Genomic DNA, 72089 nt, shown 5'->3' on the forward strand with positions numbered 1-72089 from the left:
AGCAGAAAAAAACTGAGCGTGAAAAAAATCTGCAATAGGAAGAGAAGGGGAAACGAGCAGAAAAGAAGAGGAAACCAGCAGGAAAAGAAAAGAAAGCCAACATAAAAGAAGAGGAAACCAGCAAAAACCAGGAAAGGGGAGCTTTGTGGCACAAGCAAAGAAAAAAAAAAAAAAATAGCAGCAGAAAAACGAGACCAGTAGCGTGGAAAAAAACTGTAGCAAAAATGGGAAAAGAAACGAGACCAGAAAAGAAAAGGAAACCAAGAAAAGAGAAGGGAGCTCGTGAAGAAAAATAGAATAAAACCAAAGAATGAGGAGTCTTGTAGAAGGAAGCCAAAAAACAAAAGGCAGAGAAGACCAGGAACGAAAGTGAAAGAGGTTGATTTTTTCGTTGAAACTTCTTTGTTTTTCCTTTCTGCATGCTTTTGTTTTTCTTCTTCTAGTTGTACATGAAGGTATTCAAGGTTTCATTTCTCACTTCTGTCATGTTTGCTCCTTATTAACATTTTCATGAAGTAGAAAAGAAGAAAAGAAACCAGAAAATAAGGAATTAAAGAGAGCACTTTTCTAGAACAATAAAACTAGTAAAGAAGGATGCCTGTTTTTGTTTTTTAGATATCTTTCGGGTTTTCTTTATTTCTGGGCTGTTGCTTTTGGTTCAAGATTGTGTTTCCATACTTTAACATACTGTATTTTCGTATCATAAAAAAAGAAGGAAACTCGAAATAATTGAGGCTCATTTGTTTCTATTCATTGTTCCCATTTTCTGGCTCGACATATTTTGCTTCACTGTTTTTATATACTCGCCTTTCATTCCTCCTCGGCCTGGAAAGTTCAAAGTTCGAAGTTTTCATCTTTCATGTTTATGATCAGTTCCTTTGTGTAGGAGGTTGACTGCAAGAGAAAGATCTCAGCTATATATTTTTGCGTGGTTTGGTGGAAATGGAAAAGCTTTGTACCATTCTGTTTACATTTGTTGTTTTAGATTAGGCACATGCATTTTGTAGGTCCAATCGTATTTTTTTTTTTTGTATGTTTTCAATTTTAGGTAGAATAGGAGTATGATAGATATTAACATTAAAAGACTTTAGTATAATAGGCTTCTTATAATAGGTTTGATTAGTAAGCTTAATAATTAAAAATATATAATAATAAACAATAATAAATAATAATAATCATAAGTAATAAATATGTAAAAAAATAAAAATATAACAAAAAATAAAAATTTGAAAACCCTCTCTAGATGTTGCGGAGAATTCAAAATTGGATTTTAAGAAAATTTAATTCCACCTAATTGTTGGGGAATTAAATCTTGTAAAAGAAATTTGATTTTAAAAAGATTCTAGAATGTTAGGAATATAAAATTAAAAATAAGGAACTAATAAATAATAATAAAGGTATAAATAAGAAAAATAAATTTTAATAAAAATAAAATATTTAAAACTATAAAAATTTCTTTTTTTTTTATAGAAATCATAACAATATAAAAAGTTAGCTTGCTCTAAAAATTTGTTTAGATGTTGGAGATATTTAGAGAGGTTAGTAATTTTTTTAAAAAACCTTAAAGTGAAACCTTAAAATGAAACCCTAAAACAAAACTCTAAATGAAACTCTAAACCCTAGGTGAAATCTTAAACCCAAGGTAAAACTCGAAATCCTAGGTGAAACCTGAAACCTTAAAATGAAATCTTACGAGACATTCTTAATCCACTCAAAGCCCAAAACCATCCAAAAATTTAATGATTTATGTACAAACTTTTTATAAAGTAATATGTTCCCGAACATTACCTAGATGATGGGGTATTTAGGAAATTTTTATTTCATTAAAAATTTTTTCATATAATTCCTTCATCTAAAAATAATAAAATTAAATAAATAAAAAAATGAGATTTTAAATATAAGTAGTCACACCTAAACTTTGCCTAGAGTTTGGAAAGTCCTAGTGGTCTTTTTTATATTTAAAGACCTGATTTCGAAAATGCATTTCATTCTCTTACATGCCATCCATTCACACATGTTTGTTTTCTAGATTATTATTTGTATTCATTTCACATGTTCCCATTTTTAAATTGTTATTATTGTCCCTCGTTTAGTTGTAGCATCATCTTTTTCCTTCATAAATATCTAATTATGGATAATGTTATTTAAAAATAGATTTAAAAATAAAATTAAAATAACATTCCAAAGGAAGTAATTATTGATACTCTACCAAGATGTTAGAAAGTCACCAATAATTATCATCTACAAAAAGTGTTATTTTATTTTTAGAGGAATGTTGTAGTAAATGTTAAGCAAAAATGATTATCTTTGAATTTTACCTATATGTTGGAGAATTATAAGGTATTTTTTTAATCTAAAGATTTCACCATATTCCTATATATAGATTTTTAGCTAATTTTCTGTCTAAAAAAAATATGAAGGGAGTTATTATCAAATTTCAAAATGAAACCATTTTTTTATTCAAAACTATACAGAGTGCATGGTTAATTGGTACCAATTTTATGGGTGCTATGAGGGTGCTAACCCTTCCCTATGTATAACCGACTCTTGAATCCCATCATGTTTTTTGGTGGCCAATTACACCCTAACAAAGATTGGTGGCAACTCCTTGTTTTTTCTTGGTTTTAAATGTTTACGACTAACGATCGAGTCTCTAAACCAATATGTTATGACAGATTAATGACTTTGCTGGGGATCTCGAGAGTTAGGCCAAAAATTTTATTTATGCGCTATTGAAAATTTTGGATTTAATTGATTTTATTTGTTATTTAATATAATTCCCTTTATTATAATTTTTCAAAAAAATAATATATAAATAATAAATAAATAAATTGCATGTTAGTTATTATCTTGTTTTGATTTTGTTATTTGTAATTTATTTATTTTGTTTTGATTGATATATTGTTTTGCACACTTTTGCATATTCAACTGTATATATGGGCTCTAAACTCGGGTGCAATGAAGTAGCTACGCTTTTATGAGGTGATAACCTTCACATTTGCTAGTAAAACACTTTCATTCAGATCGAACCTTTTCCATTTGTAACCTGTAATGGGTAAGGATTAGTATGCCTTATTAGTTTATAATGGACAATGATGTAAGGTTTAATCTGGGAACCTTTAGATGAACCAGCTTATCACGAGCCATAGGAAGCCTATCTAGGGTAGAGCCATGCCACCTTGTCAGAAAATCACCAAAAGTTAGAACACTGTATATATTCTATTGTATTATATGATTGCTATGTTATTTTTATTATTTATTTGTTTTGGATTATTGATTCATTTTGTTTGTATATTTTTTAATTTTTTTACATACATCATATGGGAATTGCATTGTTAGAGAGAGTATTTGTTTTGGGTCAATCATCAGCTAAAGAAACTTTCATGAAGCCATTAGTAGTGTCAGCCTCGTATAGGACTTATTTGAAAGTTAAAAGCCAATCATAAAGCACCCAAAAAGAAGAGAGTACATAGGTGTGGTCATATATCTACATTTCCACAATTAGTACATGTAGGTTTGAGTTAGAGTGACTTAGTCGAGTTAGAAGCCATATGGCAACGATGGGGAGTAGAGAAGAAAAAGTCTTTCTTGAAAAAGTATAGGGATGTCGCACTGCTTATGTCAATGGAGATTGATGAGTCATTAATTAGGGCTGTAACAGAGTTTTGAGATCCATCTTATTAGTGCTTCGTGTTCAATCAAGATGACTTAACCCCTACAATTGAATAATACTTGACCCTATTCCAAATAGAATCTACCAATCAAGATAAGATATTGGAAGGAGCAAAAGTCCACTAGATATAGAAAGAAATTAGCAAATATTATGCAAATAAGGCTCGAGGAGATAGATAATCACAAAAAAGAAAAGAATGGGCTCAAGACAATTCCATTAGCATTTCTATTAGAGCATATAAGGAAACATCTTGATGATGATTATAGATTGGATTTGTTTGCTTTGGATAAGTAGGGGTTGATAATATTCCCGAAGGTATTAGGACACATAAAGGCATCAGTGGTACACTTTTTTGAGCAATTGGATAAGGGCATAAATCTTTTGTCAACCATCTTAGCTGACTGAAACCATTAGATCGCTAAGCTTTTGTTGAAGGAAGAGTGAAGGATGGTTTATAGAATATGCTCAGTTGCTTTATGTTTGGATCAGAAGTCACTTTTGGAGAAAAGAAAAGATATCGTTTTGACCTTTCTCTATTTATTTTGTTCTTATAAAAGAGTTTGTCACCAAGGAATGGTGGAGGGATTGGATAAAAAAATAATGGATGGTATTTTTTCTAAAGCTAACTAGTGATGTCGTAACTTGGAGAGCATTATGGATGCTTCCTATAGCCATACTATACAATTGTGAAGATAAGCTATGAGTACCATTGCTAGGAATATGAAGAGTAGTGGACCGTGTACCTCTTATAGTCCAGAGGGAATATGATTCTTGTCAGTTTATCTCTACGACTCATGGACTCAATTTGCTCAAGTTTGATTATGGGGCACCTAATTATATGAAAAAGGTTCAAGATGTCATTAAGACATGGAAACAGATGAATCGAATGAACTGAGCTAGATACATGGATAATGTCACAAAATGGTACCTTGCATGGAGAACAATGAGAGTCAATGAAGTAAAGCCCTTACCAGCAGATGTTTCAGATTAGTTGTCCATCCATATATCATAGTCTATGTTGTCAGCTCTTAAGATCATCTAGCAAGAGTTTGAGATTGAAAGAAAGAAGATAAAGAAAGAAAAGATTACGATGATAGGTAGGTCAAGCAGTTAAGGTATGATTTTGTGATGAAAAATGATATATTACATAAGTTGACCAAAGATTGACAGGTATTGAAAGGGGATTCGTAAGAGCTTCACCAAGAGAATAAAAGATTAAGGATGGACATTGGGTTTTCTAGGAGATCCAAGAAGAAAACGAAAGGGCTAAGAAAAATGGTGGAGTACTGAAAGAATAGAGTCTGAGAAAACAAAGAAGCAGTCTCTACACTCACCAAATGGCAGTAAACATGGAAAGATAAGTTTTTTAAGTCTCTGTAAAGATACCAAATGCCATAAGGAAAATGAAAAGTTAAGAGCCAGATTAAAAGAAGAGTAAAAAAGGAATTATGATTTACAAAAAGAGAAAAAAGCTTTGGAGTAGGAGTTAATGAGCTTGAAAATCCAACTGGTCAAGAATCAAAACCACATAAATAAAATTTTGATTGAATGGTAAGAAAGGGAGGATGAATGGGCCCATATCTATAATATGAAAGTGAAGGCTTAAAAAATGAGGAGAGCAAAAAGCCTAGAAAGGCAACAGTATATAGAGCACCTAATTTTTCAAATCTACAAGGCTGTGTAGAAAGTCAGCAAAATGGTGGAAAGAGCTAAAGAACTAAAACAAAGAGATTGTAATAATAATAATAATAATAATAATAATAATAATAATAATAATAATAATAATTATACCATGTGTTCTAATTCATGACAAAAGAAATAGATGTTCAAGGATAGCGAAGCTAAAGAAATAAAGTTCGTACTAGCATAGATGTTTAATTTAAGATAATTGCTAGTTATCTCGCTAAAAGGCAAAAAAGTTACTACCATGCTAGGACTAGGAGATGGAATTAATGGAGGAAGCATTGTATCCTCTAGGGTTCATGCCACCTCAAGTTTCTACTTCTCAGGGAATCTATTTGTAGTCACCGACTGCATACCCTTACACTTGTGTCGATCTGTTAACTAGTCAACCCTAGATGCAAGTAAATATCAACTAAGGATTGGGCCCTATCGATCCTATTATAGTGCCAAATTTGCATGACCCCATTGAACAAGAAAAGCTACACAGCATGTTTGAATCAATAGTGAATGATAGATTGCAAAACAAGTATGACCTACTTAAAGAAAGACTCGAAGACGTGGAAAGGAATGACATTTTTGGGAGCATAGACACTAATGAACTTAGTTTCATGCTTGACTTGGTCATTCTGGCAAAATTCAAGGCTCTGACGTTTAAAAAATATGATGGAACTAGATGTCCTAACACACATTTGGCTCAATACTGTCATAAAATGGTTAGGTATGCCTATGATAATAAATTGTTTATTCATGCCTTTCAAGAAAGTTTGATGGGGTAGCAACCAATTGGTATTGTAGTTTAGAAAATAACCAAATTCGTATCTGGAAAGATTTATCGCGAGCTTTCTTGAAGCAATACCAGCACATGTTAGAAATGATTGCAGATCGATTAGCCTTTCAAAATATAAGAAGAACCCTAAAGAGAGCTACAAAGAATATGTTGCTAGATAGAAAAAGGTTGCATCACAAGTCTGATCACCTTTAACTAATAAGGAGCTAAATTTCCTATTTGTGGAAATCATTCCTTCTCCTTATTATGATAAGTTGATTGGTAATACATCATCAAAATTTGTTGATTTGCTATTTGCTGTAGGCATAATCGAGGATGGGATAAAAAAGGGAAGAATTATGGATGCCAATGTGAAAATTTATAATGAAAGGCAAAGGAATATTTTCGATTAATACGTTTAGAAGACAATTGTTGAAAGGCAAAATAAGAGAAGTCTCACCATGATACAGAAAGATTTGGTGGATGACTATTCCCAATGGTCATCATTTTGTTCCCAACTGATACCTTAAGCTAACAATTTTCCTCAACCATTTCATCTATGTGTTCTAGTTCTTTTGCCACAAAAATTCATATAACAAAAGATCAACCCAAGCCATTCATAAAACTGTAAAAGAAAAAGAGTCAAGATGTATCATTCACTTCAAAAGTCTTATGCTGAGCTCTTTATTGTACTTGCAAAAATCATATGATTGCCATTACCCTTACAAGACTTAGAAAGCCTCAATACCCAAAGTGGTATGATCCAATGCTAAATGTGAATTCCATGATGGGATCAAAGGGCATTCCATAAAATTTTGTACTACCTTCAAGCATACAATTCGGGCTTTGATCAATGTAGATCCAGCAAAGTTTAAGGAACTGGTTAGTAATTATGATGATTGATAGCATTGGAATTGAAGGGAAATGATGCTAAAGTCACTACAAAATTTTTTTCATATACTGACACTTAGTTATACTAACGGACAAATTGCACCAATAAAAGAAACTTTTACTTATGGTTTCTTAGTACTGTCAAAATATACCATACATTTACCAACACTTTATATAACCGTTAGTATAGATAAACTTTTTTTGATGATATATAACTATTCGTTAGTATAAGTATGCTATATACTAACATTTATTTATACTGATAGTCAAATTATGTAAGTAAAAAGTATCTATACTAACAGATTTTTGTTACTGTCAGCAGAGACAATGCCTATACAAACACTTTGTCAATCTATCAGTATAGGTAAACTTTTTCTAATGATATATATATTCGTCATTATAAATATGTTATATCCTAACGGTTATAATAACCGTCAATATAAGATCCAAAAAATATTTATTCATAATTTACTTTTTAAAAAATATTAATTCATAATATTTCCCTCTAATAAAAATTTACAAAAACTGTAATTTGAAAAAAACTATAATTATTAATCAATAAAATTTGTAACTTAATTAATTTTAAATGATAATAAGTTTTAAATAAAATTTGTAAGTATTATATTAATTAATAAATTTATAATTAAATATTTGATTAAAAAATTTTTAAATTTAAATATTATATTAATTTGGTTTCAATTAATATTTTAGTTTTATTATGGTTTCATAAAATTTTAAAATCATTCTAGATCAAAAGTCAAATTATAAATAATCTACATGTAGTATTTATATTCATATAAATATTTTTCTATGTTATTTGTTAAAGTTTTTTTTATAAAATAATATTTATCATTCACTGTATGAGCAGTTTGGAATTCCAAAGTTTAAGAAAAGGGAATGAATTTTAAAAATGATCACAAGGCGTTTTACTAAAAAAAACACCTTTAATTTTTTGTAAGGGAATATTAAATACATTTTCTTAGCAAAAACATCTTGAATATTCAAAAAAACATTGGGATTATTTAAGGTATTTTTGACAAAAAAATGCCAAAAATGCCTTCAATAATTTCCTCTAAATGAATAATTTGTGGATTACTCATGGCTTTTTTGGCCAAAAACGCCTTGAATGATCTAGGAATTATTCAATGCATTTTTTGCCAGAAACACCTCCAATAACCCCATTCAATATTTTGTTAGGGATTATTTAAGGTATTTTCTGGCAAAAAATACCTTTAATAATCCCCTCATAAAAATTAAAGGGGATTATTCAAGGTATTTTTCACTAGAAACACCTTCAATTACCCTATTCAATATTTTGTAAGGGATTGTTTAACGTGTTTTCTAGCAAAAAATCCCTTCAATAATCTCCTCATAAAAATTGAAGGGGATTATTCAAGGCATTTTTGGCTATAAACACCTTGGCTAACCCCATTCAATTTTTTCTAAGAAATTATTCAAGGAGTTTTCTCACAAAAATGCTTTGAACAATCCAAAAAAAAATGGGAGGGGATTATTGAAGGTGTTTTTGGCCAAAAACACCTTCAATAATCCCAGCTAAAAAATTGAAGGGTATTATTCAATTCATTTTTGGCTAAAAACGCCTTCAATAATCCACTCATAAAAATTTAAGGGGATTATTCAAGACATTTTGGCTAGAAATGCCTTCAAGAATCCCATTCAACATTTTGTAGAGGATTATTCAAGGCATTTTCTGACTAAAAACACCTTTAATAATCCCCGTCATAAAAATTGAAGGGGATTATTTAAGGCATTTTTGGCCATAAAGACCTTGACTAACCACATTTAATTTTTTCTAAAGGATTATTCAAGGTGTTTTCTCACAAAAACATGGGTTTATTTATTTTGGATTCATACTTGTGTGAATCAATTACATATATGTGATACTACAAATTACATACATGTATTTTAAATTACAAACATTATAGTATTTTAATAAATTCACCGCACATCTGAATTTATAACTGATAACATTGCCATATAAATATACTTTTCTCAAATAATCATACTCAATATATTTGTATTCTTATAAGCTATCAATTGATATAAAACAAATATATACCAATAATATGAAACCAATACCCCAATATAGAAACTTAAATTATCCATTCAACATGGCATGTTAAAAACATTATAAAAAATGAAATGCATATATTTACACTAAACCAACAATCTCTAACCTCAAGGTTTAGCGAACAATAATACATACTCAAACCACTCTTTACGGACTTCATCAAGTTCATCTTTTGTGACACTTCCTTTACTCTCCGACTATAAAAAAATCATAAGTAAATGTTAATAAACGAGAACATAATTTAGCTTTTTTTTTTTGGAAGATATTATGATTGTATGAAATTAATATTAACCTTGAATGGTGTGGTCATAAAATCATATAAAACTATCTCCCTCATAAAATGAAGGACATAATATCTGCATTTAGTATATCTTGGTTGATGAACCTGAAAAATAAATTTAGTGGGTTTAGGAAACATTTATCTAAACAAACTTAGTATAAAAAAATAAATTTCATATTTACCGGTAATGACACCCAATTTATCTTTACTTTCTTATCAATTGCAGACATTCCCCTAAATTGAATAGAAAAAAGTATTTAATATAAAAATAAAAGTAATTATGAAGAATCACATGATAATATAGTAATATGTAATGCCTCTTTATAAAATTTTGAATATTGGGGTCAAGCTTCACCATTGGTTGAGTAGACTTAAATATGTATGGTATTAAGGAATTGGAATCAATCACAATAAGCTGCCAATGACGATTGCAAAATAATATAAATGATATACTCGGATTAGGCATCATCTCAGATTTGGGTAAGGTTGAAATAATTATTTGTATGAATATAACTTATGCAACATTATGTAGGACCAAAAAATAATTGGCTCATTTTTGCAAGTATTGACCCACATGACAACCATAAAAAATGATAGTGCCACTTTACTTGCTAATGAAATTTAGGTCAATGAATTTGAATCTGTGGGTCATTTGTCTCGCCTTGATTTCTCTATATAGGAAGCTGCATAATAACAATCAAACATACTAGTTAGTAATACACCATAATATAGATTAATACATATTGACTTTGCATATTTAAATTTATAAGCTAACCTCATATAGGCAACAATATCAGAAGTTGATATTTCATCCATGGCACAAAATGCCTTAATCTTAGGCCCTTTAATGTAAGAAAGTGATGGATGATCAAATAACCCATATTTGGACTCAACGGTAATGACGTTTCCTTCAAATAAATGATTAAATGCATAATTAGATAACACATCAATAGCAACTTAAGCAAGGGTCATCTTATGAGTCCCAACATCTTGCTACAAAATATAATGAAATATAAGTATTAAAACCAAATCAATAAATATAATAAACAAATAAATATTAAGTGAATAAACAAAATAATACTTCATGGCTGATACTAGAGGTTGGGTTTGTTGCTTGACTTGCAATGGAAGCTTATCCTAGCTGGATAATACTATCCGACTGGCTTACAGGCATGCTAGGCTGCATTGATGCCAATATCGCCTCCGAAGTTGTGAGTCATTGCTGTTAATCATTCAAGCATTGCTCTTGATCATCAAGTCTTTGCTGTTGTTGCTTAATGATTGTTTCATATTCTGCATTCATCATTTGAAGGGGTTTTAGGTTGATTACTGAAGAACTTTGATGGCAATACAAATCTACCAACTCTACAAACTTGACCATGTATTTCTTTCGCTCCTAATGTTAAAGACAAGGGATCTTCACTAAAGCTAATCATACGTGATATGATGAGCAGTTATACATACAATCTTTTTAGCATTTTCTTTGGTTGCTTCATCTGCAAATGATCTACCCTTTCGCATATGTCTTTGTTTCCACACATCCCATCTAGAAACTTTAATGCTAGAGCTAGATGATTCCTAATAAATTAACACTATATAAGAATCAAAATCTATTAAACGAATATTCATAAATATTCATTTATGAGTATAAAACAAGTGCATGAATACTTACAAGCTCATACTTGACATTTGCATAACCCTTGTTCGATGTCCGATTGTGATATACTTGTTTGGCTCGAATGTTCTTTTGTTGTTCTTTGATTTTTTAGAAAAGAAAAAAATTATGTAAATCACATATTAAGATATCAAATATATTACATAAAATCTTATAAACAATTTTTTGTAATGGGTATGCGTACCAAGAATTTTTTTGATAGCCGACCTCGAACAATATTCATCCAATCTTGATAACTTATAACATCTGCATATGACAAAGGTGGATCAGCCAACATATCACTATTATTAGCAAATGGTAAAATATATTGGATTGTTAATCTGCTTTTAAAATCTTTAAATGCTTTCCCAACCGATTGCAACACAAGCTTTTTGCACTTAATTAGGGCGTCGAGCCATTCCTAATAAATTTAACACCATTAGTATGAACACATTGAATTTCAATTAAATGATCATTTAACAAATTTTATGAAATAGTTGAATAAACATACCATAACCGACTCCTATATACGATCTTTTAGATTATCAAGAACTCATCGCCAATTATGGTATGTAATAGAAATGCTACTACGGACAATCGTTCCAATATTACTAGCCAACTTCGTAGCTCCATCAGACACAAGTTGCCCACTTTAATTGAAATCGACATGAATTTTTGAGTCAGTCACTGGAATTTGTTTATTCCGTCCCCTTGCTTTTTTTTTTCACTACAGGTGTGTCTTTTTCATATTCAATAGCAAGAGAAGTATGTTCTTTAGATTCCATAATACCTGCAATTTTGATCATAATTATATGAAATACACCAAACTGTCTCTCTAAATTTCACCAATATACATTAAACATTCTCAAACCAATAATATTTTACGAGTACAAGCCATACTGTGATTCTCACCTTAAATAAGAGTTCCATGCAAAACAAATGATAAGTAAAATAATAAACACAATTTTCATAATACCATTCAGCAAACCACAATATTTAAACCAAACTACAAAGAAACACCATACATGCAATAAAAGGAGATTGGATGACTAAGGTGATGGTGGAATGAATAAAAAATATATATATAGTAAGGAACAAAATAATACCTATATCGAAAAATATAAATAATACAAAAAACAAATAAAATAAAGACATACTGATAAAAAGAGTGCTTCAATGACATTGAGTTGTTGAAGGTTAGCGGTGATAAAAGGGATGAAGAACCAAAAGGCAAACTAAATGGGTTTAGGGGTTTTGGGTTGGTTGCAATGTAGCTTTTAATCGTTCATAGTATTAGTAGTTTGGAATTCCAAAATTCAAGATAGGGGAATGAATTTTAAAAATGATCACTAAAGGTGTTTTACCAAGAAAAATGCCTTTAATTTTTTGTAAAGGAATATTCAAAGCATTTTCTGGGCAAAAATGCCTTGAATAATTCTAATAAAAAAATCACAAATTATTGAAGGTGTTTTTGACAAAAAAACACCTTGAATAATCCATTCTAAAAAATTAGAAGAGATTATTGAAGGGTTTATTGGCCAAAAATGCCTTCAATAATCCACGAATATTCAAGGCATTTTTTGCCAGAAACATCTTCAATAACCCCATTCAATATTTTGTTAAGGATTATTCAAGGCATTTTCTTGGTAAAAAAGCCTTCAATAATCTCCTCATAAAAATTAAAGGGGATTATTCAAGGCATTTTTTGCCATAAACTCCTTGACTAACCCTAAGGGATTATTCAAGGTATTTTCTCATAAAAATGCCTTGAATGATCCTAAAAAATAAAAGAGGATTATTGGATTATTGAAGGCTTTTTTAGCAAAAAATACCTTAAGTAATCCCTTTTAAAAAATTGGAGGGGATTATTCAAGGTGTTTTTAGCCAAAAAATACCTTGAATAATCCACTCATAAAATAATTAAGGGGATTATTCGAGGTATTTCTAGCCAAAAACACCTTCAATAACCTTATTCAATTTTTTGTAAGGGATGATTCAAGGCATTTTTAGGGCAAAAACACCTTGAATAATGACCTTATAAAAATGATTATTCAAGGCATTTTTCAAGCTAAAACTCTTTGATTAATCCCCTTATAAAAAATGGAGGGGATTGTTGAAGGCGTTTTTAGCAGCAAATGCCTTTAATAATCTTTGATAAAAAAATTTTAGGGATTATTCAAGGTGTTTTAGAAAAGCCTTAAATAATCTCCTTTTAAAAACCGATCCTCTTATAAAAATTGAAATGGATTATTCAAGGCATTTTCGGCTATAAATGCCTTGAATAACTAGATGCCAAGATTTTCTAAAGATTATTCAAGGTGTTTTCTAGCTAAAAATGCCTTCAATAATCCATCGTCCTTACCTTATGCTCCCATGTCTTGGGAATGAAAACCTTTTAAAAAAATCTAAGCGTATTACAACAAAAGTAGTGAAAATTTTATTCCTACTGTCCTTACCTTGCCTTTTAGTTTTTACCTCGTTTGAAACTTATCTCATCTCACTTTCCCTCGCCTTTGATCTTTTTAACTTTGTAGCTAAAATCCTTGTTTAAATTTTTAAGCTTTAAAACTTTGTTTTCCTAGCAAAAATTCCTCATTTCTACACAGTTTTTACAAGCTACCAAGATTTTGTCCTTTTGTAATTGTGAGTTATTTCAAATATTCTCTATTTCCCTAAAACCCAAACCCAAATAACCCTATATTGGTAACCCTATTTCACATCTGTAGCTTATTTTTGTTTGAGCTACTTTCTTTCTATCATCTACCTCTTTCTTACTTATTCAACTGAAAGTGATATTGGTTATGCTTCCTAAAAAAACATAAGTTTAATTATAAAGGTACATCAAAATATTATTCTTAATGAAAATGTGACATTATGCTTACATAGTCAAATTTTATTTAGTGCTTAAATTAAATGTAATTTTTTTAATTTAAGTTCTTAAATTAAATATAGTTTTGTTACTAGGGAAAATTATCTTACATTCTATAGATAAGGCGTGGATAAATCTCACGTCAAGAGCTAGTGAAGAATACATAAAATGAGTCACTAGTTTTTTAGATTTTGCCTTTGTAATATCATCTGAAGATAGAAAAATTTAGTGTCCTTGTGTTAAATATGTTAATACATTTAGAGTTTGTAGGAGAGATGCATTTGATCATATAATATGTGATGGTTTTCTCAAATGATATGTTTGATGGGTATTTCACAGGGAAGACTTAGAAGCATGTATACCTACTAGAATAATTAATGATGAAGTAAGAGGGCTAGGTCCTGGCATTCATGATTTATTACATGATATGATGGTTGAAAGAGCTATGATTATTGATGTGGGTAACATGCAAGTTGGAGATACTAGTGGAGAGCAACAGCACGATCATAAAATTGATAGTGACAAGTTTTATGGTTTACTTAAAGAAGTAGAGGAGAAACTATATCCAAATTGCAAAAACTTCTCAAAGTTTTCTTTTGTAACCTATTTATTCCACATTAAGTGTTTTAATGGTTGGACAAATAAATCTTTCAATACATTGTTAAAGGTTTTAAAACTTATTCTACCAGAGGGTAATACATTGCCAGGGTCTTATCAAGAATTGAAAAAGATGATTTTTGCCTTAAGTTTGGGATATGAAAAAAATCCATTCATGTCCAAATGATTGCATGTTTTTTTTAAGAATAAGATAAATGAAGAAATATGTTCAAAATATGGCACTTCTATGTGGAAAGAGAGCTTGAATGATGTAGCAAGTGATCCCCAAGATATATTGTCAGCAAAAAAGAAAAAATTTATTAAGATTTTATGTTGGTTTCCTTTAATTCCAAGATACAAAAGTTATTCATGTCCTTAAAAACTGCTCCCTTGATGACTTGGCATGAATATAAGCATACTAAGGATGGACATGTAAGACATCTTGTAGATTCTCTTGCTTGGAAAGAATTAGGTTCTCAATATCTTGAGTTTTCCTTTAACCCTTGTAATATTCACTTGAGATTGGCTTTTGATGGCTTTAACCATTTCCAAACTATAAGTGTGACACATAGCACTTGGCCTGTTATATTGATACCTTATAACTTGCCTCTATGGATGTGCATGAAATAGCCAAACTTTATTCTTTCCCTACTTATTCCTAGTCCAAAAGGTCATGGAAATATTATAGATATATACTTACAACCTTTGGTACAAGAGTTGTAAAAACTTTGGAAAGTTGGTGTTCAAACTTTTGATGCCTCAAAAAATCAAAACTTTTATATGCATGCAGCATTAATTTGGATCATTAGCAACTTTCTTGCATATGCCAATTTGTCTGGATAAAGTACTAGGGGAGAGTATACATGTCCTTACATGGATTTGATACTGCATCTAAATGGTTACAACATGGTAGAAAATATTGTTATATGTGCCATCATAGGTGGTTCTAGCCTAATTATAGGTTTCGGGATGATAAAAACTCATTTGATGGGACTCAAGAATTTAGAAGTACTCTTTCACCACCATCTGAGAGTGAAGTGTTGAGACAGTTGAAACAATGGAATGGTAATGAAGATGGACCATGGAAGAAGAAGAGTATTTTGTTCACATTACCTTATTATGAACATCTTTTATTGTGTCATAATCTTGATGTGATACATATAGAAAAGAATGTTTGTAATAACATTCTTGTTACATTGATTCAGCAAGAAGGGAAGTTAAAAGATAACTACAAAGTGCGACTTTACCTTGTAGAGATGGGTATAAGGAGTGTTCTTCATCCAAAAACTCATCCTGGCACTAACAACCAATACTTACCTCAAGCTTCATATCAAATGAGCTTAATTGAAAAAAATTCTTTTTTAAAGATTATCAAGGAAATGAAAACTCCAGATAAATACTCTTCAAATATCTCACATTGTGTGTAACTTAAACAACAGAAGCTAATAGGGCTTAAAAGTTATGATTGTCATCTCTTAATACAAGAGTTTCTTCCTACAGTAACACAATCATCTTTACCTAATAAGTTGTGTTTGGTTCTTATTGATTTGTATACTTTTTTTAAAGAACTTTGTTCTAAAGTTCTCGAAAAAAAAAAGCTTGAATTATTTGAGTCTCGTGCTACATCAATTTTATGTGAAATGGAGAAGATTTTTTTTTACATCTTTTTTTCACAATAATGTTACATTACGTTATCCATTTGGCAAATGAAGCAAAAATTGCTAGTCCAATCATTTATCAATGGATGTATCCTATTGAGAGGTATATCTTAAAGTGTTACTGATTTTTTTACTTAAATTTTAACTAGGATGTTTGCTAATAATCTTTTCTATTGAACTTTTATTTATATAGGTTTCTTCTTACTCTTAAATCATATGTGCACAATAGAGCTTGTCCTAAAGGTTCAATTACATAAAGGTACTTAGCAAATGAATACATAACTTTTTATTTAAGATACTTTGATGGGATGGAAACTATTTTTAATGACCCATCTAAAATGAAAATAAGAATCCCTTTGTACATGAAGAAATATAATTTCTTTCATTGTAAAAAGACTATTGAGAACATTAAAACATAAAGGTTTTAATGTTAACAAGTGTAAAAGGGTCTCATGAATTATACTTGATGTTATAACTCTGGTTCAAGCATATCGATAAGTGCTATTTAATTATGATGAGGTTGCTCATTTTATAAAGTAAGAACATTATCTACATGCATATTATACTTGATAATTTTCTTTTGTAGTATATTGTATAGTCTTCTAAGAAGTTTTTTCATATAAAAAACATGAGCAATTTATTAAGAGGCATAATCGATCTCATCGGCTTACGCCATATGAGATACAAAAGGTGCAAAGTGAAACTTTTCATGATTGGTTTCATAACCATGTAAGTCACACATCATGGTTTGGAATATGTTATTAGAGTTTTTATAGTCAGATTATTATTTTAACCAAATATGAAATTGTATAGGTTGCCAAATTGGATCAACAAGGAGATGCAAACATCACACATCAACTTAGATGGCTTTCTCGTGGTCCAATTGATATTGTTAGGAAATACACTGGTTATATCATTAATGGTTTTAGATTTCATACCAAGGCACGTGAGAGATACTGAAAAACTTAAAATAGTGGGGTATTATAACAACTAAGATGATGAGTTATGGAAGTATAAGAGATGTATAACCTATTAAAGTGAAAGTTAACTATTATAGGGTTTTAAAAGACATCATTCAGTTGAATTATACTAATAGATTGAAAGTTGTATTATTTAAATGTGATTGGATTGATAAGTAGAGGTTGCAAAAAGGATAAATTTAGTCTCACTCTTGTAAATTTTTCACATCTAGCTCATAGTGGAACTAATTTGGTTCATGATCCTTTTATCTTGGCATCACAAGCTAAGAAAGTTATTTATGTGATGGATGAAAGACATAATGTTTGGGTTCTTATCAAGCATGCAAAACATAGAAATGTATTTGATATGGGTGATGAATCATCTTTATATAAAGAGCAAGAGAATGGAGAAATCCATGTTGAATTTGATGAGAGACATAGAACTTCAAATTGGGTTAGAAGTGAAGTTGATGATGAAGGAATAGAGGTCACACCAGAGATGGAAAATGAGCATGTAAAGAAAGATCCCATAGATGAACATAATGGGGAATACATTTTTTAATTCTATGTAATAGTTTAAATTGTTGTTAAGATTTTACAATGTAAGACATAGTTCACTATTATTTTGTTTTTGTGTTACTAGCTTGAATTACTTAATTTTTTATGATCATATAATATATTAAATTGTACTTGGTGCTTTATATGGTTTGCCACTATCAAGTTCTCTATTATATTGTACTTAGTATATTTTGTGTGTTATAAGACTTGAGATGGCAAAGTGTAGATGATTGAATATTACAAGGGAAAATCATGCCTCTAGTTCTCAATTGCAAGCATAATCCAAAGAATAACATGTGCTTATAGGTCCAGAAGCTTCATAACATGTATAGATCCAGAAGCTTCATAACATGAGCCTCTGCAAGAATCTCAAGAACCAATTTCCCAATCTACAAATTATGAAGATTAAGATGAACAAGTTGAACATAATTCAAGTATAAAAATACTATATTCTATTAGTACAATCATTTATGTGTTATAATGTTGTACAATTACAATTTTTAATGAATTTAATTACTTTATTTACATGTAATTTTTCTATATAGAAAATGTTCAACATAAAAAAGCTCAAGGTCTTACATGTATGGCTGATATTTGGGATTTGAAAGAAGGGGAGCATGTTGTTGTTAAGGTCAATGATGATGTTATACCTATTGGTGATGAATCTTGCTCTTTAACTCAATTCATTGGTAGCATGGTGAGAATGCCTAACTTTACACCAATTAATTATACAAATTGGCATGAAATGTCGGATGATAAGAAGGAAGAAATGTGGAAAACATTAAAGGTATCAATACAATAATGTTTTAGTTGCTAGCTAATGCCATGACAATAATCTTTTAGTTTCTAGTTAATAGTAGCAATTCATATAATATATATTGACATTTTCTTTCTAATTACCTCTTTCAAATTGTAGTCGAAGTTTGAATTTCATAAATCTAATTCTAATGAGCTCGTTGATGAAGAAATATTTTAAAAAATTATGTCTTGGGCATTAAGAAACATGGGTGCTAAATGGAGGCAAAGGAAGAACGAATTGAAGTCTAAATTTTATGATGAACACAAGACATCAGAGGAAATGGCTATAAAGATTGATGATTCTCAAGTAAACAAAGGTCAATTTCTATTTCTTGCTGCACATTGATTGACTAATAAAGTGAAGGTAAATATTTACAAAATATACTATTTACTTTGTTTTAACACTATGATAATAATTACAAAGTTATTATAATATATCTTTTCTTATTCATTTGTTTAAAGGAACAAAGTGAGACAAACAAAAGAAACCACTTAAAATTAGATGAGCCTCATTGCATAGGAACAAAATCATTTTTGAGGATCATTCAAACCTCAACTATCATTTTTTCTTGTCGCACTCAGTTAAATGAATATGAAGTTTATTTTTTATATATGTAATTTTGTCATTACAATAATCAATTTTGTACCTTTGTAGAAAGAAGAAGCTAATGGAATTCCACCATCACGTGCTGAGGTGTATATTATTTCTCGTACACATAAAGATGGAAGTGTTGTGAATGACAAGGCAGCTAAAATTGTGATATTTAATTTAGTTATTACTTTTACTTTAGTTTTTTTATACTAAAATGTTTGTTTACAATTTTAGGAACTCATGAAACAAGGTTTGAGCGAAACTAGTGCTCAGAATTTTGAAGGGAGTTCCTAAAAAAATGATGTTTATTCAAAAGTTAAAGGACCTAAGAGAAAAGGGCACATTCATTGCATGGGTACAGTATCTATTTCATTTAAACAATATGGTCATTTTTTTTCTAAATTGGTTCAGCATAAGGAAAAGGTATAAGAGTTGAAGGCTAAAATTAAAGACTTGAAAGAAACTTTAAGTACTATTTTATTGGTACTTAAAATACAATTTCCTAGTGAGAATATGGATATCTTGAATATTGTTACTCATATAGTGAATAGAGAGGCATATATAACATCTATTTTAGTTTATATATATGTAAATTGTCATCTTGCTTATGAATCTTGAACCTTATCGAAATTTCTTTTGAATTATTTTTATGTTCTGATGCTAGTAGTGCTCCAAAAATCAAATATGAAAACTATTGTTCTTCAAATTCAAGTCATCAACCTGATCTAAATGAAAATGATAAACTCATCATCACATGATATATATGTGAAAATGCTTTGCTTAATACTTGTTTCTTAGAATGCCAAAATCAATTTTGAATATTGGTTTTGAATCATGTAATTGTGTTCTTGAAACATTACCCATCATTTTTGCCATAATCATTAAATTACACTATTATTTAAAGCTTGCTCTTTTCCCTTGAAAAGGCTTTCTTGCCTTTTTTTTTCATTTGAAAAGGCTTTCTTATGATGTAAGCATGCTTTGTAGTTGAGACTTGAATGTTATAGTGAAAATATTTGTTTAATGATAGTTCTGTTGACTAAAATAATCTTTGGTTGGTTTCGTTAAGTTATTGTTTATAATTAAACTAAAAGAATGAGGAGATTACACATACAAATTAGGTTATTTCTTGTTCATTCATGCATTACACTAATGAATAGGATATTTATAAAATTATTTTAGCCGGTATATAAATGGATGATTACCTTCTATATATATGAATGAATATGATGTTTATAAAATTATTTCTACTGGTATATGAATGGATGGTTACCTTCTTACCTTCTGTATATATAAGATAATTTACAAGAATTCTAATTGGATTTTTTTATGCTATGTAGATGCCTTTTTGTAGAAATCTATGATGTGATCATTTATTTTAGAAACTTGTTTATTTACTCAGAGCATTATGTTTGTAAAGGGATTTGGTTTTGTTTTGGATGTTATGCACTTTGTTGAAATAAACCTGTTGTGTTTTGTGATGCTTGATTAATATATTGAATACTATTAGTGAGCTGGGTTCATTGAGTTTGTTAGTTATATGAGGTAGTTACACTTGTTGACTTTTTCAAGACTTGTGATATTTTGTATGAATTAAAATATTTTGGTTTTGGAAAGGGCTTATAATAGGTGCATGTATGTTTTTTCTAATTGAGGTGGTTTTGCAATTTTTTGTTTGTTTATAGATTTTTAATATTATTTTGTTTAGAGTTCTATTGAAGTTTTAAGGTGATAAAAAAGGTCTTTAGGTGTCTAATGGTGCAAACTTATAATTGTGTTTTTAGGGTGAGGTGGTGTAACTCTTTATCTATGTTTGTTTTATCAAACTTGGTACAATGACGTTAATATTTCACTTATACTAAGTTTGTGGATTATAAATAATTTACTTGTAGTTTTAATGTTATTAAATATCTTTTACTTTATTGTGTGTTTTTTTTGTTTATATGAAAACATATCATATTATGATTATAAATAATTGAAAATATAATTTTTTTAAAAATTTACCAACGTCTTAACATTTATACTGATGCACTTGATCGTTAGAATATTTCAGGCGAAACTAACAGTCACCAATTGTCAATAAAATACAATAAAAAAATTAAAACATATAAGTCTATACTGACAATATCTAACCGTCGGTATAGGTAAGGAAATTAAAGCATACAATTCTATAATGACGGTCTCTAATCATCGGTATAGGTAAAAAAATTAAAAAATACAAGTCTATACTAATGGATGCTAAGTGTTGATATAGGTAAGAAAAATTAAAACATATAAGTCTATACTAACGGGCACTAGCCGTCGGTATAGGTGAGAAAATTAAAACATACAAATCTATACTGATAGGCTTTAAGCATCAGTATATGTAAAAAATTACAAGTCTAAACTCATAAGCATTAACCGTTGGTATAGGCAAGAAAAATTAAAACATACAAGTCTATATAGATGAGTGTTAATTGTCGATAAAAGGTATAATGATGGATCACACAACAGATGCTATACCAACATATATACATTTACTAATGGGCAAAAGCTATAGGTATATCTCTGTAAACTATTCCGACACCTTAAAAATCGTTAGTATAGGTCTATACCGACAAGAGATATACTAACAGTTAAAAATTCATTAGAATACATATTTTGACCATTGGTATAGGGTTTATGGTACTATACTGACATATTTTAGGTTTTTACCGATGCTATTTTAAGTGTCAGTATATGTCAGATTTCTTGTAGTGAGTTCAAGTGCCAAGTGGGGAACTTTTAGGTTTGTGTCTGAGTGTTTGCATTGAATGGATGAATGTTGTGCATTATAGTCAATTGAGGTTTTTTTATTTCTTTTAAGTTTTGGACTTGTAGGTTTTCTTTGAAAGAAAATAGTAGAAAGGGGGAAGTTGTTAGATTTGAATAAAGTTTCATATAGTTAAGTTTCAAGGTTATAGAAAAAGAAATGCCATAAAAAAAAAGAAAAAAAAAAGGGAAAAAGGAAAGTTTTGAGTCTCATATGGGTTGGCGATGACTATTAGGAATTTCTAAAATACCAAAAACACAATTTCTTAAATCATTTAGTTGATTCCATTCATTAGCCATGACCCTTCAAAAGCTATGAATTTGAATTTTTGAACCTTGCTTTCACCTGATAATGTTATGATATCAAAGGGTGATATTCTTTTTCGAGGCAATGAATAATGAAACAACCAATTTAAAAAAAATGTGGTTCCTAGAAGATCAGGCAAAAGTGACATTTTTTTAAGAATTCAAATATGGTAATATGATGTCTCAATGTTACGCTATAGCTCTAAAAATTTTCAACATCAAAGCCAACCTAAGTCCAATAAAATGACCTCAGATATACTAACTTTTTAGTCATTTACCGTAAAGCTAGATTGATCTAGTATCTTGGAAGCACATTGATTAGAAAAAAAAAAGACTTCATTGCCCTTAAAACAACTTGAATTATAATCAACCCATTTGTTCTCTTCTTGTGGAGTGATATGAATCATTTGACACCTTAAACAGGTTCATTCCATATGATCCTTTTTCTTACAATAACTTTCATTAAGGGTAATTTGTTAAAATGGGGCATCTTACATTAATGGCATTACCGGCAAAGTGAATTTATGTATAAGTTATAGGGGGCATGTTAAAAAAAGAAAAAAATGAAAAGGGCAAAAGGAAAATGGTTATGACATCATGCATTTAAGAAATTTAAATAAATCCAAATAAAAATCTAACAAATTCAAATATTTTTTAAAAGAATTAAGGGAAAAATCCAAAAAAAAAAAAAAAGAAAAAAAAAAGACAAAAGAAAGAGAAGAAAACCTTTTGAAATGAAAAACCTTTCCTCAAATTCATTTTCCTAAAGGGAACTATTCTTCAATTTAAGTGATCATGCTTGAAATGACAAAAGGCCATCTTTCATCATTCCTTCACAAATGTAAAAATTTATCTTTTGCTACCACCTTGAGCCTGATAAAATTTTTTCAAAATAAACCTTAACTAAAGATCACCTTCCACACTGGGGGTAAAAAATGATGCATTTAGGGGTTAAAAATGGTGATGTCCAAATGGAATCCTGTATGTTAGGGCAATGGCTTAATATCAAAGTTTCCAAAAGTTTTGGATCCACTTAAAGAAAAAGGAAAAAAAAGTGAAAGAATGAAAAAGAGAAAAGATAAAAGAAAAAGCAAAGGAAAAACTGAAAGAAAGAAAGAAACAAAAATGAAGAAATAAATGAAATGAAATAAATGGGTGAAAAGCACAAGAAAATGAAAAAGATTATACCCCAGAGTGAATCCTTCAAATGAAAGAATGATTTTGGTTTCAATTACCTTTAAATGCTTGTTTTGGGCCTGTCTATCTTTTTCTTTGAAAACCCAAAATCTTAGCCTATGTTACATCTTATGAAAAGTCCATATTGGATCAAGCATGGATGCTTAAAAATCGAAGAGCTTCTCTTGGAAAAATGGCCATGAAACCCATGAAACTCATAAACTTTTTGGTCTCTCTTTATTATCTAATTTTTTGTTAGGACCATTATGCTCTGTTGGATAAGCTTGAATTTTTAAGTGCATGGTATAATAATAAAAAAAATAAAAGAAAGAAAAATAAAAAAAGAATGAATGTGGCACTAGGTTGAAAACCTACAAAAAGGTAGTGTAGAGCAAAACTATGAAGGCCATTCCCAATACTAAATGAGATAGATGCTAACCAAAGAGAACCCAAACCCTTTGAAATATCCAAAGACACCAAGGTCCCAAAAGTTTAAGAAAGCATAAAAAATGGTTGATTTCGAAAAGTTAAGCCTTCTTCCATTTCCAAATGACCTTTCAAAATCTCAAGCCCTTATAGCTAACCTCGACATATGTCAAAATGTCACATATAAAGGCTAAAGGAAATGTCAAACATGTTTGGTATTCAAGGGATTCATGTTTTTAGAAAAACTTATGTTTCATCTATGAGCTTGCATGAAAAAAAATATATGCCTATTTTATCCCCTTCAGGTGGAGAAACTCTTTTAAATGAATAGAAACCTTCGTATACTAAACCATTTAATCCATTTGAAAAGAAAATTTTTCACCTCTTTCATTTTTGATAGGGATTCCCAATTCTTGAGAAAGAATTTAACTAGTTTAGCTAGCCCTAGGTTTTAAGTCCAATTTAGCTGGTACCCGTGAAAACTTAGGTCCAATTTTTTAGTAGCTAAAAAAGAATTTAAGCCTAATTTAGTTGGCACCCAAGATTTAAGCCCAGTTTAGCTAGCATCCAAGTTTTAAGCATAGTTTAGTTGGCGCCCATGAAAATTTAAAGTCTAGCTTTTTCAGAACTCGAAAAGTCTTAAACCCAGTTTAATTGGCACCTAGGTCATAAGCTTAGTTTAGTTGGGATATAAGCCTAGATTAGCTAAAACCTATACACCCTTTTATCACCTTCTTGCGGTGAATTCTTTTTAATTTAATAGAAACCTCCCTGTGTTGAATCCGTCAATCCATTAGGAAAAAAAATTTTCACCTCTTTCATTTTTGATAAAGATCATCAATTTCCTAGAAAATTTAAGTCCACCTATGTTTTAAGTCCAATATATATGGCGCTAATGAATATTTAAACCTAGTCTAGCTAGCACCAATGAAAATTTAAGCCTAGTCTAGCTAGCACCCAATGAAATTAAGCCCAGTCTAGTTGGTACCAATGAAATTTAAGCTCAGTTTAACTAGAACCAATACAAATTTAAGCGTAGATTAGCTGACACCCAATTAAAATTTAAACCCAGTCTAAATTAGCTAGCACCCAATGAAAATTTAAGCCCAATGTAACTAATACCACTGTAAATTTAAGCCTAGTTTAGTTGGCACCTTATGAAAATTTAAGCCTAGTCTAACTAGCATTTAATGAAAATTTAAGTCCAATTTAGCTGACACGTAAGCTTAGATTAGCTGGCACCTATGAAAATTTAAATCTAGCTTAGTTGGTATGAAAGCCTAGATTAGCTGACACGTAAGCCTAAATTAGCGGTCAACTTGTTTGACTTACAGTTTAATCTAGGTCATCTTATTTGAATTGTGGTTTAGTCTCAGTCACTTCATTCAACCTATGATACAATCCATGTCATTCTTATCTTTTGACTTGCCATTTAATCCTAGTCATCTTAAGGGAAAAAAAGAATAAAAACATAAAAAAAATCAAAAAATTTTAAAAAATAAACAATAAAAAAATAAAAAATAGAAAAAACTTTCATTAGGAAGTAACATCCGAACAAAATTGTTGTCTATATCACTGCGTTTTTCCTAATCTTCAAAAATATGCAAAAAGGGGCTCTGTAGACATTTAATTTTATTTGACATATTTGATCATTTTAACTTGGGTTTAGTTTTGCAATTAGGCTTGATCTTTATTTTTCGGACTCACTACATGGTCCATTTTCAAATGCTCAAGAATGTGATTTAATGGTACGGCCCGTTGCATAGGCTTGAATGAACGCCTAAATGGACCAATAAAAGCTCAAAATAAAAAAACACATTTTAAAACCTAAATAAAGCCCAATACGGACCATTAAAAGTGACCTAAAATATGGCCTAATCAAAAGCCCAATATGGCCCAAGTGGTTAACGCCCACAAACAAAATAAAGCCCAAAAAAAAAAAGAGACAAAAGCCCAAAGCAAAACAAACCCAAAACAAGCCAAAAATAAAACAGAAAGGGCTCAAAATCGTAAAACAAAAACCAAAGAAAACATGTATGCATGCTATAAGGAAATGGCAAGATAATCTAACAAAAGAAAATGCATGCCATGAAGAAAAAAGGTGAAAAGCTGCAACAAAGGTAAAAAGAACTGAAATCAAAACTACATGAAAAGTGGCTGGCAATGTGGGTGTAGAACAAAAAAGAAATAGAGCAGTAGAAAAAATAAAAAAAGGAAAAAAGGGTAAGCTTTCTGGTGAACTAGAGAAAAAAAAAAGAAAGGCAAGTGTTCAATGGGGAAAGTAGAAACAAAGCAAAAAAAATAAAAAAAGAAGACAAAAAGCAAAGAATAAGCATGGAATAACAAAAATAAAAGCAAAGCAACAAGTAGAAAAAAATTAGGCATGAAAAAAATTTACAATAGGAAAAGAAAGAGAAATCAGTAGGAAAGAAGAGGAAACTAGTAGGAAAATAAGAAGAAGAGGCCAATATAAAAGAAAAGAAAACAAAAAAAAACCATAAAAGAGGAACTTTTGGGCATAAACAAAGAAATAAAAAAAATTGGTAGAAAAAAAATAAGACTAGTAGCATGGAAAAAAACTATAGCAAAAAAAAGAAAAAAAACAAGACCAAAAAGAAATGAAAACCAAATAAAAAAAAAAAGAGCTCATGAAGAAAAATAGAATAAAACTAGAGAATGAGGAGCATTGTGGAAAGAAGCTAAAAAATAAGAAGAAGAGAAAATCGAGAACAAAAGTGAAAGAATGTGCTTTTACTGCACTGGCTGCTGGTTATAATAGTTTTTCTCTGTTTTTTTCTTTTAACAGCAAGCCTTGCATTCTTTGCAGTAGCCTCTTGTTCAGCAGCTTTTATAACAGCATCCATCTTTTTACTAGATTTTTTTTTCATAAATACCATATTCTTTAATCGTTCTTTCACATCAATAGCTAATGCATCCTTCTTAGCCTGCTCAGTCCCAGTAACTTCATCGGGTCCATTGGTGGTGTCTATACGAATAAGCTGATCCTATCATTCTTTTCCCTTTTTTGAATTATCTTTTTTTTTTTTTTTCTCTTTGGCACTTTTAAACTCTATTGGAATATTTTCCTTCTTTTTTATTTTTTTCCTATGCAACATCACTCGACTTATCCTAGCCATTGCTTTCTTTTTATGTAACTCTAAAATTAGCAAAAAAAGCCTTCAACTCTATGAGTTTCTTTTTTTTTTTATGTTATCTTTCTAACTCCTTAGGTGGTGTAAAATGGCATAGGTTTTGGATGTACTTAAACCTCAGGTTCATTGTCATGATCTTTCTACATATCATCACCTTCGTCTAAAATATCTTCCTCACTTTAACTTTCTTTTACATTGGTGGTCTTGTCTTCATGACTCTGAGGCGGCCCCGAAGACCCTCTAACGGGCAGAAAAAGAATGGTTATAACGTAATAATCATCATCGTCATTGACATTGGCCTAAGACTTAACAGTGAGTGGTATCAAAGCCTAAAACACTTGTAGCTTAGGTTCTTTTTGAGGTAATTACTTTTTTTAAGAATTGGAAGAAGATTTCTAGAAAAAGCTCATTGCTTGTCAGATTTTTTCTTCTTCTGAAAAGTTTCAAGAGCCACATACACATTTATGTTGTTGATCACCAACGATATTTCATCTTGCTTGCTGCTTTTATGAGAAAGTGATATGATTTTATAAGCTTCGTTGAAATTGGAAGAGGTTGGAGATAAAAAAAGAGTGTTTGTTTCTCAGGAAAAAAAAATTGAGGGAGATAAAATTAGGGTTTCAAATGATGTGTATTTGTTGTAGACCAAACCTTATTTTTTTAGCAACCAAGAAATCTTCTTCATTTTTTCTTTTTAGTTTTTTCCCAAAAACCTTTAGTATATCAAAGTATATAAATATATATTTAAGCCTTTCCTCTTTTTTTTCATCCTTTTTTTTTAAGATAGCTCCTTTTTTTTTCTTCCTTTCTGTTGGCAGCTTTCCTCTAGCCTTAGCTTTGGCAGCCTTTTCTCTTTTTTTTTTTTCCTTTGGCAAACTCTTACCTTTCCTTCCTTCAATAGCTTCCCTCTAGCCTTAGCTTTGGTAGCCTCTTTTCTTTTTTCTTTTCCTTTGGTAGACCCTACGTTCCCTTTCTTCAATAGCTTCCCTCCAGCCTCAGCTTTGGCAGCCTCTCCTCTCTTTTTTTTAGCCATTTCTTTCCCTTTTTTTTACATGCCTCTCTCTTTTTCTCCCTTCTAGCTCCTCCTTTCGATGAACACTACCCTTATTTTTTTAAGAATCATACCCCTTTAAAAAATATCTTATTTTGGTAAATATAGACCCTTGGATGAAATCTCATCTGAGGGTCAAAGTTTTTCTTTTTTCTTCTTTTAAAGGAACTACCTTTGGCCATTGGATCAAAATCAATAAAAGATTCAATGGTCTACATTATTCACTACAAATGTTGGATTTTTATATCATTTAAACCCATGAAAAGATCATTTTACCCCTAGTGTAAAGTTTTTAGTATTTAGGCTATTTTCTTAGAAATCAACATTTCCATGCTCATATTTGGGATTTTAAAACACCACAAATCATGAAATATTATAAAATTGATATCTTGAAAGTTTCATGAAAATTCAAGCTTTAAAAGGTCAAATTACTAAAATACCCTTATAAGGGGTATTTTGGTAATTTCTCACTTTTTAGGGTACTACTTTGATTTCAAATGTACCAAAAGTCATGAAATATTATGAAATTAAATTATAGAAAGTTTCATGAAAATCTAAACTTGAAAGGCCAAATTACAAAAATACCCATATAGAGATATTTTGATAATTTCACATTTCTCAAGGTATTGTTGTGATTTCAAATGCATCAAAAATCATGAAATATTATGAAATTAAGATCTGAAAAGTTTCATGAAAATTTGAGGTCAATAAGGTCAAATTATGAAAATATCCCTTTAAAAGGTATTTTAGTAATTTTATACTTCCCCTAATACAATAAAAATTGTTAGTATTTGAAAAATCACCAAATTTAATTTTAAACCATATTGATTCTAATGTGGTTGTGAACTTTGAGGATTGACTCCCATTTTATTCATTTTGACTAAGTTTTGTATAATTTTGACTAGAGTTGACTTTAGGGTTTAATCGTTTCATTTATTCTTTATTTTTCATACATCCATATGCAAAGGTATAATCCATATAAATCCCATGTGAAAGAGTTTGATAGTAACCATATGTGTCTCATTTTTTTTGTTTATTGGGCCTAAATATCGATGCATTTTATGGGCTCTTTAAGTGGCCTTTTTATAGGTTTCAAATAGGCTTTATTCAACCATGCTAAAATGTTCTAGATAAAATTCAGTATTTACAACTTCCCCTCTTTGCATATTTTTGAAAATCGGAAATAATGCAAAGACATAGACAATAATTTTGTTCAGATGATGCCTTTTAGAGTTTTTTTTTTTATTTTTTTGTTTTTACTTTTGTCAATGGCTTTCCCCAAATAGAGATTTTGAAACTTTGAAAATGGCTTCCCCTAAACAGAGGCTTTGAAACTTTGAAAATGGCTTCCCTAAACAGAGGTTTTGGAATTTTGAAAATAGATCCCCCTAAACAGAGGCTTTAAAACTTTTAAAATGGCTCCCCTTAAATAGAGACTTTGAAACTTTTTAAAAATATCTTGTTTAAAAATGGCTCCTCCCAAACAAAGGCTTTGAAACGTTAAAAATGGCTCCACTTAAACAGAGGCTTTGAACCTTTTTTTTTGTTTTTTTAATCTTGTTTTTCTTTTCTCTCTTTTTTTTCCCTTTTTTTTCTTTTCATTTTTGTTTTCTAATATTTACAAAGTTGATAAAGGCAATCGTAATACAAATGTCTATTGTCATCAAATGATGCTAATGGAAATGTTGATGCGAATGCAAATGTCCATGCAAATGCAAGAATGTAAATGCTTGCTGCAAATACATTTGACATTTTCACAATGCAAATGAAAATGTTTCTTTCATGTAAATGCCTCTATAAATACTTTTTCTTCGGATGCATATGCCATGATGTAAATACAAATTTCTTTCTTATGGCGTAAATGCAAATGTTTTATACAAGTGCAAATGTAAGTGATACAAATACAAATGTCTTTCTTGTAATGCAAATGCAAGTGATGCAAATACAAATATCTTTTTTATGATATAGATATGAATGCAAATGTTTTTCTCATGATGCACATGCAAGTATGAATATGAGTAATGCAAATCTGAATGTCTTTTTTTTTGTTTTTGCAGTATGCATATCAAATAACCTTCTCATGATACAAATGTGAATGCAAGTGATGCAAATGCAAAGACTCTTTTTGTTTTTACAAAATGCAAATTAAATGTCTTTTAATGATGCACATCTAATTGATACAAATGTGATTATTTTTAGAATGTCGATCAAATATCTTTTGCAATTTATGCAAATTCAAAGATTAGGATGACACCACAAGTCAAAAAAGAAAGAACGATTGGGATGACACCATAAGTTAAAAAATAAAGAATGACATGGATAACACCACAAGTTGAAAAATAAGAAAATTACCAAGATAACACTATAAGTCAAATAAAGTGATCGCTTATTTAGGTTTATGTGCTAGCTAAACTAGACTTAAAAATTCATTGGGTACCAGCTAAACTGGGCTTAAAATTAGGTGCCAGCTAAGCTAGGCTTAAAAATTCATTAAGGGTCGAATAAACTAGGCTTAAATATTTTTTGGTGCTAGATAAACTGGGTTTAAAATTTTCATCAAAGGTCAGATAAATTGGGCTTAAAATTTTTCTTTGATGCCAGATAAACTAGACTTAAAATTTTATTACGTGCTAATTGAGCTGTGCTTACTCTTTCACTAGTGCCAGGCAAACTGGGCTTAAAATTTTCATCAATGGCCAGAAAAATTGGGCTTAAATTTTCACTAAAAGCTAGCTAAGCAAGGCTTTAAAATCTTTATTAGCTGCCAGGTAAACTAGGCTTAAAATCTTTCTTTGGTGCCAAATAAACTGAGCCTGAAATTTCATTTTATGCTAGCTAAACTGGGCTTAAACTTTCATTGGTGCTAGGTAAACTGGGCTTAAAATTTTGATCAAGGGCCAAATAAACTAGGCTTAAAGTTTCACTGAGAGTTAGCTAGGTTAGGCTTTAAAATCTTCATCAGGTGTTACATAAACTTGGCTTAAATTTTCATTAAGAGCCAGCTAAGCTAGGCTTTAAAATCTTTATCAGGTGCCAAGTAAACTGGGTTTAAAATCTTTCTTTGATTCTAGATAAGTTGGGCTTAAACTTTCACTAGTGCCAAGAAAACTGGGCTTAAAATTTGCATTAGGGACCAGATAAACTTGGCTTAAATTTTTACCAATAGCTAGCTAAGCTGGGCTTTAAAATCTTCATCAAGTGCCCAATAAACTAGGCTTAAAATCTTTCTTTGGTGCTAGATAAACTGGGCTTAAAATTTTTATCAAGTGTCATTTAACTGGGTTTAAACTTTCACTGGTACTAGGTAAACTGGGCTTAACCTTTTGTGTAGACTTAAACTTTTATAAGGAACTAACAATTCATATTAGAAATGAAAGAAGTGAACAATTTGTCTTTCAATGGATTCGATGATTGTGCACCTAGAGTTATCATTGATTCAGAAAGGACTTGACCACTTAAAAGGGATGAAAGGGGTATATATTTTTTTAACTAATCTGGGCTTATGTACCAACTAATTTAGGCTTATATGCCAGCTAAACTAGGCTTATGTGCTAGCTAATCTGGGCTTATGTACCAGTTAATCTAGGCTTAAAATTTCATTAGTGCCAAGTAATCTGGGTTTGTATGCTAATTACACTGGGTTTAAATATCATCGATGCCAGATAATCTAGGCTTAACATTTATTGATGCCAGCTAAACTGACCTTGCATGCCTAAGAATTGGCAATCTCTATCAGAAATGAAACGTCAAAATACTTTCCAAATAGGTTGAATGATTTCTATATATAGAGATTTTTATTTATTCAAAAAGGTTTCAACACTTGTAGTGGATAAAAGAGGCATGTACTTTTTCTATACAAGCTTATAGATGAAACATAAATTGCTTTGAAAATATGAATTCCTTTAAAATCAAACATGTTAAACAATTTCTTTAGTTTACAAATGTGATATTTTGATATATGTCAAAGTTAGCTGTAAGGGCTTGAGATTTTGAAAAGTTATTTGGAAATGGGCAAAAGTTAAGGTTTTTGAAATCAACTCATCTAAGACTTTTATGACTTTGATATTTTAGATCTTTCAATAAGGTTTGGCTTAGCATCTCTCAGATTTAGCATTATAAGTGGCTTTCAAGGTTTGCTCTAGACTGCCCTTTTTAGGGTTTCACCCTAGAGCCATTTTTATTTCTATTTGTTTCTCTATTTTTTACTTTTTTTATTAACACATCATGCACTTTAAAAATTCAAAACTAATCTAAAAGAGGAAAAGAATTTTTCTGAAATAGGTTAATGATCCAAATAGAAAATTATGTAATAAATGGGGATTCAAAAGATTCATGGTCATTTTCCAAGAGAAACTCTTTAATTTTAAGCCTTCATGCTTAATCCAATATGGACATTTCAAAGGTTGTAATATAGGTTAAGGTTCAAGGTTATCAAAGAAAAGGATAGAAAGGCCCAAAACAAGTATTTAAAGGTATTTAAAACCATGGATCATTTTTCCATTCGAAAGATACACTATGAGGTCTATTCCTTTTTGCTTTCAATCCATTCGTTTCTCTTTTTTTTCTTTCTTTTATTCTTCCTTTCCTTTCATTTTTTTTTCATTTTTTTTTGTATTCTTTCATTGAGTGGATTTAAAACTTATTGTGAACTTTTATATTAAGCCTTTACCTCAACATATGGGATTCCATTCGGACATCTCCATTCTTAACCCTTAAATGTGTTTCTTTTTGCCCTCTAGTGTAGAGGGTGATCCTTGATTAGAGTTTATTTTGAAAGAATTCAATCAGGCTCAAAAGGATAACAAGGGATAAATTTCTACATTTACAAAAGGATAATGAAAGATAACCATTCGTCATTTCAATCATAAACACTTAAATTGAAAAGCAGTTCCCTTTAAAAAAATGATGTCGAAAAAAGTTTTTTATTTCAATAGTTTTCTTTAGTATTTTCTATTTTGGGCTTTTTTTTCTTGTCCCTTTTCCAAACTTTGAATTTGTCAGGACTTTATCAAAATTTAATCAAATTTCCTAAGTGCATGATGTCATAACCATTTTCTTTCATTTTTCTCTTTTTATCTTTCTTTTTTTTTTTCAATTTGTTTTTGACATGCCTCCCAAACACATGCCTAGATTCATTTTACTAGTAATGTATTTCATGAAAAATGCCCCCTTTTTTACAAACCACCCTTAAGGATAGTTGTTACAAAAAATGGGTTATGTGAATGAACGAGCAAAGAACCATGTGCAATAAACCTATTTAAGGTATCAAATGATCTAAGTTACTCCATAAAAAGAAAACAAAAGGGTTGATCATAACTTATGTTGTCTTAAGAGTAATGAGGTTTTTCTTTTCTGATCAACGTGCTATTGAGATACATGGTCAGGCCAATTTTGGGGTAAAGAGCTAAAAGATTGGTCAATTTGAGGTCATTTTGTAGGACTTAAGTTAGTTTTAATTTAAAAACTTTTGGAACTACAGTGTAATATTGACACATCAAATTACCACATCTAAATTCTTAAGAAAAATGTCATATTTGCCTAATCTTCTAGGAATCCATATTTCTTTCTTCTTTTCTTAATTAGATGTTTTATTGTTCATTGCCTTGGAAAAAAATATCACCTTTTGATATCATAATGTTATTAGGTGAAAGCAAGGCTCACCAATTCAAATTTATGGCTTTTGAAGGGTCATGGCTATTGAATGGAATCATTTGAAAGGCTTAAGAAAGAGAGTTAGGTATTTGACAAATCTCTAATAATGATCTCCAACTCATATAAGATTCAAAAAAACATTTTTTTCATTTTTTATCTTTTTTTCATTTTTTCCATAATACTTTTTTATTATTTATTTTAACCTTGGGACCTAACTATGTAGGGCTTTATTCAAATCTAACATTTCTCCTTTTTTTAGCAATTACAAGTCCAAAATTTAATAGAAATTAAAAGCATTAAATGATAATATAAATCCATGGAACACTCTTGATGCACAAGATCTATTCATGCAATGCAAACACTCAAACATGACCTAAAAATTTATATTCCTAATAATATTCTTGAGATGACATTGTTACTTACAAACAAAGGTTTCCCATTTGACAATTCAATTTTTGCATCATTGACCCACAACTCTCCCACTATCAAAAATCACTAATCAATTCTTTAAATTTTATGGGATCTGTATCAATCAAAGCTTGAACTGTATCCTTGAAGGCAATACAGTCTTTTATGGAATGTCCTTCAACCTTATCATGAAACTCACACTTAAATTTTGGATTATACCACTTTGGGTATAGAGGCTTTTTTAGTTTTACTGGAACAATAAAGATCATATGATTTTTAATCAGTAAGGTGAACAGTTCAGCATAAAACATTGGAAGTGAATGATACATCTTGACTTTCTTTCTTTTATGACCTAGTGAATGGCTTGGTTGATCCTTTGTCTTGTAAATGTTTGTAGTAAAGGAATTGGAGCACATAGATGAAGTGGTTGAGAAAATCTTTGGCCTAAAATGTTGGTTGGGAACAGTATGGTAACCATTGAAAATAAGCATTTACAGGGTCTTTTTGTATCATGCAAAGGCTTCTTTGGCTTTGCCCTTTAATAATTGTTTTTTATGTTGGTTTAGCAAAAATATCTTCCCTCATTTCATTATTAGCATATATAATTCTTCTCCTTTTTTTATCCCATTCTCAATTCTACCCATAGCAAACAACAAATTTGCAAACTCTAATGAAGTATTGCTAATAAACTTATCATAATAAAGAAAAGAAAGGGTATCCATAAATAGTGAATTTAGTTCCCTATTGGTAAGAGGTGGTCATACTTGTGATGACACTTCCTTCCATCTAATAGCATATTCTTTGTCGCTCTCATTAGGGCTCTTTCTTATATTTTGAAAGGTTAATCGATTTGGAGCCAACTCTAAAATATGCTGGTATTGCTTTAAGAATGCCTATGATAAATCTCTCCAAGTATGAATTTGACTACTCTCTAGACAATAATATCAATTGGCTACTACATCAGCCCAACTTTTTTTAAAAAAATGAATTAGTAGCTTTTCATCACTAGCATACCCAACCATTTTATGATAGCATTAAGCCAAATATGTCTTAGGATATCCAATTCCATTATGCTTTTCAAATGTAGAAACCTTAAACTTAGGTGGAATAACACCTCTGAAACTAGTTGATTTTTTTTTTGCATCAAAAGATTCATTCTTACCTTCAATAGCTTGAACTCATTCTTCCAAGAAATTATACCTTCTCTATTCATTTAGATCCCTCAACTCTTTCCTTATGGGTCCTAAGCTAGTTCCTTTAAGTTGATTATTTCCTTGAGCATAAAATCCCTCGATAATCTTATTTATCTCTCCTTTCAAATCAAATATTCTCTCCTGACCCTTAGAAGAAATCGTAAGAATTATTTTTAAAGAAATTCCCTATTTTAGAGCACACATGAATTGCATTATATAGATACATAAATGGATGAATGGATGAATGAATGGATGAATGAATGAATGAATGTACAAATGACAAAGCTCTTTAGTGAAAAGTATGAACATTCCCAAAGGAACAAGAATGAAAGACAAATCATAATTCACATATCTAAAACCATGATTCACATATCTAAGTTCAACAAACAACATCATATCAACATAAAAACATTTTTCAAACAGAAGAAATTCATAAACCTATCACTTGAAGACCCTCTTTAAACAAAAGTCCCATTCATGTTCATCTTATTGCCATCTCATTGTCATTATTCTTAGATTTTTTAATCCCTTATTGTAGTTGGATCGAGCCATTTCACATTTATGAGTAACTGCACCTTGTGCTTGAAACCATCACAATTCTTAATGGATGCCTCATATTTCCACTATGCTATTCGCATCTTGCATTTTGGTCAAAATATTCTGGGTACAAAGGCTTTAAAAGCTTTAAAGGCACAGGGATAATAAGGTGTCTCACAACCAGACAAGGAAAAAATTTTCCATATGAAATAGAGAGAAGATCTAACTGTTTCTTTTTCTTGGGTAATTTTAAGGTAACAAATTGACTAGGAGTCCTACGATTTGATGATGGTGCAAAGGTTTAGACTTGAGTAATTGGCTGAACAGGTGATAGAAGGATGAAAATTTTGGTTCAGAGATAAACTTCTCGAAGATTATATGAAGTTTGAGAGCCTAGTCTTAGGTGCTTGAAAAGGAGATTGAAAATAGTCATGAGAAGAATTTAGGTGCAGGTTGGAACTCAGGATGGTTGGTGAGGGTTGTTTGAAGCCAAGTGACTCTATCTTGAAAATCATACTTTTGAGTTCAATCATATGTATAGCCAATTCACTCATTCTTTTCTTGAACTCACTCAAACTTTAGTCACTATTTGAATCACATAATGCCTTAGTATGTTTGAGAAAACTGCTGGAACTAATAGGAGCCGTAAAAGTTTCCTTTTATATGAATGTATTTGCAAGAAATGTAATGTTATGTTGTAGTGATGGTGGGATATAAAATGCAATGTATGTTCTACAAAACTCTATCACTCATGAATTTATATGCATAAAATGCTATAACATGTTATATGAGTCATGAGATATATACCTATAATTAATGTAAATACTTGTGTGGAATGTATGGACCTATCAAGTGCACAAGATATGTCTACTAGAATGCTTGTATTATGTCAACCTAATGAAATTGATACTACCTTAAAATATGTAATGAAATGGAGTGCGCATACTACCTATTAAGATGCACATGCAAAGCATGTATCATTTATCAACATGTGCATAAAATGGGATGCATGTACTATCCATTGATGTGAAAGGGATGCAATGCATGTATTATCTTATTAAGATATGCATCAAATAAGATGCATATACTATCTATTAGGATGAATGGGATGGGGAATATATTATTATTATTATTATTATTATTATTATGAAAAATGTATGTAAAAGATCAAATGAAAATGTGAAAAACAGAACAACATTCAAATTTAAAATTTTCTTCCCTTTTTTTTCAAAAAGGAAAAAAATTTATGAACACATGTTTTTTTATCACACAGAATAACTGGATTCAAAGATGTTTAATTTTATTTAGCCAATAAACAAAAAGAAAAAAATTTAAGAGAAACCTTTATTTTTTTGAAAATTTTTGTTTTTTTTTTCTTGTTGGATAATGCTAAAAAATTTCTTCATTTTATTTTAAAATATTTTTGAAAATGCAAATTTTGGATAACCACAAAATGAAAGAACTTTATGTTAAAAGAAATTTTTTTTCTTTAAAAAAATGCTTTTTTTATTATTCTTTTTTCAAAATTTTAATTTCACCCATGCCATTATTGTTTTACACTATTTTAGTTTCATTTACACCTTTCATACAACTAATTACAAATTGTATTGGAATGTTTCTTTGTGCCCTAATTCGAGTAGTTTTCTACCAAAGTGATTGGCAAGGCTCTACCTAAGGTTGGTCCCCTAAAGTTCACTATATGCTGAGTGAGGATTTATATATCTAAAAGGTTAACAAATTATTCCTTACTGGCATCCATATAGGACTAGTAAAGCACCATGATCTTCACCCATTATAGGCTATGAATGGAAAAGGTTCAATCTGAGTGAAAGTATTCTGCTTGCCATTACGAAGGTTATCACCTTATGAGAGTATAAGTACTTTAATCCCTCCTAACAAGGTTAGAGCCTGGGTATAGAGCTCATGCATGATATGAAATGTGTCATCATGTGTGTGAAAAAACACAACATCACAATCTTTATCCTACATGCCCTACAATTTATTGATAATAACATATACATAAAATAAACAATGAACAAATGACATAATTAAAATGAAATGCATGTAAATTTTTTTTACTATTGTTAATTAAAACAAAATCAAAATCAAAATCAAGAAAATTAATGTTAAATACCAATTAAGACCATTAAATCAAAATTAAGGATATCACCTAAATAATTTTTGACTTAACTCTCCAAAAAAATGATGTCCTCAGTGAAGTTGCTAAGCTATTGTAATGGCATTGGAGACCACTAGACAATTTTGGAAAAACAAAAGATAGAGTCACCACTAATTTTTTTTGGCTAAGTGTTACTGGCCACCTATTAAAACTTACCTTCTTAATAGAATTTTAAAACTAATTAAAATTTATTAAACAGATAATTTTTGGCTTTCCGAAAACAATTTGGGTTTGGGAGTCGGTTATATGTGGGAAAGGATTAGCACCCCCATGACGTCCATTTAAAACGGTATCAATTAATTCTGTGTTATACTTTAATTTTGTCTAAAATGGTCTTAATTTTAGTATTTAAAATTTAATTTCCTTAATTTTCTTTAAAAACGTATTTTTAATTTTTTAGTATGCTGGAAAGATAAATATGAACCTTACATATTGAAAAATTCATAAAAATATTTCAATACATTGGCAATATTAAGAGAAACCACCTCACCTAAGGAATCTTTGAGAATCGCTACTCAGAACTTTCCAAAATCCTATCTTTGGTGGCTCATATTTATTTCCAATCTTTATGTAAAGAACATAAAATATGATATCTATAATTTTAAAAATAAATATATTTTTTAAAAACTCATTTCTATGTCATTTATAAAAGAGCAAGAAATCTTTATCAAAAATTAATCCAAATGCACATTGGTGGCATTTTAGCTAGATTTTCTTACCTAAAGATTCCTAAAGAATTACTACTCAGATTTCTTTAGGATCTTATCCTTGGAGATTTTTTGTTTATTTTTTTAAAAATTATTAAAAGTCATGAATAATATAATTATCTACAAATATATTTATTTCCAAAACAACATATTCTTATTTATTAAAGAACTATTCAAATTATTAAAAATAGATATAAAATGGAAATTTTTCGTATTAAAAAAGAAACTTCTAAATATTTCAGTACTTTGGGGATTCTTGGGAATCACTACTCGGATTTCTCAAAGTCCCATCATTGAAAATTTTCATTACTTAATTTTATTAAAATAATGCATGCTTTCATAAATATGTGTATTTTTTTACCTTTTTACGAGAATATTTCAAATTAATTAAAAATTTTTGTATTGAAAAGAGTTTGTAAATATTCCAATACTTTGGTAATTTTTAGAAATCTTTTTTCACTTAGGAAACTTTTTAGAATCACTATTCAAAATTCCTAAAGTCTTACCATCAAAAATTTAATTTGTAAAAAAAATTTTAAAAAACTAAAAAGTCATCATTTTCGAGAAAGCAAAAACTGCTATCTATTTTGCATTGTTATATGAATATGCATGTATGTCAAACAAGAAGGTGCTTTTACCGTATTGGCTGCTGGTTGTAATGGTTTTTTTCTTCTTTTTTTTTAGCAACAAGCCTTGCATGCTTTGCAGCAACCTTTTATGTGGTAGCTTTTGCAGCAACATCCATCTCTTTACTAGATTTTTTCTTTTTCATAGATGCCATCTTTTTTAACTATTCTTTCACATCGATCACTGATGTATTCTCCTTAGCCTATTCAGTCCCAACAACTTCATCTAGTCCACTAGTGGCATCTATACTAATCAGCTGATCTTGTGATTTTTTTTCCTCTTGTGATTTATCCTTCTTTTCCTTCTCCTTGGCACTTTTAGACTCTCCTAGAATATTTTCTTTTTTTTTTCCTCTCTATCTTTCTTTTTCTGTACAATATTGCCCGAATCATCCTAGCTGTTGCTCTTATTTTGTGTAACTCTAAAATCAACAAGAAAAGCCTCTAGCTTTACAAATTTCTTTTTTTTTCTCTTTTTTTTTTGAAAGTTATCTTTCTACCTCCTTAGGTGATACAAGAACTTCATAAGCCATTTTTTGGCATAGGCTTTAGATGTATTTAAACCTCAAGTTTATTGTCATGATCTTTCTCCATATCATCATCATCTTTGTCTAAAATATCTTTTTCACTCTCACTATCCTCTCTTTGGTGGTCTTATCTTCATGACTCTAAGATGGCTCTGAAGACCCCTAAACGAGCTAAGGAGGAGTGATTATAGCATAATAGTCATCATCGACATCGACCCATGACTTGATGTAAGTGGTGTCAAAGCCCAAAACACTTATGGCTTAAGTTTTTTTTTAGGCAGTTACTATTTCTGAGACTTGGAAGAAAATTTTCTAGAAGAAGCTCAATCCTTGTTAGATTTTTTCTTCTTTTAGAAAGTTTTGAGAGTTGCAAACACGTTCATGTTATTGGTTACCAATGATCCTTTGTCTTGCTTGCTGCCTCTGTGAGAAGATGATATGATTTTATAGGCTTTGTTGAAATTGGAAGAGGTTGGAGATAAAAAAAAAATGTTTCTCGGGAAAAAAGAAAGAAATTAAAAAAGATAAAATTAGGGTTTCAAATGATGCATATTTGTTGCAAACTAGACCTCTTTCTTTTAGCCACCAAGAAATATTCTTCATTTCTTCTTTCTAGTTTCCTTCCAAAAACCTTTAGCATATCAAAGCATATCCTCTATTTCATCTTTTTCTTTTGAGAAAGTTTTTTTCTTTCCTTCGTCCTTTCCTCCTTTCTTTCGGTAGCTTTCCTCCAGCCTCAGCTTTGGCAGCCTCTCCTATTTTTTTTTTCTTTTGGCAGACCCTCACATTTTCCTTCTTCGTTAGCTTCCCTTTAGCCTCAACTTTGGTAGCCTCTTCTTCTTTCTTTTTTTTCCTTCGACAAACCCCTACCTTCCCTTCCTTCTACAGCTTCCTTCCAGCCTCAACTTTGGTAGCCCCTCCTCCTTTCATTTTTTTAACCATTTTTTCCTCTCTTTTTTTAAGTGCCTCTCCCTTTTTCCCCTTTTAACTCCTCCTTTTGGCAGACCTTTCCCCCATTTTTTTAAGAATCATACCCCCTTAAAAAATATCTTATTTTGGTGAATATAGACCCTTGGATGAAATCTCATCTAAAAGTCAAAGTTTTTTTTTTTCTTTTCAAAGAACTACTTGTGGCCAATAGATCAAAATCAGTAAAAGATCCAATGGTCCACATTATTCACTACAAATGTTGGATTTTTATATCCTCCAAACCCATGAAAATACCAAAAATCATGAAATATTATAAAATTGAGATATGAAAATTTTCATGAAAATTCAAGCTCTAAAAGGTCAAATTATGAAAATACACTTATAAAAATATTTTTATAATTTCACACTTTTTAAGGTACTGCTATGATTTCAAATGCATCAAAAATCATGAAACATTATGAAATTTAGATCTAAAAAGTTTCATGAAAATCCAAACTCGGTAATTTCACATTTCTTGAGGTATTGCTATTATTTCAAATACACTAAAAATTACAAAAATACCCTTATAAAAGTATTTGGTAATTTCACACTTTTCGAGATACTACTGTGATTTCAAATGCATCAAAATTTATGAAATATTATGAAACTAAAATCTGAAAGTTTCATGAAAATCCAAGCTTAAAAATTTCAAATTACGAAAGTATCCTCTAAAGGGTTTTTTAGTAATTTAGTACTTACCCTAGTACAATAAAAATTTGTAGCTTTTCAAAAATCAAAATATTTAAGTTTAAACCACATTGATTCTAATTAGATTGTGAATTTTAAAGATTGACCCCAGTTTTATTCATTTTGATTAAGTTTCATACAATTTAAACCAAAATTGACTTTGGGGTTTACTCGTTTCATTTATTCTTTATTCTTCATCCATCCATGTCATAACAGTTTTGTGTCCGTCCGACGAATTTAGAAACAAAATAAAAAATAACGAAGTCACCACCAATCTTTTTTTTGGCTAGGTGCGATTGGCCACGTACTAAAACATATCATTTTAATAAAGTTTTAAAATTAATTAAAATTTATTAAAAAGATAATTTTACGGTCTGTGAAACAGTTTGGGTTCGGGAGTTAGCTACGCGCAGGAAAGGATTAACACCCCCACAGTACCCGTTAAAAATGGTACCAATTAACAACGTGTTATCCTTTGATTTTGATAAAAATAATCCAATTTTCGGTGTTCAAAAAATAATTTCCTTGATTTTTTTATTTATTAGAAAAAAATTTATTTTTGAGAAAAATAAATTAAAACCTTTTTATTGAAATAATTCTTAAAATGTTTCAGTACGTTGGTAACATTAGAAGAACTTTTTCTCACCTAGAGATTTCTTAGGCATCACTTCTCGAAATACCTTAGAATTTCATCCTCAGAGGCTCAAATTTACTTTTCGTAAAAAAATGTCATGGATGCAATGCAAAATGTTACCATGTTTATGCACACATTTTATTCTTCTTTGTTAGAAATTTTATTAATTATTTTATTAATATTTATTTTTAATCAAAATTTTGAACAAAAAAGAATTTAATTATATTGAAGATTTTTTATAAATATTCCAATACATTGGTAATATTTTACAAAAAAATCTTCTCACCTAGGGATTTCTTAATGCATCTCTACTCGAAATACTTTTAGAATCCCATCATTGGATAAAATTTCTTTTCTTCCTATTTTTATTACTTATATTTTTAATTTATTAATCAATTTTTATTTATTACTTTAAAAAAAAAGAAAATTTTTACTCTATTGAAAATTTTTTATAAATACTCCAATATGCTGGTAGTATTTTAAAAAAAATCTTCTCACCTAGAGATTTCGTAGGCATAACTACTCGGAATACCTTTGAATCTCATCGTCGGATAAAAATTTTCTTTTCCTGCATTTTTTATTAGTTTAGTATTATTATTAAATTTATTTTTATATTATTTTCTTTTTAAAGTTTATTTTAAAAATTAACAAAATTATAAAAAAAATATTTCATCATTTAATCTATCAAATATAAATATTTTGATATGCATAAATATTAATAAAATAATAATTAAAATAACCAAAATAATATTTTTTTAAAAAAATTCTAAAAAAAATTAAAAATATATTTTTTTACATGAATCGGACCGGTCAACGGTCCAATCGATTATGTTCGACGGTTCGGGTGGATTCGGCTCAGTCTGGGTGCGGTCTGGTTAGTTCAGTGATTTGGCTCCAGTTCAGTCAAATCGATCAGAGGCTGATGGAGAAACGGGTCGCGAGTCGGATGCGTGAACCCCGAGTTGGGTCGCGGGTTGACGCACGGATCCTGGGTGCTTAAAATGACGTCGTTTTGGCTATTGACAGCTTATATAAAAGCTCAAAAAAAATTTTGATCATTTCTTCCTTTCTATAAAAAAAAAAAAAACCTTCTTTTTTTCTCTTTTTTTTCAGCCACCTGGGGTCAGTGGCTGTCCATCGCGATGGTCGCCGCAGTCCTTACCGGTGGTAAGCTCCGGCCATCGTTGCCAGTGCCAAAAAATTCTAAAAAATATTCAAAAACTCCTTTCAACCTCCTGAACACAGATCCGACCTCTTTTTCATCAAAAAGATTCCTCACATCCTTAGATCTGCTTTCAAAGTTTTGGTGAAACTTTTTTTTTTGAAACTGACTCTTTTTTTTTAAACTGACTTTTTTTTCTGCTTTATGCAGGAAGCTCGACGCTGGGTTCCTCCCTACGGGGAGGACTGTTGATTTCTTTTTGGGTTTTTTTTGGCAGAATCTCTCATTTGTTTTTCTTTTCCTTCTCCTTTTGGGTGATTGGCCAGGAGCTCTATTTATAGAGCTCCGACAGTGCCTCGTGCCTAAGGGAATGGCATAGTGCTAGGCATGGGGGTGCAAGCACGACCCCCATGCCTTTTTTATTTTTTTTTGGCAACATCTGATAGTGGTAGGGTTAGGTGATCAGAGGGGTAAGGGGTAGGGCATGGTGAGGGATGGGTGTAGGGCATGGTGGCAGTGGTACCGGGGAAGGCACCACTACCATCCTCAATTTTTTCTTTTTTTTGTTCTATTTTTTTATTTTTTTGGTATTTTGTATTATTTTTAGTATTTTTTATGTCATATTTTGTATTTTTTTGTATTTCATATTTTTTTTCTTTTTTTTCTGGATAAATTTGATGTCCACAGCTACCCTTTTTTGCACATTACTGATAATCAGTAATAAGGCAAAAACAAAGACAACAATTTTGTCTGGAATCCAAATGGATTTTTCTTTTCTTTTTTTCTCTTTTTTTTTTGAACATAAACTACTCAAAAAGTTTTTTTTAATCAAAAATGCTCCTCTCACTTGAGGCTCGATAACTTTTGGAAATTTAAAATTTAAAAAAGACTCCTCTCATCAGAGGCACAACAACTTTAAAAGTTTTATCTTAAAAGGGGCTCATCTCAGCAAAGGCTCCACAACTTTAAAATTTCTTTTAGAAAAGCTCCTCTTAACAGAGGTTCAACAACTTTAAAATCCATCTTGAAAAGGGCTCCTCTCAGCAAAGGCTTAACAACTTTAAAATCTCATCTTGAAAAAGCTCTTCTCAGCAGAGGCTCAATAACTTTAAAAATTTTCTTGAAAAAGCTCCTCTCAACAGAGGCTCAACAACTTTAAAAATTTCATCTTGGAAAAGCTCCTCTCAGCAGAGGCTCAACAATTTTAAAATCCATCTTGAAAAGCTCCTCTTAGCAGAGGCTCAACAACTTTTGAAATCTTATCTTGGAAAGGCTCAACAACTTTAAAATCTCATCTTGGAAAGGCTCAACAACTTTAAAAATCTCATCTGAAAAAGCTCATTTCAACAGAGGCTCAACAACTTTAAAATTTCATCTTGAAAAAGCTTCTCTTAGTAGAGGCTCAATAACTTTAAAATTTCATATGTTCTTCAAATCGAGTTCTCATCTTTGAACAAGTAAATTTCTCTCTTTTGAAATCTTTTGTTTGATTAGGAAATGGAAAGTCTCTGTCCTTATTATTCATGGATGCATGTACTGAGTGCTCTAAATGTAATGCATGTAATGCAATCAGAATTAGTCATTATGGTAAAAAGGTTCTTGAAATCTCTCGTTTTTTGCTTTTTTTATCAGAATTCTTAATAATCGCCATATGATCAATCTATTCTTAATTTCTGCCCATTGAATTCTTCCCTACCAATACTTTTCTTCAAAAGTCTACAACATCAATGTCTTGTCATGCTTTTCTCCTCTTTTTTCATTTGCCTTTGTTAATTTTTTTTTTAAAAAGTAACGCTAAAATCTTTCATGTTTGTTTTTCTTTTCATTATTTTATGTCCAAGACCAATAAAATGCAATCACACATTTCTCCTATTCGTATAGCGGACAAAAAATGAGAATAAAATAATGGATAGGTGTTATTTCTAAAAAAATGATAGCATATTTTATTAGACTAGTAAAAAGTGCATGGCAAAGTATTTGAGTTGAAACAAAGGTACCCAAATAATGATCATAAGATAATCATGAACAAAATATTCCCATATTCTTTTTCTAAAACTAAATTAGATGATTTCCTTGATCCTTCAGAGTTCATCAAACTATACTTGCCCCTGTATTGTGGAATAATGCTTCTTCTTCGCATCCAAGCTACCTTTTTCAGGTTTTCAGCTTAGATGAGTCATTATTTTTCATTTTTTACTTTTTTCTCTTTTTTTTTTCTTTTTTTCTCAAGCAAAATATTTTTTCACAGCATCTAAGTTTATCAGAGTAGGTAAATCACTTTCGTCCATCTCTGCCAAAATTAATGCCCCACTAGAAAAGGCCTTTTTCACCATATACGGGCCTTCCTAATTTGGTGTCCATTTTTCTCGATTATCATGTTGATTTGAAAGGATCTTTTTCAACACTAAATCTCATTCCCTAAAGCAATGAGGATGAATTTTCTGGTCATGTGCTCTCATCATCCTTTTTTGATATAATTGACCATGACAAAGTGCTATAAGTCTTCCATGAGGTTTAATTGCTCATAGCGATTTTAAACCCATTCTACTTCCTCTAATTCTACCTCCATCAAGACTCTCAGCGAGGAAATTTTTACTTCGACCGGTAGCACAGCTTCTATTCTGTATACCAAAGAGAATGGTGTGGCCCTAGTAGATGTTTGGACTGATGTTTTATAAACATGCAAAGTAAAAGAAAACTTCTCATGTCAATCTTTATAAGTATCAGTCATTTTCTCCAAGATTCTTTTGATATTCTTGTTTGTAACCTCCACTGCCCCATTCATCTTTGGACGATATGGTGTCGAATTATGGTGACGAATCTTGAACTGAGTGCAAACTTCATTCATCATTTTGCTATTTAAATTTTTGGTATTATCAAAAATAATTGTCTCTAAAAGCCTATATCTACATATTATCTCTCTTTTTATGATTTGCATTCCACAGATTGGGTCATACTAGCACATGATTCTATTTCTACCCACTTGGTGAAATAATCAATCATCACAAAGATGAATCTATGGCCATTTAAAGCTTTTAGAGTAATGGGACCGATGACATTCATGCCCTACATAAAGAATGGCCATGGAGGAGCCAAAACATGCAATGCTATTCGAAGAGTGTAGATCTTGTCAGCATAAATCTGACACTTATGGTATTTTTTGGCATAATCAATACAATCACTCTCCATTATCAACCAATAGTATCCAGCCCTCATAATTTGTTTTGCCATCATATGACCATTTACATTTACCCTACAAACTTCATCATGCACTTCTTCAATAATCCTTTTTGCTTCAGCTACATTCACATACCTTAAGAGTACTTAATCTCAACCCTTTTTATAGAGAACGTCTCTATCAAGAAAGAAACTCATAGCTAACCTTCTAATAGTTTTTTATCATTCTCTATTACATGTTTTGGGTATTGCTGGCTTTTAATATATTGCATGATATCATGATACCATGGCTTCCCATCAACTTCTTCTTCAACACCTGAACAATGTGCTAGTTCATCTTGCACATCTAGCTTAATGGGTTGGATTTTAGCATTTGCATCTATTTTAATCATTACAGCTAGAATAGCCAGTGCATCAATAATTTGGTTTTCCTCTCTAGGTAAATGCTCAAATTGAACTTCTTCGAATTGTTTGATCAACTAGAAGATGTATTTATAGTACCGTATCAACTTGGAATCTCTAGTTTCCCATTCTCACCGCAATTGATAGATGACTAGAGCTGAATCTCCAAACCCATCTAATACTTTGATTTTCTTTTTAATTACTGCTTGCAGACCTATAACACAGGCCTCATTTTCAGCCATATTATTTGTGCAATTAAAATTTAACCTGACTGTAATGGGATAATAGTGTCCATCAAGAGATATTAAAATTGCCTCAGTACCATAACCCAAAGCATTAGCAGCTCCATCAAAATACATCTTCCAAGACTTTTCAACATGTTCATTTTCTTCAATGGGCATCACATCTTCATCAGGGAACTCCAGGTTTATTGGTTCATAATTTTCGGTAGCACGATCAGCAAAGAACTTGACTACGACACTTTCTTTTATAGCTTTTTGAGTCACATAAATGATATCATATTCTGAAAGCATAACTTGCCATTGTGCTATTCTTTCTGTCAATAAGGGCTTTTCAAATATATATTTAATAGGATCCAACTTTACTATAAGCCAAGTAGTGTGATAAAGCATGTATTGTCTAAGCCTTCGAGTTGTCCAAGCTAATGTACAACATATCTTCTCTAATGGTAAATACTTAGACTCATAATCAGTGAATTTTTTGCTTAAGTAGTATATTGCTCATTTTTTTCTATCAGTTTTATCTTTTTGCCCCAGCACACATCCCATTGAATTTTCATGCACTGTTAAGTACAAGATCAAAGGTTTTTTCAGGATTGGTGGCACCAATATGGGCGGATTTGATAAGTATTCTTTGATTTTGTCAAAAGCTTATTGGCATTCATCATTCCATTCTCTTAGGTCATGTTTTTTAAAAAGCTTGAAAATAAGATCGCACTTGTAGGTGAGTTGAGAGATGAAACGAGCAATATAGTTCAGTCTCTCTAGGAAACCTCACATTTCTTTTAGGGTATGAGAAGGAGATAAGTTCTAGATGGCTTGTACCTTATTCGGGTCCACTTCGATTCCTCTTTCACTGACCACAAAACCCAATAGTTTTCTTGATTTAGCACCAAATGTACATTTAGCAGGATTCAACTTCAGTTGAAATCTTCTCAACTTGTCAAACAACTTTTTGAGATTGACTACATGATCTTTTCCTTCACAAGATTTCGTAATCATATCATCCATATATACCTCTATTTTTTTATGTATCATGTCATGAAAGAGAGTCACCATTACTCTTTGATAAGTGACACCAGCATTTTTTAACCCAAAAGGCATGACTTTGTAATAGAGTGTTCCCCACATGGTCATAAATGTAGTTTTCTCCATATCATCTCAAGCCATCTTGATCTGATTATAGCCTGAGAAGCCATCCATAAAGGAAATATGGAATGCCTAATAGTATTATCCACTAGGTATCGATGTGAGGTAGAAAAAAAGTTATCTTTAGAGCTTGCCCTATTCAGATCTCGATAATCGACACACATTCTCACTTTTTCATCCTTCTTAGAAACTGCACTATGTTGGAAACCCATTTAGGATATTTTGCCACCTCAAAAAATCCAGCATCAAATTACTTCTTCACTTCCTCTTTAATTTTCAACAACATCTATGGTTTCATTCACCTTAGCTTTTGCTGCATCAGCTTACATCCTAGTTTTAAAGGTAACTTGTGCTCTACAATATCAGTGTTGAATCCTGGCATATCCTGGTAAGTCCATGCGAACACATCTACATATTCTCAGAGCAGCTCTTCTAGCTTCTATCTTTCAACAGGTAAAAGAGATGTACCAACTTTGACCTCTTTTCTATTATCAACACCTCTCAAATTCACTAATTCGATAATTTTTTTGTGGGGTTCAATTGGCTTATCTTCATGTTCTATTAATTTTAACAAATCAAGAGGCAGTGCGTAGTTATCTGAATCTTCCTTATTATCAAGTTCATCAACATGAATTAAGTTTTCAAAATCAAATCTGAGATTATTGCCATGATTATCTTCGTGTTCACTGTTTGGGACCCTGCAAAGGGTAAGATAAAAAGAATATTGGCACACAAAAATAGAATGACAAAAAAATGATGGAAAGAGAAAAATGGAAAGCAAGATGAAGATGAAAACAATAGAAGAAATGTGGATACATCTTCTAAGTCTTTTATTAAAATGATAAACATAAACCCACCATAAAAGATTTCTTAATACTCATAGTAAGTAATTAGGGATTTAAAGTTTCACAGTACATTACTTTTCCAAAGTTTTAAAGACAATAGGTGGCTCTACAACTTTTTAATTATCTAGCTCAAAATCTGGAGGACAAGGGTACACGAACAGCTCTTCACTTCAACTCTTCTTTTCTCCATCATCCACCATTTGAATGGCCAACTCTGAAAATTTTTTCACGAATCCTGCATTTAGGCTCCCAACAAATCTGGATAAATATATCCTTCTAAGTGAAAAGAATCATATGGAATGACCATAGGTTTTGACTCTGACTCATATCCCCTAAGATTAGTTATCCTCTTATCTCTTTTCTCATTCACCATTCCTATTCTATCCACTCTTATTGGCTTATATCCCAAGCCAAATCTATTTCTCTTTTCATATATGGTTGATGGCTTCATGATTCCTTGCAGGTTCTTCCCAAGTTTGACTTTAGGTTGCCATCCTATCTTGATAAGTTGTTTGACTACCATTTTAGTTGTCGTAGATAAGTGTGACAAATATAATTTAGATCCTTCAACTATATATATTGCATTGGCAATCTCGAAGGATCTATAAGAGCATTTTAGAGCTTCATTTGTTGATTTCACATAAAGAGTATTTATCAGTTGAGTTACCAATAAATCTTCTTCTTTTGCCACACATGTTAGCTTTCCTTTAATAATGAATTTAACTTTTTGATGTAATGAGGATGGAACAGCACCTGCCATATGGATCCATAACCTACCTAATAAATAACTGTATGAAAAAGAGATGTCCATAACTTGAAATTTTATGCTGAAAGTGCATGGGCCAATCTGTAATGGCACTTTTATATCTCTCAGTACCTTTTTTTTGGTTTCATCAAAGGCTCTCACTATTATATGACTAGATTTCATATAAGATCCATTAACAAAGAGTTTTGCTAGAGTAATCACAAGCATAACATTAATAAATGAACCATTATCAATCAAAACCTTAGCCATTATATGACCTTTACATTTCACAGTAATGCGAAGAGTCTTGATACTTTCTCTACTTTCAAGAAAAATCTTTTTATCACTAAAAAAGATACAGTTTAATTTCATCAGATTGCCAACAAGCTGTTCTACATATTCAACAGAAGCATTGTGAGATACATATGCTTGATTTAGCATCTTAAGCAAAGCATTACGATGTGACTTTGAACTGAGTAATAATGACAATAGTGAAATTCTAGCTAGCATCTTGTTAAGCTATTCTACCACGCTATACTCACTATGTTTTATTAACTTTATAAATTCACATGCTTCACTCTCATATGCTGGCTTCTAACTTTTTTTTTTTAGGCTACGTCGAGACCACTCTGACTTTCATTTTCTTCTCCCACCTTAGCTTTCTCTTTTCTAGCTTTTTCTAGAGCCTTTGGGGTATAACACCTCCCACTTCGAGTTATACCTCCTACACTCGTTATGTTGGCAGTATCTGGGTTGACTACGATATCATAATCATACTTTTAAGGTACTACTTTATCATTCTGATATAGAAAAGGGTTAAGAACTTTAATTGTCACCACTGATCAGGAGATAGGTTTTTCTAGCTTCGATGGTGGCTTCTCATCATAATAGATAGCTACTGGTCTACGCACAAACTTATTCTTTAAATCAATGGTAGACATTTCAGCTTTCACCAACTTCTCTCTCTTGGTAAAACTCTATTCGACCCATATCCACCAATTTTTGCACCTCTTGATAAAATTGGTGGCAATTCTTGATAGAATACCCCAGAACACCTCTGTGATAATTACAGCTTTCAGTTGAGTTAATTGTTTCAGAATAATTTTAAGATTCTATTGGCTTCAACATGTTAGTTTTGATCAAGACTTCGAACACCTTAGCCATCAAAGTCTTAACTTCATTTATTTTTTCCTTCAAGTGGCTTTTTTGCCCATCAATTAAGGCATTTATTGATGGTCTGGTATGATTTGGTAGAAGATTCCCATTAACATTTGGAGTCCCTTGTTGGTTGGTATCAAAGTTTAATAACCCTTCATTGATTAACCCTTGCACTTTACGCTTCAAAGCAGTACAGTTCTCAGTGGAATGACCTGGATTCTCATAGTGATAATCACAATGTGCATTAGGGTCATACCATTTGGGAAACAGAGGTTTCAGGGGTTTAACGATAATAGGAGCAAGCAGATGTTTCTCAACAAGTTGAGGATACAAATCTGTGTATGTCATAGGAATGGGATCGAAAGTGATTTTTTCTTGCGTATTTCTCAGGGCTCTCAAACCACTATTAGGATTGGGTCTCCATTCTAGTCTGATAGGTACAGCAGGACGATTGTAGATGGGTGTCTGAAAAGATGACTGACAATGGGATGGATATGTTAGTTGTGGTAATGACTGGTATAGTTGATATGAATGAGGGATAGATGTAACATGGTTTACAGAAGGGTAATGGATTTGGTAGACTGGTGTAAGATAAGGTCTGAAACCTTTGAATTATTACCCCATATAGTTCACTGCTTGAGCTTTATTCTCTTTTTTTTTAAGAGCTCTACTTTTTCTTGCTCCACTTATCTATCTTATATCGAGCTTACCATTCTTTATGGCATTTTCAATGATCTCTCCTGATATCACCATATCTACAAAGTTTTTGGTTACATTGCCTATCAATCTCTCATAGTACGGTGCTTTCAGGGTGTTCACAAATAAAACAATTATTTCTTTCTCAGTGAGAGGAGGTTAAACTTGTGTAGCCACGTCTCTCCATCTTTGTGCATACTCTTTGAAGTTTTCAGTTCCTTTCTTTTTCATACTTTGTAGAGACACACGGTCTAGAGCCAGATCCATGACATGCCGATATTGTGTAAGGAATTCTTTTGTAAGCTTTTGTCAAGAACGAATACGAGTCCTATCTAGTTGGACATACCATCTAGCTACAGATCCCATAAGGTTATCTTGAAATATGTGCATTAATAACTTCTCATCGCGAGCATGTGCTGCCATCTTTCAATAATACATGGTGATATGGGTCATCGGGCATTTTGTGCCATCATATTTTTTAAATTTAGAGACCTTAAATTTAAGTAAAATGACCACATCTGGAACTAAACAAAGGTCAGTCGCATCTGTGGAGCCACAAGAATTCACTTTTTTTATAGCCCTAAGCCTTTCTTCCAATAACCTCATCTTCTCTCGGGCACTAGTATCTTTCACTTTTTCAGGTGTCTGCATCCTTAGCTTTTCTTTTTCCTTGGGATCATCTAAATCAGGAACTAAGATTGGCTCAACTGGTTTTTTCATCAAAATGGGATTAACAAAATTTTGAAATTATCCTGGAACAAGTGTGGATGTCATTCTTGGATAAGGATTGGGATATCTACTAGGAGTAGAAATTGGTACTCTAGTTTCTTGAGAAGGTTGGGTCAGTCGTGGCTCAAACCCTGGAGGGTGATAGGATCTATCATATCTGGCGATTGCTCTTGAAAGCTAGGATTTTCTTCCACTACTTTTCCCTTATCAAGTTTTTTGAGCATATCCATTATTGTATTGAGATCCCCTCTTAGTTCTTTTTGAACTTTTTTTATTCTCTCAAATTGATTGGCCTGCTCTTGCTCCATGATTTTTGTTTGAGTCCTAGTATTGTATGAATGACGAGTAGGTTGGGTCAAAATTTTTTATGGGCAAGTTATTCTTGAACCTTTATTACCACAAATGTTTTTTTTTTGAATTTTGAAAAAGAAAAAAGAAAGAAAAAAAATTAGAATACTATATGTTGAAAATTTTATTTTTCAATGATGTACATGATGCATGAATGCAAATGAGAAATATTTACTCTTGTATAAATTTCAACATTAGAAATTTTTATTGATTCCATACAATTTTTATTACATGAGATTTACCATCCTAGAGTTATATCCATAAAAGCGTTTGACTTGTTCATAATGGTCTTTTGTCTTGTCTAGAAAGTTCACTAGGCAATATCCACATTCTCCTATGGGATTGACTTCTCTTCTTAATGCTTTTACCTTTTCAACCATTTCTCATGCTTTCTTCACTGCCTTGCAAACTTGATTAGTTAAGTGCTCTATGTATTGTTGCCTCCCTAAGCTTTTTACCTTTCATCTCATGCGAGCGTCCCTTTTTGAATCACATGTGAAGATCCAATCTTTTTCCCTTCTATGCCACTCATCTATTATTGCTGAAATATGGCTCTTGTGGTCTTGTAGTTGTATCTCTAACCCTTGGATCACCTGGTGAAGTGATTCATTTTCATTCAGTACTTCGAAGTGCTTTTTTCTCTCTTTTACGAGCATGACTTTCAACCTTTCCTTTTCGTTTTAGCATTCCACCAATCTTGCCAAGGTTGTAAAGTATAATCTCTTCCAATTCTGACATTTGTAAGAAATTTTAGTGGTTTCCTTTTGCTTTTCTTGAGCTTTGCCCTTCCATTGGTTTATTCCCTCTCGGAGCTCATCCATTTCATGTTGTCAACTAAGGTAAGACTTGGTGACTTTTTCAGTTTTGAATTGAACTCGTAACCTCTTATTTTTTTGATGTAGATCTTTCAAATCACTATTGGCCAGATCTTGTTCTTTTATGACTTTTTCTAATCTGCTTCTTTGTATCTCTACTTTATATTTCAATTGCCCTACTTTCTAACGAAGTCTCAAATTTTTTCTTCTTATTTTTTTTTCAACTTCTAATTCTTTCTTGACAAGCTCAACTTCTGATAATTGCACCTCTTCTAAAAAATTAACTAATTGATATGAGCTGTCATCAAGAATGAGTACTATGTCTCTAAGTCATCTTGCTTTCCAAATCTGGTAATCATAAGTGACTTTATCGATGAGAGGCCCTAACCTTATTCTTAGTCTTCTCTTTCATGCTTGGATCAACTGCTTCAAGATTTTTGTTGGATTTGGTTCCCCGTAAATGAAATCTACTTGAACCAGGCCATGAGTAGCAAGAATAAACTGCTTTGTACCAAATTGCCTAAGCACCATTAATGGAGCATAACTTATAATGCCCTATAGTCCTAATAACGATATCCATGGCTTATTTTCTCCACGATACAACAAAGGTGCACGAGGCATCCAAGGTGCCATCCATTCAGTTTCATCCCTAGTAAGCCTTCGTAAGAAAATGACCCACTATTCTTTAGTCTTCAATGTCGGCCATTGGCTTTTACAAAACTCTTCGATTGGTGCCTTATTTCAAAAATATGGTTTTGAAAATGCACTTTTCCACACTTGAAATGACTTTTAACCCATATGTATAATAGAGATGCACATCTTATGAATCATCATTTTCCATTTCATCAATAAAAATTCAATGACCTGATGGTTTCGGCTAGGACTGCTAGAGTGGGATTAATTGCTTGGGTTTTAATTTGCTCGAAAAAGTCTATCACAGTTATCTCAATGTAACCTAAAGTTTTCAGAAAGATTATCATGCCATACAATGCTAGAGCAAACACAGTCATACCTTGATCATCATTTAAATGCTCTTAAATGAAGTTTCGAAGAAAGTCCCAAAGAATGCCGAGATGTTCACCTTTAGACTTCTTGAAGAAATCTATGGTTTCTACTTTAACCCCCATAAGCTTGGCTAACTTTTTACGATAACCTGATTTTGGCTTTCGGATAAATACTTTATCTGGACATTGTAGTTTATCCCGAGCAAAATTAAATACTCCTCGATAGTTGGCACCAAATCTTCCTGATTAAAAGTGAAGCATCTATAGGATGGATCCTAAAACTGCATAGCTGCCTTGACCAGCTGTTCATCGATCACTACTGAAATAAGGGATGTAATCTGCCCGTACTTTTTACAAAAGCTTTTTTTTTTTCTTCACTTAACTTACCTCAGACAGCAGCTAACTCTTTTAAATCATTTTATGTAAGATCTAAATACACTTTTTCGGGTAATTCAGACACATAACCGATAGGCAAACAATTTTCATTCTTTTGTTGAGCTTCTTTCGATCAAACATGTACTTCATTATATGGCTCACATGGCACACTGACTGAGGATGAGCAAATCTGTAGTTCTATGGGATCCATGAAAACTTCTTGGGAGAAATATGCCCTAAAGTAAATATCTCGATGCAAAACTGTATGATATGATTAATGCAAAAAAAAAATGAAACAAAATTGAGTTAATGTGAGGATGTGGTTTAAGAAAAAAATATTTTAGTTTTTTTTTATGTTTTGAGATTTTTTTGTTTGTTTTGTTTTGTTTTGTATTAGACGTAACTTTTATTCTTAGATATTTACTACAATAAGGTGGACGAGGCTCTACATAAGGCTAGTTTCCTAGTCTTATTATATGTTGGGTTTGGATTAACAGGATCTAAAGGTTTCCAAATTGTTCCTCACTGTCGTCCATGTTGGACTAGTAAGGCATCCCGATCCTCACCCATTACAGGCTACGAACAAAAAGGGTTCAATTTGAGTGGAAGTATTTTGCTTGCCATTACGAAGGTTATCACCTCACGAGAGCATAGGTACTTTATTTCTTCCTATAAAGGACGGAGCCCAAGTATAGAGCTCATCCATGAGATACATCGTGCCATTGTGTGCAAATATATCCTAATTTATTGAGAGTAATATATACAAAAAAATAAAATATAAGAGACACAGTAAAAGAAATGTGTTTGAATTTTTTTTTTTTTTGCTTTTTATTTTGTTTGTTGTTTTTTACCTTTTTATTGTTAAAAGGGAAAAATAAAAATCTAAGAAACTGATTAGGACTATTTAAATCAAAATTTGAGGATAACACATATTTAAGTTTGGCCTAACTCTCGAAAATAAAAGGCGTCCCCGGTTGAGTCGCCAAGCTGTCGTAACGATTTTGTGTCCACCCGACAAATTTGAAAATGAAATAAAAAATAACAGTCGCCACCAATCTTTTTTTTGGCTATGTGCGATTGGTCACCTACTAAAACATATCCTTTTAATAAAGTTTTTAAATTAATTAAAATTTATTAAAATAATTTTACGATTTGCGAAACAGTCTAGGTTCGGGAGTCGGTTACACATTGGGAAGTATTAGCACCCCCACAGCGCCCGTTAAAAACGGTATCAATTAACAACTTGTTATCCTTTGATTTTGATAAAAATAGTCCAAATTTCAATGTTCGAAAAATAATTTCCTTGATTTTTTTATTTATTAGAAAAAAAATTTATTCTCGACAAAAATAAATTAAAATCTTTTTATTGAAATAATTCTTAAAATGTTCCAGTACGTTGGTAACATTAGAAGAACTTTTTCTCACCTAGAGATTTATTAGGCATCGCTTCTCAGAATATCTTAAAATCTCATCCTTTGAGGCTTAAATTTACTTTTCGTAAAAAAATGTCATGCATGCAATGCAAAATGTTACCATGTTTATGCACACATTTTATTCTCCTTTGTTAGAAATTTTATTAATTATTTTATTAATATTTATTTTTAATTGAAATTTTGAAAAAAAAAGAATTTAATTATATTAAAGATTTTCTATAAATATTCCAATACACTCGTAATATTTTACAAAAAATTCTTCTCACCTAGGGATTTCTTAAAGCATCTCTACTTGGAATACTTTTAGAATCTCATCATTGGATAAAATTTCTTTTCTTCCTATTTTTATTACTTGTATTTTTAATTTATTAATCAATTTTTATTTATTACTTAAAAAAAAAAGAAAATTTTTACTCTATTGAAAATTTTTTATAAATACTCCAATACACTGGTAGTATTTAAAAAAAAATCTTTTCACCTAAAGAATTTCGTAGGCATCACTACTCAGAATACCTTTAAATCTCATCGTTAGATAAAAATTTCCTTTTCCTACATTTTTTATTAGTTTAGTATTACTATTAAATTTATTTTTATATTATTTTATTTTTAAAGTTTATTTTAAAAATTAACAAAATTATAAAAAAAATATTTCATCATTTAATCTATCAAATATAAATATTTTTATATGCATAAATATTAATAAAATAATAATTAAAATAACCAAAATAATATTTTTAAAAAAAAATTCAAAAAAAAATTTAAAAAAAATTTTTTTTACCTGAACTGGACTGATCAATGGTCCGATCAACGAACGGTTCGGTTCGGCAATTCGGGTACAGTTCAACTCGGCCTGGTTGATTCAACGGTTCAGTTCGAGTTCAGCTGTTCGGCTCCGGTTCAGTCAGACCAGTTAGAGGCTGATGGAGAAACGGGTCGCAGGTCCGATGCACGAATCCCGGATCGAGTCGCGGGTTGACACGTAGGTCCTGGGTGCTTAAAACGACGTCGTTTTGACCATTTATTGAAACGACGTCGTTTTGGCTATTGACAGCTTATATAAAAGCCCAAAAAAATTTTTTGGTCATTTCTTCCTTTTTGTAAAAAAAAAAAAAACCTTCTTTTTTTCTTTCTTTTTTTTCAGTCGACCTGGGGCCGGTGGCCGTCCGTCGCGACAGTCGTCGCAATCCTTGCCGGTGGCAAGCTCCGACCGTCATCGTCGGTGTCGAAAAATTTTTAAAAATACCCAAAAACTCCTTTCGACCTCCTGAACATAGATCAAACCTCTTTTTCACCAAAAAGATTTCTCACGTCCCAGATTTCTCACATCAATTTTTTCTTTTTTTTGTTCTATTTTTTTTTATTTTTTTGGTATTTTGTATTATTTTTGATATTTTTTTTGTATTTCATATTTTGTATTTTTTTTGTATTTCGTATTTTTGTATTTTTTGTCTGGACAAATTTCATGTCCACAATCCATATGCAAAGGTATCATTCATATAAATCCCATGTGAAAGAGTTTGATAGTAACCATACAAGTTTCATTTTTCTTTGTTTATTAGGCCTAAATATCGATATATTTTATGGGCTCTTTAAGGGGCCTTTTTATAGGCTTCAAATGGACTTTGTTCAACCATGCTAAAATATTCCAGTCAAAATTCGAAGCCTGCATGGGGTGATTGGTTTTCAAAATTTTAAAACATGTTGTTCTTCTATACAAAAAAAAATTGATTAGTTTAGCAATAGGATCAATTGTTTTTTTTTGAAGTTTTGAAGCAAATTTTGCTTCTATTTGAAAAATGATTAATCCATACAAAATAAGGGATAAATCAAATCATACAAACCTTTGAACCAATCGATTGGTTGGAGGAGGAGATCAATTTGTTTTCATAAAACTTGCATGAGAAAACATTTTGGACAACAATGGATCGATTGGGTGTTTGAAGGATTGATCCTTCCATGCATTTTTAGCTAAAAACATTTTTAAACCATGGAAAAGGATTGTTTTTGTTCTAAAATAATTTTCACTTGCTAAAGGGCTAGAAAAATATTCAAATTAAATTCAAGGCAATTTTAATTTAATTTTAGCAAATTTTGGTTTTGTCATTTCAAAATACTTTTATCAATTAAAGGTTAACAATCTACCCTTTTTTGATATGACAAAACCAATAGATAAAATTTGCTTTGAAAATTTTTTTTTTGTTTTAAAAAATAAGCTCCCCCTAAATATAAGCATGATTAACAAAATTAACAGGCCATTTTTCAACATGCTTTCAACAAGTATACAAGGTAAAAATCCATCCATTTCATTAATTACATCATGACATCAAGAACATTTATAAAACATAGATCTAATCAATTGGGCCCTTACAAACTTAAATGCTCATATTTTCTTGTTGATTTGCAGAGGCTCTAAGCATTAAATGAAACCAACGGCTCTCTTCCACTCTCTACATATAAAATGAGGTCTCACACCATATTATAAACCATTAAAAACCAAGAAAATTTATTGCTTCCATCCACTATATTCTCCAAGCATTAAAAAGTATTTTGTTGTGAGAAAAGTACAGAAAATTCAATCTTGTATTTATTTCTCTTTTGATATCCTTCATAACTTTGATATACACTTCAAATTTGCAAACACTCAACCTTTGAGAGATTTTTTAAGTTTGCAAAACATTTCAAAACTTGTATTGTGAGGTTGTGAGTTTAAAGGGGAGGATAACCCTTAAAAAATTGTATTGATTGTATAGACTTTAAAGAGTTAGGTTTTAATATTCAACATATAATGGATTGGACTCCTTAGCAAGTGAAACTAAGGGAAATGACGTAGATGGCTTGATAAATGATTGAACTCTATAAATATGGTGTTTGATTCTCTAACTCTACCTCTTTACATATCAAGTTCTTTATATTGTGTTTATTTGTTTAGAAATTGGTATTTATGATTATTGTGTTAATTGATGTTCAAATTATTAAAATTTATAATTAACCAATTGACCTCTCTCTTAGTTTAATTCAAGTCTTTGAACTAAGAATGAAAACTGATCAAATTAGCCAAAGATCCCTATAGTCTGTTAACATTTGAAATTTAGTCCTTCTACTAGAATTCATATAAATTTAGTACTTATACTATTTTGATTTAATAATCATTGTCCAATCACAAATTTCATTAATTTTTTGTCATTAAAAATGCTGATGTGGCCATTAACTTGATGATGTAGACGTTAACTTTGTTGGTATGACATTAATTTTGTTAATGTGGTAATTGTGATTGATAAAATCAGTTATTAAATTATATAAATAGTTTCTATACTCACAATAAATTTAAATTTTAATCCTTCTAGTATAATTTTATAAAAAGTTTGCCCTCGTACAAGTTGAATTTGATTATGGTAGTCCAATAACTAATAAAAATATTTTTTTACTTCTTTAAAAAATCAAATTTTATTTTTCAAAAATCAATATTTTGAATTTTTAAAAATTTTTCATATTTTTAAAAATTTTAATTTAATTTTTTAAAATCATATTTTTTAATTTTATAAAATCAATTTTATTTTTTTAAAAAATCAATTTTCTAGATTTTTTAAACTATTAAATTTAAATTTTTTAATATTTTAATATTTAACATTTAAAATTTTAAAATTTTAAGTTTTTGTATTTTTCAAAATTTAACATTTTATTTGAACAAAACATTAAATTTAATTTTTTAAAAAACATTTCTATATTTTTAAATTTTTATGTTTTTTATAAACTTCTTATATTCTTATAAAAATTTCTAAAAAATTTAAAAATATAGAAAATTTTATAAAAACTTTAAAAAACTAAATATTTTAATTTAATAAAATGTTAAATTTTCAAAAAAAATAGAAAAAGCTAAAAAATGAATTTCACTTTAAAAAAATAAAATATTCAAAAAGTAAATTTAATATTTTTAAAAAATGTAGAAATTTTTCAAAAAATTTTGAAATATTGAATTTTTTCAAAAAATAAACTATGATTTTAAAAAAATTGAAAAAATATGATTTTTTTAAAAAATAAAATATTAAAAATATTAAATTTAATATTTCTAAAAGATGAAAAATGCGAAAATTTTTGAAATACTGATTTTTTAAAAAATTAAAATTTGATTTTTTTTAAAAAGTAAAAAATATGATTTTTATTAGTTATTGAATCGATATTATTAAATTCAACTTGTACAAGGACAATTTTTACGAACTTATATTAAAAAAAAAGTAAATTTTAAATTTTATGTGAGTACAGAACTAGTTGCAGAATTTAATAATTGATTTTATCCATTTAAGTTATCACATTAGTAAAGTCAATGTCTCAATATCAAGTTAACAACCACATCAATTTTTTTAACGATAATAAAAGATGAAATTAATGATGGACTAAAATTATCAAATTAAAATAATATAAGAATTAAATTTATATTTTTATTACTTATATTTTTAATTTATTAATCAATTTTTATTTATTACTTAAAAAAAAAGAAAATTTTTACTCTATTGAAAATTTTTTATAAATACTCCAATACACTGATAGTATTTAAAAAAAATCTTCTCACCTAGAGATTTCATAGGCATCACTACTTAGAATACCTTTAAATCTCATCGTCAGATAAAAATTTCCTTTTTCTACATTTTTTATTAGTTTAGTATTATTATTAAATTTATTTTTATATTATTTTGCTTTTAAAGTTTATTTTAAAAATTAACAAAATTATAAAAAAAAAATTTCATCATTTAATCTATCAAATATAAATATTTTGATATGCATAAATATTAATAAAATAATAATTAAAATAACCAAAATAATATTTTTTTAAAAAATTCTAAAAAAAATTTTAAAAAATTTTTTTTTACCTGAACTGGACTGATCAATGGTCCGATTAACGGACAGTTCGGTTCGGCGGTTCGGGTAGGTTCGACTCGGCCTAGCTAATTTAGCGATTCAGTCCGAGTTCGGCTGTTCGACTCCGGTTCAGTCAGACCAGTCAGAGGTTGATAGAGAAACGGGTCGCAGGTCCGATGCACGGATCCCGGATCGAATCGTAGGTTGACGCATAGGTCCTGGGTACTTAAAACAACGTCGTTTTGAGCATTTATTGAAACGACATCGTTTTGGCTATTGACAGCTTATATAAAAGCCCAAAAAAAATTTTTGGTCATTTCTTCCTTTCTGTCGAAAAAAAACCTTTTTTTTTTCTTTCTTTTTTTTCAGTCGACCTGGGGCCGGTGTCCGTCCGTCGCCACAGTTGTCGTAGTCCTTACCGGCGGCAAGCTCCGATCGTCGTCGTCGGTGTCAAAAAATTTTAAAAAAACCCAGAAACTCCTTTCAACCTCCTGAACACAGATCCGACCTCTTTTTCACCAAAAAGATTTCTCACGTCCTTAGATCTATTTTCAAAGTTTTGGTGAAACTTTTTTCTTTAAACTGACTCTTTTTGTTTTGAAACTAACTTTTTTTTTGCTTTGTGCAGGAAGCTCAGCGCTAGGTTCCTCCCTAGGGGGAGGACTGTTGATTTTTTTTTTTTGGGTTTTTTTTGGCAGAATCTTCCTTTCGTTTTTCTTTTCTTTCTCTTTTTGGGTGATCAGTCAAGAGCTCTATTTATAAAGCGTCGACAATGCCCCGTGCCTAAGAGAATGGCACAGGGCTAGGCATGGGGGTGCAAGCACGACCCCCATGCCTCTTTTATTTTTTTTTGGCAACATCTGACAGTGGTAGGGTTAGATGATCAGAGGGGTAGGGGTAGGGCATGGTGAGGATGGGTGTAGGGCATGGTGGCAGTGGTGCCGGGGAATGCACCACTGCCATCTTCAATTTTTTCTTTTTTCTGTTCTATTTTTTTTTATTTTTTTGGTATTTTGTATTATTTTTTATTTTTTTTGTATTTCACATTCTGTATTTTTTTGTATTTCGTATTTTTGTATTTTTTGTCTGGATAAATTTCATGTCCACAATCCACATGCAAAGGTATCATTCATATAAATCCCATGTGAAAGAGTTTGATAGTAACCATACAAGTTTCATTTTTTTTTGTTTATTAAGCCTAAATATTGATATATTTTATGGGCTCTTTAAGGGGCCTTTTTACAGGCTTCAAATGGACTTTGTTCAACCATGCTAAAATATTCCAGTCAAAATTCGAAGCCTGCATGGGGTGATTGGTTTTCAAAATTTTAAAACATGTTGTTCTTTTATACAAAAAAATTTGATTGGTTTAGCAATAGGATCAATTGTTTTTTTGAAGTTTTTAAGCAAATTTTGCTTCTGTTTGAAAAATGATTAATCCATACAAAATAAGGGATAAATCGAATCATACAAACCTTTGAACCAATCGATTGGTTGGAGGAGGAGATCAATTTGTTTTCATAAAACTTGCATGAGAAAACATTTTGGACAAAAATGGATCGATTGGGTGTTTGAAGGATTGATCCTTCCATGCATTTCTGGCTAAAAACATTTTTAAACCATGGAAAAGGATTGTTTTTGTTCTAAAATAATTTTCACTTGATAAAGGGCTAGAAAATATTCAAATTAAATTCAAGGCAATTTTAATTTAATTTTAGCAAATTTTGGTTTTGTCATTTCAAAATACTTTTATCAATTCAAGGTTAACAATCTACCCTTTTTTGATATGACAAAACCAATAGATAAAATTTGCTTTGAAATTTTTTTTTGTTTCAAAAAATAAGCTCCCCCTAAATATAAGCATGATTATCAAAATTAACAGGCCATTTTTCAACATGCTTTCAGCAAGTATACAAGGTAAAAATCCATCCATTTCATTAATTACATCATGACATCAAGAGCATTTATAAAACATAGATCTAATCAATTGGGCCCTTACAAACTTAAATGCTCATATTTTCTTGTTGATTTGCAGAGCTCCAAGCATTAAATGAAACCAACGGCTCTCTTCCACTCTCTACATATAAAATGAAGTCTCACACCATATTATAAACCATCAAAAATCAAGAAAACTTATTGCTTCCATCCACTATATTCTCCAAGCATTAAAAAGTATTTTGTTGTGAGAAAAGTACAGAAAATTCAATCTTGTATTTATTTCTCTTTTGATATCCTTCATAACTTTGATATACACTTCAAATTTGCAAACACTCAACCTTTGAGAGATTTTTTAAGTTTGCAAAACATTTCAAAACTTGTATTGTGAGGTTATGAGTTTAAGGGGGAGGATAACCCTTAAAAAATTTTATTGATTGTATAGACTTTAAAGAGTTAGGTTTTAATATTCAACACATAATGGATTGGACTCCTTAGCAAGTGAAACTAAGGGAAATGACGTAGATGGCTTGATAAACGATTGAACTCTATAAATATGGTGTTTGATTCTCCAACTCTACCTCTTTACATATCAAGTTGTTTATATTGTGTTTATTTGTTTAGAAATTGGTACTTATGATTATTGTGTTAATTGATGTTCAAATTATTAAAATTTATAATTAACCAATTGACCTCTCTCTTAGTTTAATTCAAGTCTTTGAGCTAAGAATGAAAAATGATCAAATTAGCCAAAGATCCCTATAGTCTGTTAAAATTTGAAATTTAGTCTTTCTACTAGAATTCATATAAATTTAGTACTTATACTATTTTGATTTAATAATCATTGTCCAATCACAAATTTCATTAATTTTTTGTCATTAAAAATGCTGATGTGGCCAGTAACTTGATGATGTAGACGTTAACTTTGTTGGTATGGCATTAATTTTGTTAATGTGGTAATTGTGATTGATAAAATCAGTTATTAAATTATATAAATAGTTTCTATACTCACAATAAATTTAAATTTTAATCCTTCTAGTATAATTTTATAAAAATTTTGCCCTCGTACAAGTTGAATTTGATTATGGTAGTCCAATAACTAATAAAAATATTTTTTTATTTTAAAAAATCAAATTTTATTTTTCAAAAATCAATATTTTGAATTTTTAAAAATTTTTCATATTTTTAAAAAATTTAATTTAATTTTTAAAAATCATATTTTTTAATTTTATAAAATCAATTTTATTTTTTAAAAAAATCAATTTTCTAGATTTTTTAAACTATTAAATTAAAATTTTTTAATATTTTAATATTTAACTTTTAAAATTTTAAAATTTTAAGTTTTTGTTTTTTTCAAAATTTAACATTTTATTTGAACAAAACATTAAATTTAATTTTTTTAAAAAAATTTTTTATATTTTTAAATTTTTATGTTTTTTATAAACTTCTTATATTCTTATAAAAATTTCTAAAAAACATAAAAAATTTAAAAATATAGAAAATTTTATAAAAACTTTAAAAAACTAAATATTTTAATTTAATAAAATGTTAAATTTTCAAAAAAAATAGAAAAAGCTAAAAAATGAATTTCACTTTAAAAAAATAAAATATTCAAAAAGTAAATTTAATATTTTTAAAAAATGTAGAAATTTTTCAAAAATTTTTGAAATATTGAATTTTTTTCAAAAAATAAACTATGATTTTAAAAAAATTGAAAAAATATGATTTTTTTAAAAAATAAAATATTAAAAATATTAAATTTAATATTTCTAAAAGATGAAAAATGCGAAAATTTTTGAAATACTGATTTTTTAAAAAATTAAAATTTGATTTTTTTTAAAAAGTAAAAAATATGATTTTTATTAGTTATTGAATCGATATTATTAAATTCAACTTGTACAAGGACAATTTTTACGAACTTATATTAAAAAAAAATAAATTTTAAATTTTATGTGAGTACAGAACTAGTTGCAGAATTTAATAATTGATTTTATCTATTTAAGTTATCACATTAGTAAAGTCAATGTCTCAATATCAAGTTAACAACCACATCAGTTTTTTTAACGATAATAAAAGATGAAATTAGTGATGGACTAAAATTATCAAATTAAAATAATATAAGAATTAAATTTATATGAATTAAAGTATAATAACTAAATTTCAAATTTTGACAAAATATAAGGATCTGTAGCATAATTCAACTTATGAAAAATAGAGCAAACCCTTTTGTGTTGAAAATATTGTTTGCAACCATAAAACCTAGTAAGAGGGTCACTATCCTATAGAGCTTGTAAAACTTTTTGAACAACCAATAAAAATATGATTCTACCAGAATTCTTCTGGAACCATGTTCCCAAGCAATTTTAATCTCATAGCATAGATTTCGACTCCATGATGACCAAACCCCAATAAAATCCAAACACCCAGTAACCCTCACTGTTTCTGCAAATTCTATCAAATCGCATGAATTACGCTTAGCAGCTCCATCCATATTTAGCTTGATAAAATTCTAAAGGGAACGTCGCCAGGCAATATAAAAAAAGTTGTCTCGTCGGGGAAATATTGCTCATGACCCTAAACTTCAAATAGTCTTCAGCACAAAACATAATGTAATTCGCAACATTAGCAGGCCATGTAAAACTAGATTCAAATATAGATGGATTACGTAACTTCCATACATGCCAACAAGCAAAGTCAAATAATAAAGAACATGGGATGGAATGCTCTTATGGATGCCACCAAGAGATCTTCCACTATATTCTCCAAGAGTGATACCATCAAGTGTGCTGACACTTTTCTTTAACTAACCAGAAGAAAAACTCTATATATGTTTTTTCTCCATCTTTCTAATTTTTAAGCTATAGAGAAAATTACGTTAGCAAAATTCTATAAATAGAAGACAATTTGTACTAGATATCTCCTAATTAGTTTTTAACAAGATATATATGTCAAATTTAAAAAATAAAATAAGATAAAATTCTTTTTATTTTTATCATTTGATTATAATTTTATTTATATTTAAACTAATTCAATATTAGTAAATAAATAAATTATAATTAATTATCCAAAATTAAAAATCTTGTATAAAATAATAAGACAAATACTTATTTTATTTTTCATAAAATAAATATCTTATTATTAAGTTAGCAGATAAACTAATGGGCTTTGATCCATTGTACCCATTTGTTTTGAACCCTTATTAACATACGGTTCACTCTTCTTGGTCCAATTTGCTATCACAAAATCGAAGTTGTAGGGGTCTCTTATGTTTTTTAGCTCCCAACATTAAACCCAGTCCAAAATCACCTCTTCGACTTAATAGATTAAAATGTTAATTCCAATACCACTCTATTATAGATTTGAAATTGTACTCCAAATAACAAAAGCGTTTTATTAACTTATTTTATGCACAAAAGTTTAACTCGTTACACATTAATCATATATCATTCTTATTGTTTAATTTCTATAATTTAATTGAAATGATTTTTTTATCCAATTAAATTATATCTTATGACTAAAGCTTGCTAGTCACTTTTATTAATCACGCCAACACAATTAAATATGTTGATTCTCAAATGAGAATATTTTGGCCAAAGTTTTCAGTGATCAAATACTTAGACAACTTGAGAAAAATTAACTCATTCAGAAGTCACAAAATTCCATTATTGTTATACTAATTAGTCACTATATTGGGAGTCACATTTTCTAAATACTAATGTTATTACATTAATAAATTCTCACTCGTAGTAAATCAAAAAATATTTCATCCCAATATATGATTTTTATAATAAACTCAAGATTAATAACATAAGTATATTTAATACCTATAAGATTTATTTAGAGCAATTACTAAAATTAAATCTTATTTGATCCGTTTAATGTTACGATTAATATCAATAAATCACAAAAAGATATCAAATTCTATTAGCTATGATCTTCAATACAACTATCATAAATAAAATATCTGATTTTATTTATAGTTTTGCGAACCTTTTCAAAAAAAATAAAGAACCATAATCAATGATTCATGCCTTTGCTATGGATCCATTTTTCATGCTTTTCTTCCGTGTTAGGCGGGCTGGTGAAAAAGTTACTCATACTGGTTTTTCTTTTTTAATTGTTAAGCTCATATCAAGAAAACTGTTGCTGCAGAAGCTGCATTATAAATAAGTTGATGTGCTAGTCATAATATTATTTTATTCCCAAAGGATGTGTTTAGTAATCAAAATTATAATAAAATAAAATAATATTATGATAAGATTAGATTAAATAATATAATCTGAAATCCACTTCATAATATGCAATTTGAAGAGTTGAACATAACTGTAATAAACAACAAAAACCGGACCATTCTCCACCCTGAAAAATTTAATCCATCCTGCATGGCAACTAAAACTAACCACAGGCATCCAAAGTTAAAAGACCCCAAAATCTATGCTCCAGAAAGCTCAATCTCGTTGGTAGGGTAGAACATGCTGACAGAAGAAATAATGATAACTCTTTAATCAAGTCGTCTCGACTCGTTGTTTCTTAAAATCCAAACAAGGGAAACCTAACCCTAGAACCTCACCCTCCCTTTTATGTGCTAGTTTCCAAACAATGAGATTATTGAGTTGGTAGTTTATAATCCAAGAGTTAAAACCTAATTCGCTACATTCATTTACATAATTTGGTATGTAATTCGGGGTTTAGTGACACAATGGATCCAACAAACAGGTACCATTCCTTAAACGAATGCATAATGTTGACTCAATTCAGTTGGATGATATGGAAAATGAATCAGAATCATATAACTTCAAACCAAATAACATCACCTGAATATCACACCTCGGAAGTTACCAAAGCATATATATACATTCCAATTGTAAACCAAAGAGGAATAACAAGACAAATTTAAGAACAGCTGTATGTGTAAGATGCAAGTTCCAACAGGAAAACATAACTATATGCAGAATAGTCGTTGCAAATTACAAAGTAACAATCACCGAACTTACAGTCAATTAAACTATAAGTTTGGTCAGCTAGTCCCCACTAAAAACTTTGCTTTGGCAGCAATGTAATCGAACAAAGCTAATTCATAACGAAATGGTATCTTGAGTCCACAAAACTTTCAACATCCCATAGGAAGGAACCAAAAGTGACAGCCTCCAAAACAAGTCTCTTCAAACCACCAAAGCTAATCTTAATAAGCACATCCTTGGAAGAATCAACAGTCCCCTGTGGGTTCATAACAATCTCAGGTCTTCCAAATAGGGCCTCAGTGTGCTTCTCAATAATGCTAACAGCTTCTTTTGATCTAATTGTAGCATATCTCTGTATTGTCTCCCCATCAAAAGACATCACGTAAGTCCGAAGTCGAGAAGGCTTTAGCCCATGACCAAAACCTCCAGGACTGATGCCACCAGACCAAGATGAGACTTCAGGGTGTGATGAAACAGCTTGATGGGAATCCCCTAGAGCAGCAGATCTCATGTCCTCCACCACAGCTTGCTCAATACTACTTTGTTCACCATCAGAAGCATTTGGAAGGATTTTCATGGTCTCCTCGAGCTGAAATCGCTGGTCAATTCGCTTTAGGAAGTACCCATACATCACGGATGCAGCATAGACCTGCCCAACCCTGAGTTTACTTAGCTGTGCTACAGATGTTGAATCACCCAATCTATTTCCCAGAATTAGAGCTAGGTGGTTTTGGATCATCTCATAGGCCTCAGGTGAGTGAAGCTGCTCAAGCTCGTCTTCTTGGCTAGGCCATGTGTCCACTCGACCTGAAGGATCTGCAGAAGAGGGAGTTATTGCAGGCACCAAAGAAACATTGGCATCCATAAACTTTTGTACAACCAATGCATAAAGGATCTCTTCTAATGCCCTTTTCCGCTCATTAGCCTTAACCTCTGCAATTCTCCTGCAACATATTCAACCTTTTTCCATAAGATATAAATTTTCACATCAAGTCTATAATAGTTACCACTAATACGAGTCACCAACCTATACAATACTAAATCCATGCCTGAAGCAGACATCTCTTCCTTCTTTTGCTCAGCATCACAGTCAGTTTGAAGCTGTTCAAGCTGCCGCTCAACTGCAGCAGGTACAAGATGTGGATGACTTATCAAGATTTGAGACAAAAACTGTCCAATTGCAGACTCCATCTGAAGCGGTGCAATTGGCACAGTGGGTTCAGCTGAGTCAGATGTTGATGCCCTTACAACCACGCCTCTCCTACTCCGCAAAGCCATTCTCCTATTCCGTGATTTTGAGTGCGAAACTGAAGAATAAAGCTGCAATGAATTGATAAACACAAAAAACACCAAATCAAATAGAGAGTTCCAAAGCAAATTTGATATCCAGAAGACAGTAGCAATCATAAAATGCGTCTCCCAACAAAACATTAGTAATTGAATAGAAAATTCTTTTTAATAAACTCGAAAAATACAAAGAAAAAAAAATGGAACCATCACAACTAAAAGCCTATGGAAAATGAATTTGCCATTCATTAAGAAAATAATAATAATAAATCAAAATAAGATGAGAAATGTGTTCCAGGCCCGGTGCGTTTGCAAGTATGAGGATTTTCCCCCTTTTTACCTCATAAATTTTACATAGCGCGAAAAAGAGTAAGATTTCGCACAACTCTAAGAAGTAAAGGATCTAACACCCCGAACATATGTTAAAAAGGGGAAAAAAAAGATAAAACCCAAAAGTGGTAATTTCTTTTTTAAAAGAAAAAATGGAAGAAGCAAAATTGATACCTTAATCGGGAAGGGGAGGCCAGTATTGGCAGTGAAACGTAGAAAATGGGGGCCATTAACAGCTAAAATAGCCGATCTGGTAGCGGAGCATGAAGGTCGATGTAGAGCCATAAAAGATCCAACCACAGTGGCTTTGGCTGTGGCTGCGGCTGTGGCTGCGTCCATCTTCAGCCCTAGACAAAATAATTTTCCATCAGATAAAAGAAAAAAAAGATGAAGAAAGACAATTTTCGAATAAAAGAATTACCTTGAACTTGAAGAGTTGGCGGAGGAAGAAGAGAATCGAATGGAAATTTTAAATTTTTTTTCTTGTTTCTCTTGTATGATTTGACTAAGGATTGGTTGCGCCGCGGATTCGGCCTGGGCATGCCCAGAGCTTTGGCCTTTTGGGTGCTCTGGTCGCCTGTTTTTGGGGTTTCGACGAAAGTCAATGATGATGTGCTGTCCAATTCTTTCACTGCCATTTGTCATATCATTATCTCTTAGTTATTTTTATATAATTATTTTTATAATGTAAATTAATTATGTTAATTTTAAGCAAAGTACAATGCATGAAAGATATAAGTACAATGAATGAAAGATATAAAAATATATAAAAATTAAATAATTAAATATGATCAAATAAAAATAAATATAAAGTTATCATCAATTTTTTTATTAAATATGATTTATTATTTTAATAAAATTTTAAAATTTATTAAAATTTATTAAAAAAATATTTTTTTATCTATGAAAATATTTTTAGTTTGAGAATATATTTACACTTAAAAAATAATTAGTACCTTTACAACACTATTTTAAAAATAATATTAATTAATTATATATTATCATTTAAAATGGTACTGCTTTAAAGATTTTAATTTTTATATTTAAAAATAATTTCTTTAGCTCATTTTTATCGTCACAATTTTTTTCATTTATATTTCACTTTTTTCACACTATTTTTTCTTTTTCCCTTTCTTTTAAATAAAAATTATTATCTCAATTTTATTTAAAAAATAAATTAAAATCTTATTATTGAAAAATTCTCAAAATATTCTAGTACGTTGGTAACATTAGAAAAAATTTTCTTACATAAAGTTTTTTAAAATCATTACTCGAATTTTCTTAAATTCTTATCTTTGGAGGCTCATGTTTATTTTTTTTTTAAATTAATTAATAAAATTATTATTTATGCATTATTTTATGTAACTTTCAAAAATTAATAAATTTATAATTATAAGTAGTAGGTCTTTATTGTATAAAATTTTGAATTATAATTAAATAATTATAACATTATAACAAAAAAATTGCATATAAAATGATCACATGTATGATATATAGTTTTTGTTTTTTCCTTTTTATCCTATAAGTTGTCTACGGAAGATAGGAGTTTGAATCTAAGATTTAGATGTTCATGATATGTTGTTAGATCTCACTCATTATTTATGAAAACAAACTAATTATTTTTATGATACTTGGATTATAATTTATATTCATTGTTAATATGTTATAAGTCTAATAGGAAAAATATGGGTGTAATCGATCGAGAGTGAACTGAAACAGTATTAAGCTCAAATTCGAGCTCGATTTGAAATCGAGGCTCAAAACTTGATCGAGTTACTCAGCTCAAACTCAATCAAATTTTATTTTTTTAGCTCGAACTCAACTTGTAATAAAAATCGAACTACTCAAGCTCGCTCGATTAGACTCAATTAACATGTAAAAATAAACACAATTCTTATATTTAACAAAAACTCAATTATTTGTGATCGATTTTGAACTTGAGTTTGATATATTTTATTAATTAAAATAATTAAAATATATTAAAATATAAAAGCTCGATTACATTCACGAGCTACTCGAGTCGAGTATAAAAATGTTTGAATTCGACTCGATCGATAAATCTAGCTACTCGAGCTTAAGCTCGACTCAACAATAATTGAGTTCAATTTGAGTTTTATTCGAGTCAAACCCGAGTAGCTTACAAGTATTACTGTATCATTTACACCCCTAGGGTCAAACAATAAAGTGATTTTGTTGAAAATAAAAATAAGATTTTCAATTAAATAGTGTTATAACGATTTTGGGACCATTATATTATTTTTTAAAAAATACAAAAAGTTGTCATCATTTTTTTTTGGCCAGGCTAGGTGTGATTGACCACCAAAAAAATTTTATCTTTTTAATAAAATTTTAAAA

At 30.3% G+C, this 72089-nt stretch overlaps 1 protein-coding gene and 2 pseudogenes across 1 annotated transcript; all 3 read right to left on the bottom strand.

The window, feature by feature from the left end:
* Window positions 1-24900: 24900 nt before the first annotated feature.
* LOC149516039 (uncharacterized) lies at window positions 24901-27953 on the bottom strand (annotated as a pseudogene).
* An 11328-nt stretch (window positions 27954-39281) lies between these two features.
* Window positions 39282-40817, bottom strand: LOC149516040 (uncharacterized; annotated as a pseudogene).
* A 27174-nt stretch (window positions 40818-67991) lies between these two features.
* LOC149516041 (UV-B-induced protein At3g17800, chloroplastic-like) lies at window positions 67992-70265 on the bottom strand. Its single transcript, XM_089767990.1, has 4 exons — window positions 70156-70265; window positions 69909-70081; window positions 69145-69437; window positions 67992-69061 (listed from the first exon to the last, which is right to left on the bottom strand). The coding sequence occupies exons 2-4, from the start codon at window positions 70071-70073 to the stop codon at window positions 68227-68229; spliced, it is 1293 nt and encodes a 430-aa protein (XP_089624116.1). The 5' UTR covers window positions 70074-70081; window positions 70156-70265; the 3' UTR covers window positions 67992-68226.
* Window positions 70266-72089: the final 1824 nt, after the last annotated feature.

This window comes from Durio zibethinus, chromosome 11 (genome assembly GCF_047325235.1).
Source record: "Durio zibethinus cultivar Kanyao isolate XHJ-2024 chromosome 11, ASM4732523v1, whole genome shotgun sequence".
Lineage (NCBI taxonomy): Eukaryota > Viridiplantae > Streptophyta > Magnoliopsida > Malvales > Malvaceae > Durio > Durio zibethinus.

What these genes read in the sequence shown, in the direction of transcription:
- LOC149516041 (XM_089767990.1), bottom strand. Translation starts at nt 70,073, where the DNA reads ATGGACGCAGCCACAGCCGCAGCCACAGCCAAAGCCACTGTGGTTGGA. An exon ending in GCCTCCCCTTCCCGATTAAG is followed by an intron (nt 69,438 to 69,908) that starts GTATCAATTTTG and finishes AATTCATTGCAG; the next exon opens with CTTTATTCTTCAGTTTCGCA. An exon ending in ATGGATTTAGTATTGTATAG is followed by an intron (nt 69,062 to 69,144) that starts GTTGGTGACTCG and finishes AATATGTTGCAG; the next exon opens with GAGAATTGCAGAGGTTAAGG.